At 47.7% G+C, this 58,518-nt stretch overlaps 1 protein-coding gene across 1 annotated transcript; it reads left to right on the top strand.

Annotated features, from left to right (window-relative positions):
* Positions 1 to 10,503: 10,503 nt before the first annotated feature.
* Positions 10,504 to 39,620, top strand: LZTS1 (leucine zipper tumor suppressor 1). Its single transcript, XM_029603868.1, has 4 exons — positions 10,504 to 10,684; positions 32,434 to 32,916; positions 34,519 to 35,349; positions 36,017 to 39,620. Exons 2-4 carry the CDS (start codon positions 32,560 to 32,562, stop codon positions 36,689 to 36,691), a joined length of 1,863 nt encoding a protein of 620 aa, XP_029459728.1. The 5' UTR covers positions 10,504 to 10,684; positions 32,434 to 32,559; the 3' UTR covers positions 36,692 to 39,620.
* Positions 39,621 to 58,518: the final 18,898 nt, after the last annotated feature.

The following is a 58,518-nucleotide window of genomic DNA, read 5'->3' on the forward strand; positions in this document are numbered from 1 at the left end:
GTGAGGAACTGAAAGTAAACCCCCTCCATGTTTGCGTAAGGAAAGATGCTACAGCTTCACCTCCCCACCACCCGGGGCTTCTCCTCCCTTCTCTTTCTCCTCTCCCGTCTTGGTTGAAAGCTCTTTCTCTCCTCTCCCCTTCCTTTCGCTCGCTCCCTCCCGTCTGCCTCCATCCTAGCCTCCCTTTTCCTTCTTCTATCCCCCCCTACACTCTCTGAGCCCCGGACGAGCAGGGGACCCCCCCCCCCCCCCCCACCCCGAGGTGCTCTTCAGCTGCGATTCTCCGAGGACAAGGCCGGAGTGTGTTCTGTCAGCACTGGAGAGCTGCACTTGCTTTGCTGATGGAGTTATTGTGTAAAACTTCCCCTTATAGCAAATCGCTCACAGCGAGTCCCAAATGGCGTGTGTGGGCAGCAGCAATTATCCTACTATTGCAGCACCGCATGAAGAATTGCAGAAAGCTCCCTCCCTCCCCCGAGCCTGGATTTTAAACTCTGTGCCTTCCTTTCACACAGCAGCTCTGTACCTGTGCTGTGAATTGGGGGGAGGGCTATGTGCCAACCAGTACTTAACTACCGACAGCAGCACCATTAGAAAAGCCAACCGAGACAGCACAAAGAGCAGCAGCACCCCTCCCAAAAGTGCAGACAGATCAGCCCCTGAGATCCGTGTTTCACAGGAGTCTCTGGTATTTTCACATGTGTGCTCTGCATTTTACTGGAGCTTCTGCTATTTTCAGAGTGTGCTCTGTATTTTACTGGAACTTCTGATATTTTCAGAGTGTGTTCTGTATTTTACTAGAGTCTCTGATATTTTTAGACGTATTCTGCATTTTACTGGAGTCTGATATTTTCAGACCATGTGTTCTATATTTTACTGGAGCTTCTAGTATTTTCAGATCATGTGTTTTGCATTTCACTGGAGTTTCTGGTGTTTTCAGACTCTGCATTTTACTGGAGTGTCCAGAATTTTCAGTCCTTGCACTCTGTGTTACATTGTTACAGAGTTGGCTAGATTGATATACCATCAGAGTCCACATAGTCCAACTTCAGGTCTTCCAGACCAAGTTGAAAATAACTTTGGGCATTCGTCTCCAGTTTTGCAGCAGTGAAACAATTCTTTCCAAACCCCAAATTGTTAAGCGTGCCGTCCACGGCAGACCCGCGGAACGGCCCCCTCACCTTTCCTCAAAGACTCCAGCTCCTGGTTCCTCCTCGCTGGCGGCAGTGGGCCGTCGGCTCCGACCTCGGGCCTCCCCCTCTGCCTCCAGCCCTGCCGTGGTCCCTGCCGTTCCTGGTCCTGTTGCCTCTCCGCGTGGCCTGCGGAGAGACGCTGTTACTAGCACTGCGCACCACTGAAGTTTAAGTAGGGACCAGCGGTGGGAACCTAGCCGCGGCCCCAGATGATGACATCTACAGTGCTATAGTATTTAAGCTCAGCCTCCGCTCCCTAGCGTTGCCTTTGCAGCAGGTCTCCTCGCTGGTCGAGTACTCGTTGCTTCCTGAGATTCGTCTCACTCCTGCGTTCCTGTTCCTCATTTGTTCCTGGTTCCTGTTTCCTCGTTCCTACCTCATTCCATTCTTCGGATTGACTACACGGACCTGACCTCGCCATTGACTCTCTCCAAGCCTAGACCTCTGCTTCACTTGACCACACTATTGCTTATCTCCAGACCCAGACCTCTGCTTCGCTTGGCCACACTATTGCTTATCTCCAGACCCAGACCTCTGCTTCGCTTGACCACACTATTGCTTATCTCCAGATCTGGACCTCTGCTTCGCTTGACCACACTATTGCTTATCTCCAGACCCAGACCTCTGCTTCGCTTGACCACACTATTGCTTATCTCCAGACTCAGACCTCTGCTTCGCCTGACTATGCTTGACTATCTTCATGATCAGACCTCTGCTTCACTTCACCACACTATTGCTTATCTCCAGACCCAGCTTCGCTTGACCACACTATTGCTTATCTCCAGACCCAGACCTCTGCTTCACTTGTCCACACTATTGCTTATCTCCAGACCCAGACCTCTGCTTCGCTTGACCACACTATTGCTTATCTCCAGACCCAGACCTCTGCTTCACCTGACTATGCTTGACTATCTTCATGATCAGACCTCAGCCTTCGGATTGCCACCAGCTCAGACTCAAGCCTGTTCTTCAACGCCTCTTCAGCTTACTCCCTGGATGTGGTTTATTCAGGCTTCGGCCTGCTTTTGCTCGGGCGCCCCTTGTCTGTTCTTGTTCCATTGGTGCTCGGGTTTCCAGGACATTGCCTTGTTCAGAGTAAGACTATACCATCTTCTACCTGCTGCCTCTGGGCTGCATCAGGCTTTACTGTGACTCTACACCGAGGCCCACCTAAGTCCTGCCGGCCCCGGCACCCAAAGGCTCAACCCGCGGGGAACGAGGGCTGGAATAGGTGAAGCTCCAGTGACCTCTATCAGTCCACTCCGCCTGCCGATGCTGGGGACCTGTAGGTCCCTACCTAAGGGTTGCATCAACCCCCACCTCGGCCCAAGGGTCCACCTCCAACACAACACAAATGCTGATATCATCCTAAATTCCTTCAATCTAAGTGCACCGGCACACCCACAGTCCCAATTTCCCCCACAAAACCTGATTTTAGCCCTGTCATTGTAACTTCCCACCCACCATCCTGAGACACCTGGTCCTGCCTTACCAGCTAAGACTGTAAAGATCAGCTTCACTCTTACGGCCTGGAGCATCCTAACCAGCTGCATTCCTCCCTGGACCCATTCTCTTCACATTCGCCTCCCAGTGAAGGGGACAGGAATAGGGAAAGCAGCACATCAGAGATTTTATATGGAGATTCTGCCAGTAGACTCTCAGAGTTATAGAGGTGCTCTAGAGTATGATGTGACAAACAGTCCCTGGGAAGCCTCGCCTGAGCTGCTTCTGAAGGTAACCAACATATGCCTTTAGTCTGGCTCCTAGACCAAATGAATGCATATACAGCTCAAGGGTATTCATTATGGGTACCCTGCACATTAGAATTTTGGAAACCCTAGGATATGGGGAGTGTTTTTCTGCCTGAGCAGAGGTGTCATGTGGGCCTAGGGAGTGTATTTTATTTATTTAACTCCTGCCTTTTCATTGGTAGCTCAAGGCAGGCTACATTCAGGTGGTGTTTCTGAGAGTTATTTCTCTGGCCCCAGAGACACAACATGGGAAAAAATCCTTTAGTAAGCTCTGGAATTCATTGCCAGAGGATGTGGTTAAGGCAGTTGGTGTAGCTGGATTTAAAAAAGGTTTGGATAAGCAGTGGCGTACATAAAGTATTTGGCACCCGGGGCGGATACTTTCTTTGGCGGCACCCACCCCCCCCCCCCCCCCCCCCCCCCCCCCAGATTCACTTCTCCACCCCTCCTCCCCCACCCCCCCAGTGATCTCCAGTTCCCCTCTCTTTCCCAGACTCCCTCTCTCACACACAAACATGCACCCTCCCTCACTCCCAGACACACACACACTGTCCCAGACACACATAGACACAAACACACTCTCTCTCTCACTTCCTACGCCGCTCCCCATCAGAAGTACAGCAGCAGCTTCCTCCTTCGGCCCCTGCGACAGACGGGGTGGTCTCTCCATTTTTCTTGAGGCCGCGCGGGGTCTGGTGCTGCTCTGCTTCCTGCACTAGTGGTGGGGGCGGGCAGCGGTGTTGCCGCAACCCAGGACATGCTCTGATCTTCTGCTTTGGGCCGACTGCATGACCTTTCCTTTTTCCCCGCCCGCACGGACCCACCACTTCCTCTTCCAGGCTGTGTGGGTGGGAAGAAGAAAAGCCTTTTGCAGTTGCCGGCTCCAGACCGCCCAGTGCTTACACCTCTCACGGCCCGGAGGCCTCCCTCTTCTTCTGCCATGAGCGGGTTGGGCTCCGCTCATGGCTGCTGACTTCCTGGCTGTCACCCCCCCCCCCCCCCCCCCCCTCCTGGCTGTCACACGGGACGAATCGCACCCCCCCCCCCCCCTTAGTACGCTACTGTGCATGAGTTCTTGGAGGAGAAGACCATAAACTGCTTTTAATCAATAGGGAATAGCCATTGCTTGTTGCTGGTATTAGTAGCATGGGATGTATTTAATGTTTTGGTACTTGTGACTAGGAATGGCCACAGTTGGAGATAGGATACTGGGCTTAATGGACCCTTGGTCTGACCCGGTAGGCATGTCTTATGCTCTTTAATCTTTTAACTTTGTAGAAATAGAGGACAAAGTGACTTGCCCAGTCAGTATCAGTGGGATTTGAACACTGTCTTTCTTGGGTCTCAGCTCCTTGCTCTAACCACTAAGTTCCTCCTCCAGGTCAGGGGTTAAAGCAGCAGGTTTGTGTGACAGTTTAACAGGCCCCCATTCTTGATGTGCATTAGAAATGGATGCAATTTTTTTCGGGATACCTGACGCTGTTGAGATCCCTTTTTCCTGGTGGGCGTTGGTAGAGGCAGCCGAGGGGTCCCCCATGCCAAGTAGTTTACTCGGCGTGTGGTTTCCTGCTGCTCAGCTCACGTCAGAGCGAGATCCCTGCATTAAAAGCCAAGAGCCACCGAGGAACCACAGGGGCTCCCCACAAGGGCTCGCAAAGAGGCAGGAGAAGCCCCCAAAGCTACCACCCCCCCCCCCCCCCCACCCAATGAGGCAGTAGCAGAGATGGGGGGCAGCTTCAAGAGCTACCGAGGAGGCAGGGGCAGCCCCCAAGAGCGGCTCCCTCCCTCTTTCCTGCTCCCACACAGAAGGAAAAGTCTCTTAGGCATTCTGCTGACACACACACAGGGCAGGGAAAAGCTCGGAATGGCTGTGCTCGGCAATCTAAAAATTATTATGGAGGAATGGTATTTTTGAAGGAGGGGAGAGCTAAGATGGCGAGGTAGGGAAGGCCTCGAATCTGCCAGATTCCGGAGCCATGTGAATGGAGGAAGACCCGGAGACAAACCTAACGGGAAGGTATTCTCTGTGCCAGGGAGATTTACAAACTTTGGCATTCGCAAACTAGGAGTGCTAACGTTAGGCAAAAGATGTCTGCCCATTATCATTGGAATCTGAAGTAAAAAAAAGAATGACGCTGTTTCTCTCATGCACTTTTTCAGCAGATAGAGATCTGATCCTAAAGAGATTTATGAGAAATAGGGAGGAAGTTTATTATGGGGAAAAAATCTGGATTTATCCAGATATATCTCGTATCACCCAAGAGAGACGTAAGAAATTTCTATCTTTAAGGCCTGAAGCAGTGGCTAGGGGTTTCAGTTTTAGCCTGAGATATCCCAGTAAGTGTGTTGTTAAACATTTGAATGCGAAGTATATTTTCTTTGAGCCTGTTCAATTGCAGAAGTTTCTTGAGCCTAGTAACCCCCAGAACCTGGAGTAATCGTAGCATTGCATAGTAAATTCTGCTGCGGTCATGTGACTGACTAAATGTTATTGAGAAAGTATGTTTGATTTCTTGTAAACCGCCATGTTAACTCCCCCAGGATTGCTTGGAATAGTAGATGAGAACTTAAGCGATATAACTGAGTAAGAAATGAAAAGTTTATGATATTGAACTTAAAATTGTGAATATAAATCTACGTATTGTATAATGTTTACTTTATGTGAATATGGAAAACTTAATAAAGATTACATTAAAAAAAAAAAAAAAGATGTCTGCCCATCCCTTTTGGCATCCTTTAGAGTAATCCCGGGGAGCACTGTTGATGCTGCCGGTAAACACACACACACAAACCCCATCCTCCGCTGATAACAGAAAGGGACAGAGGAGAGCCGGAAACAACGTAGCTCCCCCTGCCCGAATTACAGGAGACACGGTCCAGACTGCGTGCCCAGTGCTGCCTGCCTCAAGTGCTCTTTCTCTGGGGTTGAAAAAGGGTAACAACAGACTAAGCAAGCATTCGACATGAACCTAAGAGTCCCTGAAAGTCACATCCAATGTGAGAATAAATGGCTTCTGGAAGAACAGGGTACGTAAGGGATTCTCAGTCCCTACTAATCCACCATTATCATGTTGCCTCAGCTACTCCCTTACTAACTAATTCTTAAAGAACCTAATGATCTATCTCTATATTTATCTGTTTTATCCCAGCCCCTGTTTTACCTCTGTCTGGAGAGCTGGAAATTGCTCCATGCACAGTGGGCCCCCCAGCTCCTGAGTCCTGCAGGACAGGGAGCCAGGAAGGGTGAGCACCATTGATGCAGGTCATCAGGCCTCCTATTGGCTGCCGGAGAGCAGGGTTCAGGGACGTCTGGGGCCTGCCTCTCTGGATGCCCTCTGGTCTGTTGCATTTACACAGACAGAGAGATTCCCTTCCAAGCTCGGGTTATACTGCCAGGGACCAGCAGCCCCGCCCTGGTATTTGTGGACTTGCACCTCCCAGTCAATGGGGAAAGATGGCTCAGCTGATCCTTGACGATGCCCCAGTAACAGGGGGGTCTATAACATTGAAACCCTCTGTCCCATAGGATTAATAATCCTGCAGGAAGAGCATTACAAAGAAAAGAGAGGGAACCTACCAGAACAAGTAGAGCATAACTCCCACCCTGCAGGGGCAAAATGTCTTTCCAGCTCTCTCTCTCTCTATGAAGAGGTATAGGATGTGGGGGAACAGCGCTCTTGCCCCACCTATATCTATTAGTTGGGAGGAGGATGGGGCAGCGCTAATGCCCCGGCACTATCTCTATAGGTTGGGGGGTGATTGGAGGTGGGAGCAACAGTTCTGCCCTCCTGCAATCCTGATGGTTCAGGGATGGAGCAGAAGGGGAGCTGCATTCCCACCCGGTCACTCTCTGTCATGGGGTGAGGGGCTATGGTGGAGGGGGAACTGCATTCCTGTTCCAGCTCTGTCTCTCTCTGTTGGTTTGGAAGTAGCGCTCTTGCCCCGGCTGTATCTCTATTGTTTGAGAGATGGGGGTGTTGGAGAGAAGTAGCGCTCTTGCCCCGGCTGTATCTCTATTGTTTGAGAGATGGGGGTGTTGGAGAGAAGTAGCGCTCTTGCCCCGGCTCTATCTCTATTGTTTGAGAGATGGGGGTGTTGGAGAGAAGTAGCGCTCTTGCCCCGGCTCTATCTCTATTGTTTGCGAGATGGGGGTGTTGGAGAGAAGTAGCGCTCTTGCCCCGGCTCTATCTCTATTGTTTGAGAGATGGGGGTGTTGGAGAGAAGTAGCGCTCTTGCCCCGGCTCTATCTCTATTGTTTGAGAGATGGGGGTGTTGGAGAGAAGTAGCGCTCTTGCCCCGGCTCTATCTCTATTGTTTGAGAGATGGGAGGTGGTGGAGAGAAGTGGCGCTCTTGCCCCGGCTCTATCTCTATTATTTGAGAGATGGGGGGTGTTGGAGAGAAGTGGCGCTCTTGCCCCCGCTCTCTCTCTATTGTTTGAGAGATGGGGGTGTTGGAGAGAAGTAGCGCTCTTGTCCCGGCTCTATATTGTTTGAGAGATGGGGGGTGTTGGAGAGAAGTGGCACTCTTGCCCCGGCTCTCTCTCTATTGTTTGCGAGATGGGGGTGTTAGAGAGAAGTAGCGCTCTTGCCCCGGCTGTATCTCTATTGTTTGAGAGATGGGGGTGTTGGAGAGAAGTAGCGCTCTTGCCCCGGCTGTATCTCTATTGTTTGAGAGATGGGGGTGTTGGAGAGAAGTAGCGCTCTTGCCCCGGCTCTATCTCTATTGTTTGAGAGATGGGGGTGTTGGAGAGAAGTAGCGCTCTTGCCCCGGCTGTATCTCTATTGTTTGAGAGATGGGGGTGTTGGAGAGAAGTAGCGCTCTTGCCCCGGCTCTGTCGCTATTGTTTGAGAGATGGGGGTGTTGGAGAGAAGTAGCGCACTTGCCCCGGCTCTATCTCTATTGTTTGAGAGATGGGGGGTTTTGGAGAGAAGTAGCGCTCTTGCCCCGGCTCTGTCGCTATTGTTTGAGAGATGGGGGTGTTGGAGAGAAGTGGCACTCTTGCCCCGGCTCTCTCTCTATTGTTTGCGAGATGGGGGTGTTGGAGAGAAGTAGCGCTCTTGCCCCGGCTCTGTCGCTATTGTTTGAGAGATGGGGGTGTTGGAGAGAAGTAGCGCACTTGCCCCGGCTCTATCTCTATTGTTTGAGAGATGGGGGGTTTTGGAGAGAAGTAGCGCTCTTGCCCCGGCTCTATCTCTATTGTTTGAGAGATGGGGGTGTTGGAGAGAAGTAGCGCTCTTGCCCCGGCTGTATCTCTATTGTTTGAGAGATGGGGGTGTTGGAGAGAAGTAGCGCTCTTGCCCCGGCTGTATCTCTATTGTTTGAGAGATGGGGGGTGTTGGAGAGAAGTAGCGCTCTTGTCCCGGCTCTGTCGCTATTGTTTGAGAGATGGGGGTCTTGGAGAGAAGTAGTGCTCTTGCCCCCGCTCTCTCTCTATTGTTTGAGAGATGGGGGGTTTTGGAGAGAAGTAGCGCTCTTGCCCCGGCTCTATCTCTATTGTTTGAGAGATGGGGGTGTTGGAGAGAAGTAGCGCTCTTGCCCCGGCTGTATCTCTATTGTTTGAGAGATGGGGGTGTTGGAGAGAAGTAGCGCTCTTGCCCCGGCTGTATCTCTATTGTTTGAGAGATGGGGGGTGTTGGAGAGAAGTAGCGCTCTTGTCCCGGCTCTGTCGCTATTGTTTGAGAGATGGGGGTGTTGGAGAGAAGTAGCGCACTTGCCCCGGCTCTATCTCTATTGTTTGAGAGATGGGGGGTTTTGGAGAGAAGTAGCGCTCTTGCCCCGGCTCTGTCGCTATTGTTTGAGAGATGGGGGTGTTGGAGAGAAGTGGCACTCTTGCCCCGGCTCTCTCTCTATTGTTTGCGAGATGGGGGTGTTGGAGAGAAGTAGCGCTCTTGCCCCGGCTCTGTCGCTATTGTTTGAGAGATGGGGGTGTTGGAGAGAAGTGGCACTCTTGCCCCGGCTCTCTCTCTATTGTTTGCGAGATGGGGGTGTTGGAGAGAAGTAGCGCTCTTGCCCCGGCTCTGTCGCTATTGTTTGAGAGATGGGGGTGTTGGAGAGAAGTAGCGCACTTGCCCCGGCTCTATCTCTATTGTTTGAGAGATGGGGGGTTTTGGAGAGAAGTAGCGCACTTGCCCCGGCTCTATCTCTAATGTTTGAGAGATGGGGGTGTATCTCTATTGTTTGATGGGGGGTGTTGTAGAGAAGTGGCGCTCTTGCCCCCGCTCTCTATTGTTTGAGAGATTGGGGGTGTTGGAGAGAAGTGGCCCTCTTGCCCCCGCTCTCTCTATTGTTTGAGGGTTGGGGGGGGGGTGTTGGAGAGAGTGGCCCTCTTACCCCCACTCTCTCTATTGTTTGAGGGTTGGGGGGGGTGTTGGAGAGAAGTGGCCCTCTTGCCCCTGCTCTCTCTATTGTTTGAGGGTTGGGGGGGTGTTGGAGAGAGTGGCCCTCTTGCCCCCACTCTCTCTATTGTTTGAGAGATGGGGGGTGTTTTAGAGAAGTGGCGCTCTTGCCCCCGCTCACTCTCTATTGTTTGAGAGATTGGGGGTGTTGGAGAGGAGTGACCCTCTTGCCCCCGCTCATTCTCTATTATTTGAGAGATAGGGGGGGGGTGTTGGAGAGAAGTGGCGCTCTTGCCCCCGCTCTCTCTATTGTTTGAGAGATGGGGGTGTTGGAGAGAATGGCGCTCTTGCCCCCGCTCACTCTCTATTGTTTGAGAGATGGGGGGGGGGGTGTTGGAGAGAAATGGCCCTCTTACCCCCACTCTCTCTATTGTTTGAGGGTTGGGGGGTGTTGGAGAGAGTGGCCCTCTTACCCCCACTCTCTCTATTGTTTGAGGGTTGGGGGGGGGGTGTTGGAGAGAATTGGCCCTCTTGCCCCCGCTCTCTCTATTGTTTGAGGGTTGGGGGGGTGTTGGAGAGAGTGGCCCTCTTGCCCCCGCTCTCTCTATTGTTTGAGAGATGGGGGGTGTTGTAGAGAAGTGGCGCTCTTGCCCCCGCTCACTCTCTATTGTTTGAGAGATTGGGGGTGTTGGAGAGAAGTGGCGCTCTTGCCCCCGCTCACTCTCTATTGTTTGAGAGATGGGGGGGGGGGGGGTTGGAGAGAAGTGGCCCTCTTGCCCCCGCTCTCTCTATTGTTTGAGAGATGGGGGTGTTGGAGAGAAGTGGCGCTCTTGCCCCCGCTCACTCTCTATTGTTTGAGAGATGGGGGGGGGGGGTGTTGGAGAGAAGTGGCCCTCTTGCCCCCGCTCTCTCTATTGTTTGAGAGATGGGGGGGGGGGGGGGTGTTGGAGAGAAGTGGCGCTCTTGCCCCCGCTCTCGCTATTGTTAGGTGGTTGTGGTTTGCGGGGCGGGCTTTGTATTGGGAGCAGCGCTCTTATCTCGGTTCTATGAATAGCGGGTCTGGGTCGGGGGCGCGCCTGCAGATTTCCGATTGGCCAGGGCTGCTCCCTCTTCCAGAGCAGGTGGGGAGCTCTGTGGAAAGGCTGCCGGAGACAGCAGCCAATGAACGGAGGGCGCTCAGAACCCCCAGTCCCACCCCTTTCCCTTGGATGGAGAAGATGTTATCTTAGGGATGGCTAGCAGGGTGCGGGCTAGGAGCCAAGTTAGCCGTGGGAGCTCAGAGTCGGCGAGATCTTCGTGAAACAAGGAATGCCGAACTGCTCCCCGATGGCTTCCCTCCTCACTGCCCTCTCGCTCCAGGGAGGATTAGGCTCTGTCCTTTCCTAGTGCTGCAGATGAGAGCCGGTAAGCTTTGCATGCAGTGGGAACGCGATCCCTAGCCTCAGTGCCCTCTTCTCTGCTTTTCGGAAGCTTAAAGTGATACCTGAGATAGAAAGCAGCTCCATAAATTCTCCCCTGGTGCAGACAGCGGGTCAGCTGTCGGCGGTCTTGGTTGATTTGGTCAAAGAAGAAAGAACTGAGAATACCATGCAGCTATGTATTAGCAGCTGGAGCAGATGTTTGACTTTGCATTGTGCTGTGTAACTTTCTGAGAGACAGGCTGCAGGGTTGTGATTATGGAAGCTTAGGATATGGAACGAACACATTGGTGAGCAGCGCGAAAGAGACAGGTGAGGTGGGAAAGGTGGGGGAGGAGAGCTAGGAGCGAAGAAAATTGGCGATAGAGAGACAGAAGCAGATACCGGGGACGGACGGACGATAAAGCCAGAGAGAAGTAGAGTTCTAGGAACATGTTGGTATAAATGAATAAAGGCAAAATAGAGGCTGATGTGTTACAGAACAGCACATACATACAAGGACATTTAGCTATATTGTACACCACACAATGAACATATGCAAAGAGCTACAGCCGCATACATATAGAGACATTTGCATCACGTACTTCTATCCACATGCATATACACGCACACAGAGTACACCTGTGCATACCTTCACAATAACAAAGAAGAAGTGTAAAGTGGGCAGGGTGCTTGGCTCCACCTTCTCCAGGTGCTCTGTAATTTTAATTCATTTCAGAGACGAAAGCATTTGAAAGTTCCTCCTCCTTAGCATCTGCCACCAAAAGCCACTGCTGTACCGTTTGTCATCAGAGGCCAGTTGATACCTGCCTGTGTGGCATGCACAAACACATATGCTACAGATTTTTGTGTAAGGAGATTATTTTGCTAACAAGGAGGCAGGAAACAGATATTAAAAAAAAAATGTAAAATACAAGAAACAAAAGAAATATAAAATGTATGGCAGAAGGAGAGATGAGAAGGGAGGAAAGGTAGTACTGTTTTTCAGTATTCTGAATGTTACTGGGTTAACTCCTTGGTGGCCAGCACCGGAAAGAGAACAGTGCTTGCAGTGCTCACAGGCCCTTCTTGACGATGTACTCTGACTTATTTCTGGGGTGGTGCACCTCCTCTACCATTGTAAATTCTACTTTTGCACCATAGTACCATCTGCTATTCCAGTACTGAGACTCCCTCCACCCTCTCAGGTCTGCTAATGCACCTCAGTTCTGCCCTGCAGCACCAGTACTGACTCCCTTCCCCCTGTACATGCATGTACAACTTTATTAATGTACCTCACTCCTGCCCTGCAGCACACCTGCTGTTCCAGTACTGAGACTCCCTCCCCCATGCACACAATCACAGCTCTGCTAATGCATCTCAGTCCTGCTCTGCAGCACATCCTGCTGTTCCAGTACTGAACCCCTCCCCCCAACACAGCTCTGTCAATGCACATCCTGCCCTACAGCATGTCCTGCCATTTCAGTACTGAGGTTCACCCATGCAACACTGCCATTGGAAAAAAAAATGGCAATTTCATGTGGCTATAGAATCACAAGGGTCCTTTTGGAAAAATTAAGTAGTGTCAATGAGGCAGAGCTTTGGGGCGCCTGGCATTTGTTGGGCCTACTCCTTAGTTTCTGCCTGAGGTCACCCTGTGTCCAATACCAGTCCCGATTCTGCATCACTCCCTGCTATTCCAGTTCTCTTTATGTAGTTATTTCAGAATACAAAATGATTTTTGTTTTACAATTTGTATTTATGTTTTATTTTTGTACATTGCTGAGAGCAGGTTCTGGATTAGCAGGTTATACATTATTTTAAATAAATTCTGAAGCTCTCTCACATGCACACACATACCCCCTCTCTCTCTCTCTCTCTCTCTCTCTCTCTCTGCTTTGGCTTGTGTTGGTGTTTTTCAAGCTGAAATGTCAAGCTGCCCTTTATTTTTTAAAATTGGGACTTGTCATAGAAACAGTGGCAGAAAAAATACCAGTGCAGGCTGTCAAGGCGTGTCTGCCCTGCAGAGATAATGGATTTGTTTCTTTGGAAACGACCTGCAGGTTCTGTATGGGCAATGCTAAAGGTTTTCAGGGACGCCGCATCAATGCCAAAACCGGGTAGAATTTTGATTCAGACCTTGTAATGGAGGTAGCCAGGACGTGACAATGACATGTGAGGGCCAGGAGACAGGGCTGGAAGTGAGGGGGGAGTACCAGGTCCAATGATCAGAAGAGTCCTCAGGGACGAGTGCTAGCCTCTTCAGATAGGACAATTTGGGACCAGCAAAATCGACTCATATGATTTGCAGGTGCTTTAAACAGAATAATCATTTTCTGCTCAGTTTCTGTGCAGCCTGGAGCAGAGGTGACACCTTGTGGCTGCTCTACAACATACACCTTTATATTTCCTGTTGCTTTTGATACTATTGCATTTCTTTTTAAAGTGGAAATAAATGACTTTGTGGAATCTCGCGGCTGGTAAATAAAGACAAAGGGTATCATTTGGAGGTGACTATGCTTGGAGCACAGAGTAAACAAACGTCCCATATCACACATTCCATTTTGCCTCAACACAGCTAGGCATAGTAATAGAGTGCGATAACTAATGATGGCAGATAAAAACCAATTGGCCTATTCAGTCTGCCCAAACGTATCAGATCTTGCCTGACTGTGTCTTTCACTTTCAAGATCCATGCCCCATTCTAACAGCTGGAAGCTAGGTTCCATGTGATCTACCCTTTTGGTTACACATCCTCCTTCCCTCTTTCAGCACCTCTGCTTTATATCATCCCAAGCTGCTTACCCAACTGCTATTGAGCTATAATCAGCTACAACACTGCCCCAGCAAGAAACGATGCAATAGAATGCACTCAGCCGAGCGCACTTCTAAACCCACGATTGGAAGTGGATTTTGGACGCGTGTCCACAACCTCTTACGCTATAAGGGGATTAGCCCATCCAAAACGCGCATCCAACCCCCCATGAAACTAATAGCGCTCATCACATGCAAAATGCTATTCTCCCCAGATCCAAAAAAAAAAAAATGTGCACCCGACCTGTGACCAACCGTTTTCTTAATCTGCTGACAGTCACCTCTTCTGGGCACCCGATGCCAAGGAGGCGCTAGAGGTGCACATTTGTCCCTAGAGCCTCCTTGGCAGTGCGACCCCTCATTTAAGTGTTCAGTCTCGGGCCCAGGAGAGGTGCGTGTTAGGAAAGCGGGCACTCAACGCTGAGCTCCCTTTTTCCACGCTGATTTTTTTTTTTTGCATTGGCCCCAGTATTTCTAAAGGCCCTGTTTTGTTTTTTTCTGGGACCTCCCACCTCAGAGTTTACAACATGACAGCTCTCGGCAATGTCTTGAAGGGTCCTGCTGCTCCATGAGGCAGCTCCTGCAACTGGATGCGTGAATGCTGGCAGCAAATAAAGAACTCCTCCCCAGAATAACTCCAACAGTCTTAGAAAAGAGAACGCCTAAAAACCTTGCCAAAGAAGTCACTATACAGATGGTCCCTTATGAAGAAAGGCTAAGCAGATTAGGGCTCTTAAGATGGAGAAGAAAAGATTGAGGGGAGTGAATATCATTGAGGTCTACAAAATCAAGAATAGAGTAGAAAAGGTAAAGAGAGAATGGTTATTTAACTTTTCAAACAACACTAGGACTAGGGGACACTCTTTAATCTAACAGGTATCAGATTTAAAACAAACTGAAGAATGAATTTTTTCATTCAATGCACAATCAAGCTGTGGAATTCAAGCTAACACAGATGGATTTAAAAAGGGCTTGGACAAGTTTATGGAATAAAAGTCCATAGTTGTTAACCAGGAGATCCATATTCAGCCACTGTGTGGCTCAGCTAGTTAGCCAAATAAACCTATCCAGCTAACTTAGCCTGATTATTCAGTGGCACACTCATGCTACTGAATTTACCCGACTATCCTAAAGTTAGCCAGATAAGTCCACCCGGCTAACTTTAGGACAGATCTACAAGATGAGCAGACTTACGGGCTGATACAGTAAAAGTTGTGGGAGAGCGGGCGAGCGCCTGCTCTCCCGGCGTGCGCACAGGCCACTCTCCTGTGCACGTGATTTAGTATCGGCCCGCATGCAAATGAGGGCCCGCGGTAAAAAGAGACGCAAGGGACACTAGCGCGTCCCTAGCGCCTCTTTTTTGACAGGAGCGTCGGCTGTCAGCGAGCTCGACAGCCGACGCTCAATTTTGCCGGCGTTGGTTCTGAAACCTGCTGACAGCCACGGGTTCGGAAACCGGATGCCGGCAAAATTGAGCGTCTGGTTTTCGAGCCGCGGGCTGATTTTAAATTTTTTTTTTTATTTAAAATTATTTTTAACTTTTGGGACCTCCGACTTAATATCGCCATGATATTAAGTCACAGGGTGTACAGAAAAGCAGTTTTTACTGCGTTACTGAATAAGGGGTAAAGCTAGCGCGTCGAAAGCGCGCGTCCAAACGCGGGTTAACAGTGCGCTCTGCCGGAGCGCTCTGTACTGTATCGGCCCGTTAGCCAGATAAGTTATCCAGCTAACTCAGCTCCTCCCAGTTACGCCCTCACCACGCCTGCTATTTAAGCCAACTATTTAGCTGGATAAATACTGGTCGCTGTCAGAGACAGGATGCTGGGCTTGATGGGCCTTTGGTCTGACCCAGCATGGCACTTCTTATGTTACTGTGGTCTCTTCTCACCCATCCTATCTCAAATGCACCCTCCTCAGTGTATTTTATGTGCACTGTATTCTAACACACACACACACACACTCTACCTTCAAAGTCTAGCTCATTTAAAATTGTTACTGAAGAGCAAGGTGGGCAGCCGGATTTGCAGATCCATAATCAAGCTCACATGGCCATGCAGAGGGCACTGATAGCAGGAGGAAGACAGCAAACCAAAGGAAAAGATCAGAGCACAGGTGGTCACACAGGAGTAACAAGATGCCTTACCTTGCAAAAGAATTGTATTGCCAGTGTTGCAGCTTTGGCCACGAAGGCTGGCAAGGCGTGACAAAGGTTATGGAATGAAGAACTACAGGTAGCCAGATGTAGTTTTGGAATACCAGGAGGACCTTCACAGAGGAGCCAATGCAGACTGGTCAGCCTGGTGCTGCCTGAACCGCCGGCACACGCAGACTAATACATCAAAGGCTGGCATGGTCAAATGGGACTAGCAGTGCTGACATGCAAACCATGGATCACCCAGGTGTTTCTGGGGCCGTTGTAAGAAGGGGGATTTCTCTGCGGCAACATAAAATGCCACGGCTTGTATGTGACTCTGGAAAGCTGCCCATGTTGTGAGGAGAAGAAGGAATATAGTATACATTCATGTACGCTGTAACCTTTGGCATAACTCCTAGCAGGAAAGGGGGGCAGGAGAGGAGGTGCTGGAGGTTCAGGGGGGAGCATCAGGAACAGGCTGGGGCTTTTCTCAGACAACACTCATATTTATGGAAGGGGAAGGAGATAATTCCACGCATGTAGGCACAGACAGGATTATAATTATTCCTCCACAATGTATACCGGGCTTTGAGGTGACTGCACCATGGGGTCCGTTGTAGGCAAAGGCAGCAGAAGCACCTCCTCATGGTCAGGGCTGCTGGAAGCTCACTCCTTCTGAAAGCAGTGAAGATGCCACAGAGGAGTCACATGCTTAGTCGCTTCCCCCTCTTAATTATCTTTTCTCATTAGACTTCTCATGATGAAGCCGACCAGCTGGATAATTAATTAAGCCCATTCTGACTGGGACCAGAACGGCAGCTGTGCCAATAGGGATGTCAAGGACTCCGTGTAGAAGGGAGTGTGAGTCACGGAGAAGGAAGGAAGAGCCAGTAACAGGATGGGGGCCAGCGATGGGTGGGGGAATGATGGGTTGGGCACTCACAGGTCTGGGTCGGGGCAATAGCAGGATTGGGACAGTCATGGATTGGCAGTAACAGGATTGGGACAGACAGTGATGGGCCAGGGCAGTAACAGGCCACTTGGGCTGACATGGCATCGGCTACATAAAGTTGTTTTTGGTTTGTTTGTGTTTTTTTTTTTTGCCATTCAGGATAATGCAGGGTTACACATGAACTTGTGATAGCTCCTCACAGATCTGTCTCCCGACATCCTAAATGCAAAACATGCCTGCCCTGCTCTGCTCGCCTCTGCTCAGATTGAAAGTGCACTGGGGCCTTGTCTGAACAAAAAAAGATCTGTATAACTACAGGTGGTGTAATGTATGCAGGAGTCTCACCAGGAAAGGCTGTGTTCAGTGTCTAATAGCAGCAAGCAGGAATCATTTCCATGGCCCCATGCACTGCCTGATTTCCATCACAAAAGCACGGCTCCCCTTCTAGCTGCTTTTCCCCAGGCCGAGGGCTGTCGTGCCATTCAAGGGGCTTATTAGATGCTGAGGCAAATCTACCCTGCTCCTCCTCAACCACCAGAGCCCAGCAGGGTGACAGAGCCTTGATCGTGCCTCCCTCCCATCATGAAACAGCAAGCACATGAACCGTGACCCACGGGCCTGCTGCTGACCTCTCTGCTCACCAGGTGGACAGCAGGATTGACGAGGGCAATTCTGACAGCCGCACAAAGTTAATACCTTGGGTGGAGAAATCATTTTTACCTGGCGGCTCACATTTCTGATGGCATTTGTCTGTGGATACCCAAGTATGTTCTGATGAAAAAAAACTGTTATTAATCAGCTTTTTCCGTGTTATCAGTGCAGTGTGCTCTACTTTGGTAAATAAGCACCTTGTCAGTATTATTGGTGCAGTGTAGGCTCCTATGGTAAATCAGTGCCTGTCAGTGTCATTGGTGCAGCGCCTTTGAAGTGATGTCAGCGCAGCATGCACCCCTTTATTAAATCAGTGTCTTTCAGTGTTATTGGTACAGTGTGCATTCCTTTGCTAAATTAGCACATTTTCAATATTATCAGTGCCCTGTGCCCTACTTTAGTAAAGCAGTGCCTTCTCAGTGTTATTAGTGCAGTGTTTAGAAAGGCTTACCATTTCACGTAAACATCTATAATGCTGATAATTGCATTAACAATACAAGAGACAGTGCTAGTTGAACAATCATTATACAGTATAATAAATGACATAAAGGTATTACCAGTATGATTAGAATCTATTTTCAATGCTATGTAGAACTAGAATGAATTAATATAATCTAAATTAGATAGGAACTACTGTGATAGCCATGATGATGTATAATTATGAACTAGAATATGTATTCTCTAATGTGTTGAATTCGAAGAGTGAACATTAAAACAAAGCTTATGATTGTTGACCTTGAATATGAACCCTAATAATGTAAACTGTTGTGATCTTCTTTTGGAAGGACAGTATATAAAAGGCCTAAATAAATAAATAAATAAAAATATACTCCTTTAGTAAATAAGTAGCTTGTCAGTATCAGTGCGATGTTGCTCCTTTGATAAAACAGCACCTTGTCAGTGTTATCAGTACAGTGTGTGCTCCTTTGGTAAATAAGCACCTTGTCAGTGTTATCAGTATGGTCTGCGCTCCTTTGGCAAATAAGCAGCTTGTTAGCATTGTCGGTGAAGTGTACACTCCTTTGATAAACCAGCACCTTGTCAGTGTTATCAGTGCATTGTGCACTCCTTTGGTAAATAAGCACTTTGAAGTGTTATTAGCGTGGTGTATTCCATTGATGAATAAGGAGCTTGTCAGCGTTATCAGTGAGGTCTGTGCTCCTTTACTAAATAAGCAGCTTGCCAGTGTTATTAGTGTGGTGTACAGTCCTTTGCTAAATAAGCAGCTTGCTAGCGTTGTTAGTTCGGTGTATTCTCCTTTGCTAAATAAGCAGCTTGTTAGTATTGTTAGTTCGGTGTACACTCCTTTGATAAACCAGCACCTTGACAGTGTTATCAGTGCATTGTGCACTCCTTTGGTAAATAAGCACCATATCACTGTATTCAGTGCAGTGTGTGCGCCTTTGGCAAATAAGCACCTTGTCAGCATTGTCAGTGCAGTGTGTGCTCCTTTGGTAAATAAGCACCTTGTCAGCATTGTCAGTGCAGTGTGTGCTCCTTTGGTAAATAAGCACCTTGTCAGCATTGTCAGTCCAGTGTGCACTCCTTTAGTAAATAAGCACCATATTAATGTATTCAGTGCAGTGTGTGCGCCTTTGGCAAATAAGCACCTTGTCAGCATTGTCAGTGCAGTGTGTGCTCCTTTGGTAAATAAGCACCTTGTCAGCATTGTCAGTGCAGTGTGTGCTCCTTTAGTAAATAAGCACCTTGTCAGTGTTATCAGTATGGTCCGCGCTCCTTTGGCAAAAGCTTGTCAGCATTGTCGGTGAAGTGTGCACTCCTTTGGTAAATAAGCACTTTGAAGTGTTATTAGCGTGGTGTATTCCATTGATAAATAAGGAGCTTGTCAGCGTTATCAGTGAGGTCTGTGCTCCTTTACTAAATAAGCAGCTTGCCAGTGTTATTAGTGTGGTGTACAGTCCTTTGGTACATAAGCAGCTTGCCAGTGTTATTAGTGCGGTGTACACTCCTTTGGTACATAAGCAGCTTGTCAGTGTTATTAGTGCGGTGTACACTCCTTTGCTAAATAAGCAGCTTGTCAGTGTTATTAGTGCGGTGTACACTCCTTTGGTACATAAGCAGCTTGTCAGCGTTATTAGTGCGGTGTACACTCCTTTGGTACATAAGCAGCTTGTCAGCGTTATTAGTGCGGTGTACACTCCTTTGCTAAATAAGCAGCTTGTCAGCGTTATTAGTGCGGTGTACACTCCTTTGCTAAATAAGCAGCTTGTCAGCGTTATTAGTGCGGTGTACACTCCTTTGCTACATAAGCAGCTTGTCAGCGTTATTAATGCGGTGTACACTCCTTTGCTACATAAGCAGCTTGTCAGCGTTATTAGTGCGGTGTACACTCCTTTGGTACATAAGCAGCTTGTCAGCGTTATTAGTGCGGTGTACACTCCTTTGCTACATAAGCAGCTTGTCAGCGTTATCAGTGCGGTGTACACTCCTTTGCTACATAAGCAGCTTGTCAGCGTTATCAGTGCGGTGTACACTCCTTTGCTACATAAGCAGCTTGTCTGCGTTATCAGTGCGGTGTACACTCCTTTGGTACATAAGCAGCTTGTCAGCGTTATCAGTGCGGTGTACACTCCTTTGGTACATAAGCAGCTTGTCAGCGTTATCAGTGCGGTGTACACTCCTTTGGTACATAAGCAGCTTGTCAGTGTTATTAGTGCGGTGTACACTCCTTTGGTACATAAGCAGCTTGTCAGCGTTTTTAGTGCATGTGTACTCCTTTTGTATGGAACTTGTCCTCTTTTGTTTCTCTCCCTCTTGCTCCTTTGCTTTTTCTTTCAGCACCTGTCATTTTTCTCCCTCTCTTTTCCCTGAATTGCTTCTCTCCTTTTCGAGGTTCTCTCTCCCTCCCTCTTTCTTCTTTTGTTGGTTGTCCTCCCTTTCCCCCCTCTCTCCGTAGCTGAACAATACCTGGAAGCACAGCCAGCAGAGCTGCAGAAACAATGCAGACTGTTATTTTTGCAAGAAGTGGGAAGTGCAGTTGCTTTTGCTTCTTCTCCTGCAGCACTGACTCATGCCCAGAAATGTTTCACCATTGTCCCCCCGCTTCCCAAGTTCGAGTGGATAAAAAAACACAGCAACTTAGTCAGCATTTATCAAAACCAAGCACATGCCATATCATCCCAGGAGTGGGGAGCACCGGTTCTCCCTCACTATTCTTCTCTTCTCTCACCTTGAGCTTCTGCATGCATAAATATAATACAATTCTTCCTGTGTGTCAGATGCATTCAGCACATTATTGACAGTAACGGGAGAGAGAAAAAAAAAACCCTCAGAACAAAGAAAGGCTCTTGCATATTCTGTAGGATTTCAATATGCCTTGTCCCTGTCTTTCTCTGGCACCACTATCAGAAGTGTGAAACCTTTAGGGGAATAAAGGGGGTCCGGCAGAAGGTGCCAGCTCGCCCATGCTTTCCTTATGTTCAGTGAATAGAAGGCAAACTCCAGCTGTTCTTGCTGGCTGCCTCTGAATCTTTACCTCCAGAAACATTTAGAGGAGGGGGCGCGGGGGTGAGAGAAGGGGGTTATCCTTCTCTGTTGTGACCCAGCCTCAGGGGTTGGTGTCTCCACACGTTTGTTTTGCACATCCCTTGAACAAGAATGATCCTCACTCGGTTATTCTGGCTACAGTCTCTCACTCCTGGGAGCTCTTTTTAATACCTGCACCATGCAAAGCCTTCCCTCTGGCGTTCCTAGGGTATAAAATATACAGGCAACCTTTCAAGGTGGGCTTGCCAATGACAATTGGGACTATCTCTGTATCTTTATACTGCATTTACTTGGTCTTGGATCACATTTCATGGTTCTTGAAAATCTTCTCTCTCTCTCTCTCTCTCTCTCTCTCCATATGTGGGGCAGAATAGTCATTTGGGATTGACATATCTATTAGCAATGCTGTTCTGGTATTTTTCTTCCTTACTCCAGTGTCTGGTTTTCTAGCATTGAGCTTTGAATCTGCACTCTCTCCTCTGAGAGGGGCTCAGCCTGCCAGCCCCCAGCAGCACTGTCACTCACAACCCCTGTAATCATGTGGGATGCCACCATGGCTGTCAGCCCTGATTAATGATGGTCTTTAATTAAAGCTGCTGGAAAAATTAAAAAAAAAAAAAAAAAAAGAAAGAAACAGGCATCTCTGTTAAAGTGCTCGGTGATGTGTGCATCATGTCGCCAAGCAGCAACAGTCATGTTTTCCGAGATGGACAATAAAGAACTTTTATAAAAAGGAACAGGGTGTGAAGACTAGAGCTATGACTTGCCTGATCAGATCTGCTCCCTGATTGTACCTGCCTGGAGAGAAGCAGAGACACTAGGAACGCTGGCAGGGCTGGGAGGCAGGGTCTGTGGCTTATGTATGTACGTATGTTGTTTGTTTTTTTTTTCAAGGATACAGCATCCAATCCGACATGGGACAGAGGCAAGTCACAACTCTGAGGGAGGAAGGTTTGGAGTGGCACAGATTACCATTCATTTCTTGGTGTGGAAGTCTTTGCTCTGGTCTCTTCCCCAAACGACCCAAGCTCCTGAGTCACACAGCCTATTCAATGTGTGTGTGTGTGTGTGTGTGTGTGTGTGTCCCATTGCTCCTGTGGATGACAGGGGTGTGGATGAGAGTGTTCCATTACATCCTCTTGTGATCTCATATAGTGGAACTATTAGGGTCCTATATGCACCAGACCTCAGGGAGCACCAATAGAGGGGCATCTATTGATGGAGGTCTCTCTCTTTGCGGATGGGAGGGCGGGATTATTATTACAATTGCAATTTCTTTCTATTTTTAGACTGCCTTTACCAAAGTGACCTACTGCATCATTAGATTATGTAAACCATATATTTGGTAATTTCTGGTTATATGTAAACCGAAGCGATATGTACTAGTACATGAACTCCGGTATAGAAAAAGTCCTAAATAAATAAATAAATTAGAATGGAGGTCTAATAAGTCCCTTCCCCAAAGAGTTTATAATCTCAGGGGGCAGCTAAGGCATTGGTGATGATGGTGGTGGGGGGGGGGGGGGAATAGGTTAAGTGGAATTTGAACCCTGGCTCTCAGTCCACGGCTCCAACCACTAAGCTACGCCTTCTCCCAGAGCTTGTCTGCGACTGCCTGTCCTTCCAGACATAATGATAGGCTCTGAGAATCCTGACAGCGGCAGTAACTAATTAAATAATAATTTGAATTTAGATGGTCACAACATGCATTTGCATAAGCTACTTACTATCAGGCCGATACAGTAAAGTCCACGGGAGAGCGGTGCGCACGATTCAGTATTTAAATAAGGCCCGGTGGTAAAAGCGGGCAAAAGGAGGCGCTAGGGACACTAGCGCGTCCCTAGCGCCTCCTTTTAGGCCGGAGCGGCGGCTGTCAGCGGGTTTGACAGCCGATGCTCAATTTTGCTGGCGTCTGTTCTCGAGTCCGCTGACAGCCACGGGCTCGGAAACCGGACACCGGCAAAATTGAGCGTCCGGTTTTTGGCCCAACAGCCGTGGGCCGAATTCAATTTTATTTTTTTTTTAACTTTTTTTACTCTTCGGGACCTCCGACTTAATTTCGCCATGATATTAAGTCGGAGGGTGCACAGAAAAGCAGTTTTTACTGCTTTTCTGTGCACTTTCCCGGTGCTGGAAGAAATTAGCGCCGACCTTTGGGTCGGCGCTAATTTCTTAGAGTAAAATGTGCGGCTTGGCTGCACATTTTACTTTCTGTATCCCGCGCGCATACCTAATAGGGCATCAACATGCATTTGATGGCCCTATTTGATGGTACAAAAACTTAGATTGATTGTAAGCCCTCCAGGGATAGAGAAATACCTACAGTACCTGAATGTAAACCGGTGTGATATCTCAGTTGAGATCAAATGTCGGTATATAAAAATAATAAATAAATAAATAAATAAATTTGCATGTTGAGGGCGCTATTAAGTTCGGCGGGTTGGACGCGCGTTTTCCGCCCCTTACTGAATAAGGGGTAAGGGAAAACGCGCATCCAACAACAGGCTAACAGTGCGCTTTGTCGGAGCGCACTGTACTGTATCGGCCTGTATGTGAGAGACAAGTGCAGCCATCTCTGGGGTGAATGTTTTAACTGCAATTTCTGGCACTTGGATCCCTTATAGGATTGAGGGAACATTTAAACTTAGGTAAAGTGAAACCCTGTAATAATTCATAATTCTTCATTTTAGAGTTGCATCTTCCTTTTTGCAAGTCCCCTTGATCTGGAAGTGTCAGGCACAAACCAGTAATATAAACATACTTTACTAGCTGACACCCACTGAAAATTCAGTGGAGGGTCTATCATCATGGGAGCACTCAGCACTCTCTCCCCTTAGGCAGACCCCGCCTTCCACATATAGACCTCAGCCCTCTCTCCCTACCCCAGTACAACCCCAATCCCTCTACAGCCTGACCCCAGTACTGTCTCCCGGCCCTCGGTCCAATGCCAGAACATCCCAACCCTAGCAGGCCCTCCCAGGCCAGTCTTGCATGCTTCTCCTCCCACCCAGCCCAATTCCTTTCCTGCCCTCTTGCCTAGCCCAGCACTCAGCGATGTACCCTCCAGGCTCCATGCTCAGCAATCTGTCACCCCTCACCACCCTAACCCTGGGATTATCTCTCTCTCTCTCTCTGCCCTCTCCCTAGTCCAGTCCTAACAGTATCTGACCTCTGCACACTGTGTCTCTAGAATCCAGCACTCTCTGACCCCTTACCCAGTTCAGCTGCAACTCTCCCTCCCTCTCTCACCCAACCCCAGCACAGGGTTGCCTGTCACACTCCTCACCTCTGCAGGGTCTGAGTGTCTGTGACTGGGAGGTATGGAAGGGGGCAAGGATGCCTGTGTTTGTGCATGGCTCTTGTTGGGAGGGGGAGGCAGGGTTTGGAGCAGGAGAGAGAGAACGAGTGAATGAGTTAGTGTTTGGGAGAGGGAGAGGTTAAGGCATATGTATGAGTGGGTTAGGAATTATATGTTAGTGTGAGTGTATGTGAGCGGGTATGTATGTGTGAGTGGACATGTCAGTGTTGGGGGTATGAGTGAGCAAGTGAAGATGCGATTGTGAGAGGGTAGATGTGAGTGGGCATGTGTGAGTATATGTGAGTCTGAGTGTAAGGCATGTGAGTTTGAGAATGAACGTGTGTGTGTGTGTATGAGGGAGGAGAAAGACTGTCCGCCTGATTAATGTATCTTCCCCTCCCCCCCCCCCCCCCCCCCCCCCCACTAATAGAATGGAATATGCAGGTGACCAAACATTTGGCCTTTGCATAATGCTCCCAGGACCCGTGACCTTCGTTCACACCAGTCTTTAATTGGTCATGATTCCGCAGGGTGTTCCTAGGGTAGGAGCAAGCATCTGTCACTCTTGCCTCACTGCTCCGATTTGCAAAAATGGTCCACCAGTCAACCTGAGGCTGGCACCATTATGTTATAGGGCGGCTGACAGACAGACACTCAGCCCATCATACTAAGCTGATTATACATACAGATGAGAACCAGGGTGACGATGATTCCAGGTCAGCAGCCCTTGGAGCATAGTCCTGAGCCTCAGCCGATCCTGCCTTTAGTATCTGTGATTTCCTGGTTGGTATCAGCAGCAATGCCATGCTCCTGGATATTTTATTATAATCGTTCCTTAGCATACTGAACAGTTCAAGAAATGCAGCTACCCACTACGCTTCCTCCTACTTGCCCTCACTGCTGACACACAGGTGCAGAATGTGTGCGTGTGCTTGTATGTGTGTGTATTTACATGTCTGTCTGTCTGTCTGTCTGTCTGTGTCTATGTTTACAGTGCAACACTGTAGATGACGGCAGATAACGACCAGAGGGCCCATCCAATCAGCCCAGTTGTCCTTCTCTAACACCTTTGGTAGATGAGCATGTAAATTCCCAAATTTAAACCACCACCACCTTCCCTCCTCCACATGATTTTCACCCCGCGTCTCAACTTCGGTTTCCTGCTCGTGCCCCCTCTGGCTGTCCTGAGGATGTTACAGTGCTGACCTCCACCTCCCCTGTTGGAAGGCGATTACTTGCTTTTGTCATCTTTCTCTTTGGTTCTTACAAGTCCCGTACTTAATCCAGCACCCAGGCCCACTGCCATGTTTTACCACCAAGCCATGTAGTAATTCAAGCAAGCACTAAAACTAGTGAGCCTGTCGCCTGAAACGTCCGGCCACGCTGGGCTCACTGTGGAGTGGTGGGGCCTGGCAGTTAAAGCACAGACCTAAGAACCAGGGAAGCTAGGGCTCAAACTCCACTTCTCACAGTGATGCCTCTTGTGACCTTGGGCAAGTCACTTCACCCTCCATTGCCTTAGGTACAAACTTAGGGCCTGATTTACTAAACGTTCCCCCATAGACATGGAATGAGGGGAAAACTTTAGTAAATGGGGTCCTTGGATTGTTAAGCTCTCTGGGGCCAGAGAAAATACTTACTCTACCTGAATGTAACTCGTCTTGAGCTACTGATTGGAAAGGTGTGAGCTAAATACATAATACATTAATGCATGAATTGACCTTCGGGTTGTAACCTCGCGTGCTCCGCGCAGGTTACCTGATGCAGCCGTACCAGCACGCTCTGTCCCTTTGGCTCGTGTTCTCCCCTCTTTGGCCCTCTAAGGGTCACTCAAGCCCCCTCCCTCCTGTCTTATACCTGCTACCCCCACCTGCTCTCACCGCTGAGCTCTCTGTCTGTTCCAGGCATGTTTGTATTCTGCGAGTGCTGTAGTTTTGGTCGGCGCTGCTTCTGCCCGAGGCCTGTTCTGGGCATCTACCACCCTCTCAGTAAAGAAGTATTTTCTCAGGTTTCCTCTGAAGCTGCCCCCCTAACTCCATTTCATGAATTTCCTTTCCTATGGAAAATTTCACCTCCCCAAGCTTTCTTGAAGCCCGGCAAATATTTGTCTCTCTCTCATGTACCTTCCCCTGTGAGGTTTGAGTCCCAGCTCTTTTCTGAGCCATTTCCATCCTCTCGATGTCCCTGTGAAGGGGCGGCCTGCAGAACTGAAAGTGGATCTCACTAGTGACCTATGACAGGGCAGGGTTACCTCCTATTCCTGCTGCTAATACTTCTGCTTATTAGAGATGTGCAATTACATTTTTTTTTTCATTTTGTGTGTAGTTTATTCCATTTTTTGTCATTTTTTCAAAGAAAATAAGCCACAAAACAAAAAACCCCAAAGGAAACAAGTTCAGGCCCTTCCTGGAAAAATCCAAACACCACTAAATTGAAAAATTATTTAAGGCTCTCATCCACCCTATCCCCAATGGGCCTACCCATAACCCATCCCTCTCCTGGATGAATGACATTTTGTTTGGTTTTCTTTCATTTCCCAGTGAAAGCACATCCCTACTTACTGATGAACATAAGTACATAAGATATAGGGATGTGAACTGGGCTTCGGACAATTGAAAATATCGGACGATATTTTCAAAATCGTCAGAAATCGGGGGCTCCCCCAAAAAGATATGCCATACTGGGTCAGACCAAGGGTCCATCAACCCCAGCATCCTGTTTCCAGCAGTGGCCAATCCAGGTCATAAGTACCTGGCAATTACCCAAACATTAGATAAATCTCAAGCTACTATTGCTTATTAATTAGTCATAGCAGTTTATGGATTTATCCTCTAGGAACTTATCCAAACCTTTTTTAAACCCAGTTACACTAACTGTAACCACATCCTCTGGCATTGAATTCCAGAGTTTAACTATGCATTGAGAGAAAAATAATTTTCTTTGATTTGTTTTAAATTAGCTACTTGCTGACTTCATGGAGTGCCCCCGGTCTTTCTATTATCTGAGAGAGTAAATAACCGATTTACATTAACTTGTTCAAGTCCTTTCATGGTTTTGTAGACTTCTGTCATATCCCCCCTCAGTCGTTCCTTCTCCAAAACTGAACAGCCCTAACTTCTTTAGCCTTTCCACAAAAGGACATCACTTCCTATCCCATGAGTTTTTTGTTTTCTTAGAAGCCTCTCATGCAGGACTTTGTCAAACGCCTTCTGAAAATCCAAATACACCACATCTACCGATTCACCTTTGTCCACATGTTTATTCACCCCTTCAAAAAAATGTAGGAGAGGCAAGACTTCCCCTGGGTAAATCCACGTTGGCTGTGTCCCATCTAACCATGTCTACCTAAATGTTTTGTGATTTTATTCTTTGTAACAGTTTCCACAACAGTAGAATGACACATCAAACCAGAATTTGTGGTGTACAGGGTTAAATATATTGAAAAACCACACCAAAACAAAGTCATGTAATTTGAGGAAAGGAATGCAGTCACGTGGTTAAATGTCATTAAGGAAAAGTAGAGATTAAGATGTACATAAATGGCGGGACTAGAAAAATGCAGACCAGTCAATATTTAAATTTAATCCATTTGTGGAGACAGTATTCAAAGTGTGAATCCATCTCCGCGCATCTTAGATTAAGGAATGGGAGTTATCATCACCACAGGAAGAGGGGAATAAACCTCAATGACAAAATGGTGGCGGTGGTTTAGGGGCTGTTGTGTGCCTCTGCACACTTTCCTTGTTGCTTTATTACCTTGCCAGCTACACTGAGGTCACCCGAGATCTCTTTCTCGTTTGACAGTTCCCAGTTCGTGTCCTTCTAATTGCTCGGTAGCCAATGGCTTGGTGCTTCCCACACGCAGGTCTTTGCACGTTTTATCACCACAACAGCTCATTCTCCAATCTCTGGACCATTCCCCGAGTATTTACAAGTCCCCCTTTTCATTTTTTTTCCCCATCCATCTGCAATAAGCCTGGAGGACCCTCCCACTGCTCATGTTGCCTGGCCCATTTGCCCTCACACACGCTGCGGCCTGCTGCTCGGCCAGCTCCTCACCCAATTTCCAGCTCTCCGAGCTGCTCACGTGCTGTCCAGCCTGTTTGAGACCTCACTGAGGCCTAACTTTGCTGATCCACCTCGCCTATGTGTGTGCATGGGTCTGTGCATGCGTTTGTGTGGCTGTCTGACAAACAGGCGGACAACAGTAACCTACCAAAAAAAAAAAAAAGTCCATTCCCTTCCGCAGGCTGTTGAAATGCTCCCGGATCCATTTGCATGTCAGTTATGTAAAATAACCTCTCATATGAAATGCAGGTGGAGGGATGGGCAGCAGGAGCAGCTGCCGAAGGTTGGGGGGAAGCGAAAGCCCCGAGGCAAAGAGGCAGGCAAGAAAGATTTGCAAGGAGCAGAAAGGAAAGAGGTCCTCACTCCCTCTCCTGCACACTCAAGACTTCAGCTCCAGTGAAGTTTAATGCAAAAAGTCTTGCCTTCATATTTACAAAGTATTCTTTTTTTTTTTAAGTGAAAACAAGACCTACATTTAAATATTAAAAAAACAACCTCTCTCTGTTTCTTTTTCTGCTTCTGGCCTCTCCGTTCTCTTCTCCATCTCCCCTTTCCTTGATGTCTCCTCTTTTTCTCTCAGGCCAGTGGGCTCAGCTGGGCTGGGCTGGATACATGTTAACCTGCAGTGGTGTGCACATTTTTTGTGCTTACAGCTTTCCTCCTGAATTTCACAAGGAGCTTAGGGGTAGATTTTACAAAATTACGCACATGTGTACTTTTGTTCGCACACCAGGCGCAAACAAGTGTACGCGGGATTTTAAAATCTGGGATCGGCGCGCGCAAGGCTGAGCAAAATCAGCAGCCTGCGCGCGCCGAGCCGCGCAGCCGGCCTCCGTTCCCTCTGAGGCCGCTCCAAAATTGGAGCGGCCTCGGAGGGAACTTTCCTTCCGCCTCCCCCCACCTTCCCCTCCCTTCCCCTACCTAACCTACCCCCCCCAGTCCTATCTAAACCCCCCCCCCCACACCTTTATTCCAGAAGTTACACCTGCTCGAGGCAGGCGTAACTCGCGCGGGCCGGCTGCCAGTGCGCCATGTTCCGGTCCGGAGGCCGCGGCCACGCCCCGGAATGCCCCCGGGCCAGAACCACGCAAGTGGCCCCGCCCCGGATGACTCGCTGCCGTGACACGCCCCTGACACGCCCCCCAGGAAAGCCCCGGGACTTATGTGGTCCCGGGGCTCGGCGCGCGAAGGGGGGGTTTGAGGTAGGTTTTCGGGGGGTAGGCGCGTAACCCTTTGAAAATCTACCCCATAGTGCACAAAAACAAAATGTGCAAACAAACCTGAGTACAACTTACACCAATCCCATGATAATCAAGGCATGCGATACTACTCCCCAGTACAAAGAGGTGCATAGACTTAACTCATGTAAAGCTGGACATGTAACTCCTGATCAGAAATACAGTTTGTGGGGCTGAATCTGCAGTTCATGTTGCTGAGGTCCTGAACTTGGGATTGATGCTCAGAAGACACGATTTGTGTGCACATAGCACATGTTCCTTGTGCAGAACATGGGTTTATGTGCATAAATCCTGTTTTATGCACACTGAGCTTGGTTTTGTGCACACATTTTTGGGTTAGCAGATTTTTAAATCCTGATGCATTTGCATGCCATTAGCTTAGTGCATTGGGGATTCTTTTTTTTTTTTTTGAGTAAAGTAAATGTGCACTGAAATTCAACACACATTTTTTACTCTCATCTATCGGTAGTTATATCGGGCTCCCCTGATACCGTAGCTCCCTTCCCTTCTGTTAAACTACACCCAAGCACTGACTGGGAGAAAATATAAGAGTCATAGCAGCACCTGAAAACCTTTGAAACAACATTCAGTATTCTCATTTGTGATTCAAAAACAACCTGAATATTTGAGGAGTAACAGAGAAACATGAAGCAGATAAAGATCATACAGCTAATCTAGTCTGCCCATCCACCCAGTCACCCAGCCCTGCAATCTCTACCCCTTCCTCAGAGATTCCCCCTGCTTGTCCCATGCTTTCTTGAATTCAGAAACCAGTACTGGAAGGCTGCTCCATGCATCCACCACCCTCTCTGCAAAGAGATTACTCCTCAGTCTGCTCTTTCACCCTCATCCCATTTCCACTGAAAGAGACTCACTTGCTGTGCATTGATATCTCTGAGTAGAAGTGCTTCCTATTGCAGTATGCTATTTCTCTATTAGATAGAGGGAGGGGACATGGGGAGGGAACAGAATGGGAGCAGAATGACTGCAATGAATTGCACCCATCACATTTGGCATGGCAGTAATATCGAAAACACTACAGCATGCTTCATCTCCTGCCATTGTGCCAATAGGTGCCAGCTCTGTGGGTGTCAAGGGTGTTTCGTGTTTGAGTACCCCAATATTGAGCAAACTCCTTCACTGTGGTCCAGGGAGGGGTAGTTTGCATTGAGTTTAGCACCCCCAGTCATTTTGAAAAGTTGGCTCTTATGACTGTGCCTGCTGTTCAAAATACTGGAAGTAGTCCCGGACACATTTTGTTATGGTCCATGGTACTTGGCTGCCTGTCTGGGAAAGGATGACTGATCCATTCTGTTGACTGTTCCCCTGTATTCTGGAATGATCCACTGACCAAAAAATATAAAGTTTAACTTCACCAACCCAGATATGGCATTGCCCACGAGCAGTGTGAGAATCAAAATCTCCCCAAATGTCTTCAAACGAAGACAAAATTGCCCTGCAGGGAGCTCAACCTGTACCTAAAATGACAAGAGGCGGGTGACACCTTATAAACTAACCAATTTATTGAGCCATGAGCTTTTGAGGAAAGGGTCCACGCCGACGCATCTGACAAAGCGGACTCTGTCCTCGAAAGCTCACGCCAGGATAAATTGGTTAGTTTATAAGGTGCCACCCGCCTCTTGTCATTTTTGCCGTACCAGACTAACACGGCTATCTCATTCATCTCTGGTAATCACATAACCCCAGCAGTGTTGTCCTTGTCGGTGGGCAGGGACAGATCTAGGATTTTGCTGCCCCTAGGCACTTTGATGCTTTTACCCCTCCCACCCCACCTCTGTTACAGGGTAGCAGAGGGCAGTAAATCTTAGCCAGCCCGCTGCCCCTAAATGTTTGCTGCCTTAGGCACCGGCATAATGGGATGCTATTGACAAATCTAGGGCTGCCTAATCCCCTCTCTTCTCTTCTCCTCCAGTATTGCCCCTGGCTCTCTCTTTCTTCTCTAGCTCTCATTCTAGCCCTAACCCGGAAGAGGAAGGCGAGCAACATCCAGAATCTCACACAACAGGGAAGGTGGCACAGTTACCGACACTAACACTCGCCACCTGAAATGTGCGCTAACTTTTCTCCACCAAAAGTTTAATTTCCAGCATTCAAAAAAAAACTTTGGTTATGCCTTCAGGGCTTTAACACACTGAGGAGTAATAGCTAATGAGTTCATTAATATGAGATTTGCATGCAAGCACTCTAATTTGTCAGTACGCTTTTGCATACACTTCTCTTTCATGCGCAGAACTCCTAGTTATAGTGGCGCAAGGCTGTGCACACACCAGAATGTGCATACAAGCAGGCACTAACCTGCGCGCAGCATCGTGCTGCTTATTATATCAGACCTTCTCCTTCCCTTTCTGGTACAGCTGATAGCAAGGGAAGTCCCTCATCAACCCCATTCCCTGACATGCAAGTTTTTGTTTTAGGATTCGGAGACTGACACAGCAGGGATGAGTTGGGAGGAATTTGCTAAGACTGTGTACCTGCTGCTGGGAACTAGTTTGCCTCATAAAGTTAAGTCTAGGGATCAAATCAAGCCATTTTGTCCTCATTCTTTCTGCTTTAACTCTTTGCTTGCTGGTGTCCTCACCAGGCCTCCCTGCCACCTGCTTCTCCAAAAGATCCAGGGCCAACAGAATCATGCAAAACACGCACACACAAAAAAAAGCACAGAATACTTCTGCCCGGGATTTGTCTGTTAAAGCCCCAGAAAGGAGGTCTATCACCAAACTCACAGCGTTCTCTACGAGATGAAGGTTTAAGATGCTGAGCTATGGAATAGCTCCTGTCGGTGTCACTAACAGGGAAAGGGAGGACGGGGCGGACAACACACAGACCAACCCCCCTTCTCACTGCTGTGATACGGATACTCCAAAATAAGAAAACCAGGCAGACTGTAAAAATAAGTCAGGCATTCCCAATTAACAGTAAAAAGAAATCATTTTGTTAACATTTAGTAATCAAAGTGGAAGGAAAAGAGGGAGTACATAATGATACTGGGGGCATTCCGGAAGGTTTTGCAGTCTCCCATGATGAAAAGCTGAGCTCTCACCACTTCTTGTTCTCCTCTCTTTTTGGTTAGGCTGGCTGCTATTCAGGATGGCCGGAGACTTGCAATGACTGCGGCAATACTGGGGCTCTCGCACTAGCAGCGCCACGTATGCTAGTCAAAAACACCGCCTGCCCCTCCCCCCAGGGCTGAGCCACCATGGGAAGCGTCAGCAGCCTCATCTCTGGGCACAATTTCAACAGCAAGCACGGCCGGAGCTCTCAGGACAAGCTGAGGAAATCGTCCCACCTGAAAAAGCTGAACCGCTACTCGGATGGGCTGCTGAGATTCGGCTTCTCGCAGGAGTCCAGCCATGGGAAATCCAGCTGCAAAATGGGCAAGAACGAGGACTTCTTCTACATCAAGGTCAGCCAGAAGTCACGAGGAGGACCCCAGAGACCTGACTACTCCTCGCTGTCCAGCGCAGACCTAGGGAGCCAGGGCGTCGTGAGCACCGAGTACGCCAGCTGCACCAATCCTCCCAAGCTCATGCATTTCTCCAACCAGTTGGAGCCGGTGAGTGGAAATGATACGGCAGTGCATGGTTGTGTGGACGGGGAACGTCGGGAAGGTTGTGTGTCTCGCCATCTGCACCCCCTTACCTGGGATTGCCACCCGCTTACACCTAGATTGACCTTACCAGATCGGAAGAGGTGGGAGGGGAGGAGGAGGGGAACAGACAGGACCCAGAGCCCAGCATGGTAGGGACCCAGAGGAGCCAGAGAAATGGGCCTTTTTTAATGTTTTGGGGGACATCTAAGTATTTAGTTTGCCCCTTTATATACTTGGGGATCAAAACAACTTTTGGTAACCTAAAGCTGGGTTTTCCAAAACTGTCCTGGTAACCTATAGCCAGTCAGGTTTATAGGATATCTACAGTGAGCATGCATGAGACTAATTCTTATATACTAGATCTCTAGCATAAAAAAAAATGTAACTCATGCATATTCATTGCAGATATCCTGAGTACCTAACTGGCCATGCAATCACCAGGATAGGTTTGGGAAACCTGTCACTGGGGCTCTGCAAAACGCAGAAGTCCCAAAGCGTAAGCTGTGTGTTTTGTGCTCTGAAACTTCCAGCTATGATGCCCTGCTCCAGACTATGCAAAGTATACCCCCCTCCCCCACCTCCAAATCACAAGTCCTGAATGATAGTGCCAGGACAGGGATACCACAGGCCAAGAGAGGCTTTTGGAACTCAGGAATAATACATGATGGGGCTTCATTGCTCACAACACAAGTGGGATTAAAAATGTTTTGCACTGCCTACAGCAAACTCAGCCCAGAATGAGGCCAATGGGTCTCTTCCAGTTTGTTATGGGATAATAACACTCGTCAGGCTTAGTCTGCTTCAGAAGCATGGGAGAAATATCAGGGCTTTTCTCTGCACTAAGGTACCCATGCAGCCCTGACAGGCAGTTCATGATGCAGCTGAGCAATGCAGCTTCATTCTGACATTCTGCAATTAGGAGGCAGAGCAGATGGTCCACGAGCCCATTGCATCACCATGAGGACTCACTGCTGCTCCATCTGTATCATTCAAACGCAGTACCCTAGAAGGATGCCTCAGGAAACATTCCCTGTATCGGGATTGTCACCGTTCCAGGGTTCTGCTGCATCTCTAATGCCTCTGCCACCAGCACCCACACAGCGTGATTTCTCCAAGCTCTCGGGGTGGGGGGTATAATGTTGATTTCTAGAATTGCAGCATGAATGGCTGGATGAACACAGGCATTGCTCCCTTTCAGTGCCTCCAGCAAAACAGGGCTCCTCAGGGTCCCATGCTGGGCGAGGGGGGGGGGGGAGGCACAGAGCAGAGTGAGGACGCAAAGGGAAGAAAGTTAAGGTCCCTGCTTCCTCTATTCAGTGTGTAGGATTGTTACAAAATGTAAGCAAGAGGCAAAAGTGGGGAAGGGACTGAATTTCTTTGTTAAAGATGTCTGTTTTATTACTTTATTGAGATTCAAAATCTGAAGCATAGATCCAGATTTGGAGAGAGAGAGAGATCTTTCACTTTAAAGTCTTGCAGCTGATAAGATGCCCTTTGCCTACATATGCAGGTAATGAAAAGCTTAAGCCTTTCTGCCCACTGACCAGCATCCATTTCCTCCACTAGGATGCTGAGAAAAATGTTCTACGGCCAACAGTGTTCAAGCCCGTGCAACCTCGGAGCTCTGGTACCAACCTTCATTCTTCTCCAGGCAATGGCAGCCGCTCCTCTCAGCAAGCACACTCCTTGGAGAAGCCAAAAGTGCTGGAGAGCAAATCGTCAGGTTACTCTGGGGGAGCTCTCTCCGACTCTGGTAGGAACTCCATGTCCAGTCTTCCAACACACAGCACAACCAGCAGCTACCAACTGGACCCTCTGGTTACACCTATGGGGCATATCAACAGATTTGGGGGCTCTGCTCATAACATCACCCAGTGCACGGTGACACACGGCAGTAACATGTTAAGCCTGAAAGCCATGTCCATTTCTGATGGGGGGAACTCCAACAAGATCATCAATGTGCCCGGCAAAGCCCACCACCTGTCAGAGAAGATCTCTTGCATTCGCACCCCCATCGCCACCGACGAGACTGCCGTCCAGGAGCTGGAGAAGAAGCTGCTGGAGAGGGAGGAGGAGCTGCAGGAGCTACAGAGCAGCTTTGAGGCAAAGGAGATGGCCACCTGCCAGGTCTTTGAGGAGAAGCAGAGACGCTGCAAGGAGGAGCTGGATCTGCTGAAGCAGAAGTGCAGCACCAGACTGAGGCAGAACTCACAGAAGGCCCAGCGGAGCCAGCAGGTTCTGCACTTGCAGATCTTTCAGCTGCAGCAGGACAAAAAACAGCTGCAGGAAGACCTGCAGACCCTGCTGAAAGAGCGAGACCTGCTGGAGTCCAAGCTAAAGTCTTATGAGAAGGAGAAGACCAACTTTGCGCCTGCACTGGAGGAGACACAGTGGGAGGTAAGTCAACAGCACCACACACCAGCTCTGCCTGGTAGAACCTCATTAATACATCCCATAATAAATCCAGAGATCCAAGGAATAAATAATGCAAGAAGCTACAAGTCTTTTTTGCACCATCTGACAGCAGAACACCAAGGTCATACTCTAAAACTCCATATTGTGTGTGTGTCTGTCTGTCTGTCTCTCTTTCACACACATATCCATCAAAGAAAAAGTACAAATCGCTTCTAAGGATAAGAGGAGAATTGGATTCTGTCACAATTCTCCTGATTCACACATTCCCAGAAGTGACAGGCTCTGTATCCCTGCATCCATCCTGTGATTTCTCCAGTACTAGAAGTGACAGACTCTGTATTCCTGTGCCCCCTCCTATGAGCTTTCCTGTCCTAGAGGTGGCAGGCTCTGCTTCCCTATACCCATACCCTGAACCCTACAGTCCTAGAGGTGACAGGCTCTGTATCCTTGTTTCCATCCCCTAAGCCATCCAGTGCTACCATTGGCAGGCTTTTCTTCCCCCTGCCCACGCCCTGAGATGGCAGGATCTGTACCTTTGTGCCCATTCCCTGAGCTAACCAGTCCCAGAGGCGTAAGGGTCTCAATCCCAGATTTCAGTTCCCAAATCCTAGGAAATGGAGTACTGCTATGTGATCTCCTCTTTTTTCAGGTATGCCAGAAGTCTGGGGAGATCTCTCTCCTGAAGCAGCAGCTGAAGGATTCTCAGTCAGAACTGTCTCTTAAGACAAGTGAGATACTGAGTCTGAAGGCCCAGCTGAAGGACGTCAAGGGGAAGATAGAAGTGCATGAGCAACACTCTCGAGAGAGGGAGAACTTGCTTCACACCAAGGACGTGGATCTGGAAGTGTGTGAGAATGAGCTGCAACGCAAGAAGAAAGAGTCGGAGCTGCTGAGAGAAAAGGTGAAGCACCTGGAGCAGGAAGTCCTGGAGCTCAGGGCAGAGGTGGTGCAGCACAAGGACCAAAGCAGTCAGGAGAAAAAAGGCTCCTACAGTGTAGAAAGCAGGAACGAAGCCCTGCAGAAGGAGGTGGAGGAGCTGAAATGTGAGTTAGAAGAAGAGAGACAGAACAATGAGCAAATGACCACAGTGTTCCAGAATGAGCGGCAGACCTGGAAGGAGGAAAAGGAGAAGGTGATCCACTATCAGAAGCAGCTGCAGCAGAATTACCTTCACATGTACAAGAAAAACCAGGCCCTGGAGAAGTCTCTTCATCAACTGTCCCCAGGTGACGAAGAGGAAGGAGGTTCCCAAGAGTTTAACATGGACCTTGATCTGGCAGACCTGGAGATTCCCTTTGAAGACATTATAGCCACAGAAATTTGAGTTCATTTCAGTGTCCATTTCCAACAGTGGCTCAGCCTTAATGTCATACTGTGTTGGTGTAACATTAGAGCTTGTGATATGTGGTGGCCAACCTGCCTCTATGGGAAGCATGGGTGCGGCCCTGTTTCAGTGGTTGTTGTATCAACTGCCTGCTCTGTGTGGTCTGAGGTTGCATTTAAATGTCTTGCCCTCCCCTCTTCCTGCCCTGAGGATACACCAGCTACCACCTCACCTGTGCTGCTCTGCACCTACTGGAAAGAAAAGAAACCACAGATGTCAACTCTTACACTCCTGGTCATTAATCCTTTGGAGCCTTCAACTATTGGTTCCAATGCAGTTTTGCGGAACCAAAAAAATCCTGCGTGCAGCCCCGAGAACAAAAGAGGATGCAAGAGACAGAGCTTCTTAGCTACTTCCAGGGCACCTGAAAAAGAAAACAGAATATGAGCCTACGTAACTTGTTCCAAGTGCTGTCAATTCTTGGCCACTGAGGAAGGGGTGACCGAAGAATAGGTTGCCCGCCAAGCCCACAGCTATGAAGCAGTTGAGCTGACTGCCACAGCTGAGACCAGAGATTTTATTTTAGTATTACTTGCTGTAACGTCCTTCTGACAGGAGAGAACTCATGGAAGCTGTAGGCCAGGGGTGTTACACTGCAGTCCTGGAAGGCTGCAAACAAGTCTGAATGAATCCGTATACGATGGAGGTAATGAATGCAAATGCATTCATGAATATTCCTCAGTGGGATCCTGAAAACCTGATCGCTTTTCAGTCCTTCACGTCTGCAGTTTGATACCCCTGCCACAGGCAACACTGTGCGCACAGCTGCGACCCACCAGGAAAACAAAAGGTATGAGCCCTGGCAATGAGTTACTAATCTACAGAGCATTCCCGCTTACTTGACTAGAGGGACTTTTGTAAGGGCTATTGTTCGTCAAGTTCCTAGAATCCCATGTAACAAAATATACTGTACTAGGGTTGTATGGACTATGTGTCTTGGAAGTAGGCATTCTCACAGAGTATTGGTCAGTATTGTCTACGTGCATAAGGAAGAGGCTAGAATCAAGCCAGGCATTAGCCTTCTGCAACATGAGTGACTGCCTTTTCAAGTTACACCTCGGCCCTAGGGTGAGCACGCCCAGGATACAGTGTGGGATACGCTGTGGGAGCGGTGTTACGTGAGCACTGATGCCCTCTACATCTGGGAGTAGGGAAGCTTTAGTCAAACGGAAGGTTATGCTACCATCTTAAATATTCCTGTGACAAAATCCCAGCAGCAGACAAGATAGCTGGGTCACGAAAGAGGAATGTTTGAATGCCGAAAAGAAAGAGGTTTGGGGGTTTTTTTTCACCTAACAAGATAATTAGAGCAGGGTGGCAGAGGAGAAACACCTCATTTGTGCACAGAGAAAGAGCAACAAAAGAATTTGGTGTCCCCTCTTGCCAGCTTCTCACAAGGGCACAAAATCAACATTATTATCTCAGGGACAAGGATTCCCTCAAGCATACCTTATGGAGTCATTGCTCACAGGTTCAGGTACTTTCTTTTCTCTATCACAAGAAACGGACTTGAGTTAGTAGCACAAAATGACTCCGTACCAAAGGACTGGCTGACACCCTATACCATTCCTACAAGAATGGCCTTCTGGTGAACCACTGCTGCCATATTCTGGGCCAGAGGCTTGTTGGCCAGACTAATGCTGGCAATAAGAAAGTTGCACTCAGCCCTCCACCCACCTCTTCAAAGCAATATAACTCAAAACCATGCCCAGTGTGGGGATCAAGAGAATGCATGGCACATGTTAGGATTTGATGAGCTCTTTGGTAACATTCCCCATGTCATTCCTTCCGTAGAACTGTCCAGGAAACATAGGTCCTCTTCCAGACAAGGGCTGGAGAAGTCTCTTCCAAGACTGAGCTTCAGCACCAGCCCTCAATAATCAAGGGTAACCACGGTATAGGACCCAGGTCAGCCATGACAGTTTGGGTTTTGCCCCATTCCATCAATGGATTTGTAGCTCCTGCCTTTCCCAGAGAAACTGGAACCACAGGTTCACATATAAGGTGGGGCCAAACCAGGATTAGATCAGCCTCTAAGGCTTAACCTGGGTCATGTGGCAACCCTACCTTTACAGTGGCATTTCCTTTCATCCCAGGGCACACCACACCCACACCCTACTGACCCCAGCTCACAGGAGGGCCCGACTAATGGCTCTCTTTCTTAGTCTAGAATTTATTTTCTGCCTCATATCTGAATAAAGATCATTTGTAAGAGCTGGCACCTTGGCACCTAGGAGTGTGCGAAGCCTGGGAGAGGTCAATATACCTCATGTGCTCTCCAGTCCCTGACAGGCCAGTGCCTGTCAAAGAATGCAGAACAACAGCCTGGGAATTTTTCAGAGCAGTGTCTCCTAGACTAGAGGATTTGCAAGAGGCACTGCAGTCAGGAAGCAGCCAGTGAGTTTATTTCCATACCCGATGGGCCCTTCAAATCCAGGAACCAAACCCAGGATTAGCTGCTTTGGAAGATGAAGCAGCAGCAGATGTGGAATGCAGTGAGCATCCAGTGCCGACACTGGAGGGAGATAGGAGCTAAGAGCTGCAACCATTTGGAACCCTTTTTCTGATCTTTTTCATAACGCAGGGTTACCAGCTGACTCTGGCTTATCCATATACAAGAAACATGATCTGATTGCAGATAAGTTATAAACCCTAGTTGCATCTTCTGTAGTAATGAGACCAATGGAAAATTTCTGGTAGAGTGAAATGTTTTGTGTTTCCTTAAAAGTCTGTGCATAATAATGAAAAGCATTGAAGTGTTTTAAGTTTGTAGGTCTGGCCTTCCAAAGGGAAGTAAGGACTATAAATTCCAGAAGGTAATGGGGCAAAGGTTAAATTAAAAAAAAAAAAAAAAAGGGACACCTATCTAGATGACTCAGAGGCATCTGGCGCACATGATCTACATGCATGGATCTTTTCCAGCAAAGACTTGAGTTCCTCCTTCCCCAGTCTGGGCAGAGGTGATTGGAGGTCGTGTGAAATGAGAGGTCAAACTGCCGTCATGGCAGGTAGTGTTCTCGGATGGCCTTGGTCACAGTCACAAGCTGAGTCAGTCATGTAGGGAGTGGTAGTCCCCATTCCTCTAAGAAAGGAAGGATAGGTCCCTAGCCACCATAGGGTGAGACCAAGACAGGCTCATCCTGCCCTGGAAGACCTGGAGCTCGGTGGTGGTTACTACCAGGTCCAGAAGCAAGCAAGGGTACCTGTAATGCAGGGCAGAATTCCCCCGGGGGTGTAAGCTCTACACCTCTGTGCTGACGTGATGGGTCAAGCTGAAGTGCCTCTTTCAAAGGGAAGAATGCATGTTTTATTTTCGCAGCACAAAATGTGCCATGTACAATTGCTCATGATTTCAAATTTCATTGCACAGCAGCCCTTAGTGAACTGGCCTGCTGGTAATGAGTGAAGAGTCATCGCCGCTTTTTATGCCGTCTTTTCTACTGCCTGCCCTTTAGCATTCAGTCAAGGCAAGAGCAGCACTTATGCCCCATGAGTGGCAATCCATCTCCAGCCAGCTCCTGCACGCCTTCGCAAGGCTCTTTGTGTGTCTGCTGAAGCTGGAGGGGGCTTTGAAAGTGTACCCCACTGCTACACTTGTTTGCCAAGCTCCCCGCCACCCCAGTAATTGGAAAGAACTCCCTGCATGCGCCAGAAAAGCCTGCAATGGATTTATGAGAAAAGGAGCGTGTGCTGTCAGATTCCAGGAGGATCGACTGCCAGTCTGTGCCTGTGGGTCACTCCCTTCCTCCCTTCACCAGATACACATGGCTTAACCCAATAGCCTGCCTGGGTGGAGATGGGACAGACATGACCTGGCACATGAGTTTATCCTCATGAATCTCAATCATCAAGGGCTCAGTTTTCAAATTCCCTGCCCAGGTGCAACTGTCCATAGGCACCTTGTAGCACCAGGCATGTATCTAGTTTTTAAAGGGAAAGTACACGCACTATGCCTTGAGAGCCGTCCATGGAAACAGAGCAGCTGTGGACTTTTCACCTGCTTTTTTGTACAGGTGAAAGAGAAATGGAAAAGAACATGCTCGGATTTGAAAATACAATCCTCTTCCTTTATTCCCCCTCCCCGCCTCTGGGAATGCCTCCTCGCAGTCCAGCTCAATACTATGGAAGAGCCAGGCTGAGTGAGCACAAGTTTCAGACAGGGAACTTACCTAGGGAAATGGATTATGAAAATTGCCTTAAAAGCACTGATTGGTGGAACTGGACAAGTGTAACATTGATTATGGATTGGGGGGGTGAGGTGCCCTTTCAAATGTAGTAAATTATTCATTTGTTTAGAGCATAAGAAAAATAGCATTTTTTTTTTCTTTTTGCACTTTTTATGGCCTCTCTGTAAAGCTCTGAAGGTAAAGAACCTTCCTTCCCCGGAATTGATTGATAGATGTCGGAAAACCTTCTCCATCAGGTGCTGTCAAAGAACTGGAGGGGATGTACAGGCTGAAGGTACCACAGTGATGATGATGATGATGATCGATGCAGTCTGCCCAGTCAGGTCCCGCCTACACGGCTTAAGGTAGTCACAGATTGTTGACTGCTTATAGGATATCGGGCATCCCTGAGGAGTTATGTGATGGTACAGTGAGCCATATAATAAGGGAGGGCAATTGCACTCTCCTACAGATGTTCCTTACTGCGGTGCCTGGTCCTTTGTGCGTACTGCGCCCTGTAGCGTGTCTGAGCAGCAGTCTCTTACACAGACAGGCCAAAAGGGGGTGGGCTGAGGTCGCGGTTTTATTTTGTACAGAACTTTTGCAGAATTTGATGTTATTTCTAGTGATTAATGTAAGCTACTGGAAAAAAAAAAAGCATTTTTATGTGATCACTTTATGTTTTAATTTATAAATAAATTGCCGTTGTTACAATGCACGGTATCACTGAGTCTTCAGGTCCATGAGCAGAGCATCAGGCTGCTGAGCACTGGTCGTGAGCACACAAGACTGAGAACCAGAACCTTTCTGAGAAAGGAGCAGGAATTCAATCACCATTCACTGCATGGGATGAGCGGTCTATATGTCTGACTCTGGCAAAAAAAAAAAAAAAGTCTGTGGCCTTCACATCAGCAGTACTGGAAGTAAGGAGGAGGCTGGAAACTACAGGCCAGTTAGTTTGACCTCTGTGGTGAGCAAACTAATGGAATCACTGCTAAAACAAAGGATAGTGCAATTTTTGGAATCCAAAGGATGGCATGATCCGAAGCAGCGTGGTTTTAACAGAGGTTAATCTTGTCAGATGAATCTCATTCATTTCTTTGATTAGGGGACCAGAGAGTTGGATCAAGGGAGAGTGCTAGCCATAGGGTACTTGGACTTCAGCAAGGCTTGTGACACGGTTCCACACAGAAGATTTATAAATAAATTGTGCACCCTTAGTATGGATCCTAGAGTGACTGACTGGTTTAGAAACTGGCTGAGTGGGAGGAGACAAAGGGTAGTGGTAAATGGAATTATTTTTTTTTTTTAGGAGGGGGTTGTTATTTGTAGTGTGCTCTGGGACATACCGGAAAGCCTGTCGGGAAAGGTTTGTCATTTTGCTGATGATACCAAAATTTGTAACAAGGTGGACTGCCAGGAAGGAGTGGCAAACATGAGGAGGGATCTAGCAAAGCTCAAGGATTGGTCTAAGGTCTGGCAGCTGATATTTAATGCTAAAATTGCAGAGTTAGGGTTCAAAAACTCAAGGGAAAGGTACAGTATTAGAGGTGGAATTCTTCTAAGCACAAAGAGCAGAATCTGGGGGTAATTACTGTTTATGTGATGAGCTTAAAGTGGCCAAACAGGTGGATAAAGTGACAGTAAAAGGAGAAATTTCTTCTTACCTGATAATTTCCTTTCCCTTAAGGAAGGCAGGCCAATCCATACCAGTGGGTTACGCATGCCTACCAGCAGATGGAGACAACTGATTCGCTGACTTCGACATATAGCCCTGCCCCAACATCAGCCTGCCAGTATCTCTAGAAAAGCAAACTGTGGACAACTGATTATACATTACACATGACTCTTAACAGTCAGCGACTCATTATCTCTACATAACTGGGAAGCACTGATTAAATAGGCTGGTTCTCACTTACCAGTTCTTCAACCAACCCATAACAAGGAACAATCTGCATTGTCCCTGAAGGGAAGTAAGAACTGAAAACAAAACCACACGTAGACAGCCCAGGGCGGGTTGTGGATTGGCCTGCCTTCCTTAAAAGAAAGGAAATTATCAGGTAAGAAGTAATTTCTCCTTCTTCTGTACTCAAGCAGGCCAATCCACACCAGTGAGATGTACCAAAGCTACTCCTGAAACAGGTAGGAGGCTGCTCATGCTCCCGCCAACACCTCTCTCATGAAGGCTGCAGGGGGGGGATATGATAGAGGTCTAAACTCACGAGAGGTCTAGAATGGGTAAATGTGAATCAGTTATTTAATCTTTCGGCTAATAGGACTAGAGGGCACTCCATGAAGTTAGCAAGCAGCACATTTAAAACTAATCGGAGAAAATTCTTTTTCACTCAATGTACAATTAAGCTCTGGAATTTGTTGCCAGAGGATGTGGTTAGTGCAGTTAGTGTAGCTGGGTTTAAAAAAGGTTTGGATAAGTTCTTGGAGGAGAAGTCCATTAATCACTATTAATCAAGTTGACTTAGGGAATAGCCTCTGCTATTACTGGCATCAGTAGCATGGGATCTTCTTAGTGTTTGGGTGCTTGCCAGGTACTTGTAGCCTGGACTGGCCACTGTTGGAAACAGGATGCTGGGCTTGATGGACCCTTGGTCTGACCCAGTATGGCAATTTCTTATGTTCTTGGCCTCAGACTATGTTTGTAAGCCTTCCATAAAGCTCAGTACGAGAAGGAGACAAATCACTTTGTGAAATGCGCCATAACTGTCGCCTGCAAGCTTGGCATAAATCACCCAGCTATACAGACATGAGTATGGATCAAAACACCTGCCTTGCACAGAGACGCTGCTACCTTATTGCAGATCTTAGAGAAGATTCTGAGGGCCATAGCCAGGTTGAACAGTCAGGCTGGACGCCGATAATGCCATCCTAGAATGGCAGAAAGCAGACACCGCCGATGTTCCAGTCCTACAGGGGTTTATAGATATGCATCCGTTAGATCAAAAGATGGAAGAAGGTCCTCTTTCTGTACTGTCATAATGATGGAGCACAATGTTCCATTCTGAAGTGCACCACACACAAATGCCGCTTGACCCCTTTCAGATTCAAAAGGCATTGAAAGGAGGCCTCTGTTCTCTTGGGCACATCAAAATAAATGGAATAGCCTCCAGGCATTCCTCTGCAGTTTGGAAAACTGAAATGACGGCTCTAAAGTTTGTTAGTCTTCTTTTTACTGTCACCTATCCATTACCTGTAAGAGGACCCCCGCACCTTCATTATGAGATCGGAGATGTTCCGGCCTTGAAGACTAGGAGTCCCTGGAGTGGTTCCTCACCCCAAAAGAGCATCCCGCCACTCTATAGCTCCAGCAAACTTAAAATCTTGGAATCAACCCATCGATTCGTCATCCTCTCCACTCATGACCGAACCAGAGAGAGATCCCTCACAGGGCAACTTTGTCAAATTCGACTTAGAAATGGTATCTGCCTCCCAGTTCCGCAGCCATCGAAGGCATCGTGCTGCTACAGCAGAAGCTACTCCTCTATCGGCCGTACTCACTGAGTCACAGCAGCCAGAAACGCGGCTCCCGCTTCCAACGCAGACCTGAGTGGGACACAAATCTGCTCAAACCAACCTAGAGCAGCAGAGGGTTATTGGCAAATGCATTGCTGCCACTTAAATGTTGCTTGAGGAAAGCCTCGATCTTTACATCCAGGGCTCTTTTAGAGCCGTCCTCACTTCAACCAGGACAGTGACTCACGGTGATCACACCAGCAGGTCATCAACTTCTGGGGATCCAACATCTTGGGTCTAGGTTACAGACCTGCCAAATATTGAAACCCCCCTTAAATTTTTAATTTTTTTTTTTTACTGCAGCGTATCCAAGGTTAAGCAATGCCTGCACTTGTTCCAGGAGTAGCAATAAAAAACTGATCGCCTTACGCAAACTAGAAACCTTCCTCAGCACTCCCTGTAGTGCCACTCCAGTAACCTTCAAGCATATTCAGGGCCTGAGCTAATAAACCTGACCCTGTGTATGAAAACAGAGCAGTGACTTGTGTGGCTCCAAGTCAGGCGGGATTTCCCCTTCCTCCAAAGGTGTAAAGCCCAGATCTTCCCTGGAACCATCTGCTAAACCGATCTGTACGGCGCTTGCCTGATTTGGTCACAGAGTGGGAAGGCCTAGGACACTTATTTTATTTATTTATTTATTTAGAACTTTTCTATACCGACTTTCCAGTAACAGAATTACTGATCAATTCGGTTTACAATTTGAACAATAACAACAGTGACAAGTAAATGTCTTACAAGGAACAGGAAGAAAATAACTTGGAAATAAATATGTGGGTTGATTACATAAAAAGTACTATATACAAATAGTACTATATACAAATATATACAAAGCCTAAAGGTGGGTAGAGGCACTAAACAATGGCGTTGGACTGTCAAGAGGGTGGGTATTGGGATTTGGACTGCCAAGGAGTTGGAGTTGGTTAGACAAATTCTTTTGGTATTCCTTGTGGTATTTTGGGGGTATTCTTTGGGGTTTCAAAGAAGGTCCAGAGCTGAACTTGGATAGTTCTTGTGTAATTCTCTTGTTGGTTGTTTAAAATAAATTGAAGTTCTTATATAGCTTTCTTGTAGGTTGAATGAAAATAACCTTGAGGGGTCCTTGACAGATATTATTCCGCAGGCTGATGTTATGGAAAAGCTTGATGGAAGAGCCACGTCTTAAGTTTTTTTTTGAAAATAATGGGGCATTGTACTGATTTGAGTTCTGGTGGGAGACTATTCCAGAGTTTGGGACCAGCTGTGGAGAATGCTCTTTTGCTTAACGTTGATTTCATTGGTGGAGTCTGGAGGTTGTTTCTGTAGGCTTTTCTCACTGGTCTTGTAGATGTGTGGCGTTGTAAAGGGATTTTGAGCTCAAGTGGTGTTAGGTTATGTAGTGATTTGTGTATTGTTGAGAGCACTTTGAAGCGTATTCTGAAATTGACGGGCAGCCAATGTAGGCTTTTTAATATTGGTGAGATGTGGTCTCTTTTGTTAGTCTTGGTTAGAATCCTTGCCGAAGCGTTTTGCAACATCTGTAATGGTTTTAAGGTGTTTGCGGGGAGGCCCACTAGAAGAGCATTGCAATAATCTATTTTCGTGAGAATGATTGCTTGTAGAACCAGTCGGAAGTCATGGAGATGGAGGAGTGGTCTAAGTCTTTTTAAGACTTGTAATTTGAAGAATCCATCCTTTACTATATTGTTGATGAGAGCTCTATAATTCATTTGGTTGTCAAGTATGACACCAAGATTTCTGACTTGTGGTGACAGAGTTAGTTGAGGAAAGAGGTTGGTGCTGGGAAGTGAGTATGTTCCATCTTGAGAAATGAATAGGTATTCTGTTTTGTTTTGATTAAGAATAAGATTTAGGCTTGCGAGTAAGTTGTTGATGGCTTGTAGGCATGTATTCCAGAAGTCCAGAGTTTTTTGTAGAGATTCAGTGATTGGGATTAGAATCTGTACATCGTCTGCGTATAGGTAGTGTATGAGATTTAGGTTGACAAGGAGTTGGCAAAGTGGGAGGAGGTAGATATTGAATAAGGTTGGTGAGAGTGACGATCCCTGTGGGACTCCCAAGTCGCAAGTGACTGGTTGCGATTCTTCCTTGTTGACCTTGACTTTGTATTGTCTGTTCTTAAGGAATGATTTAAACCAGTTGAGAGCTGTATCTCTAATTCCAATGTCTGAAAGGCGATCTATTAATGAGTTATGATTGACCGTATCAAATGCTGCTGATAGGTCTAGGAGGATGAGTAGACAGGGACATCTTTTTTCAAGATTCAGTAAGATGGAATCCGTTAATGAGATTAGGAGGGTTTCTGTGCTTCTGGATTGGCGGAAACCGAACTGGGCTGGAGAGAGAATGTTGTTGTTGTTAATGTATTCTGTGAGTTGTTTATTTGCTACTCGTTCTAATATTTTAGCGATGAATGGTAGATTTGCTATTGGGCGAAAGTTTGCTGGGATATCCGGTGAAAGATTAGGTTTTTTTAGGAGTGGCTTTATGATTGCCATTTTGAGAGAGTCGGGAACTAGTCCTTGAGATAGGGAGCAATTGATGATTTGTGCAATGTGTTTGGAAATGGTTTTGGTGCATGAAATGAGGAGGTTGATGGGAATGGTATCTTGAGGATGTGAGGAAGGTTTGATTTTTTTTAGGATGTTTTCTATCTCTAAGGAGGAGGTGGGTTTCCGTTTTCCACTTCCCTTCCATAAGGGAAAGGTTTGCAAACTGTGGGAAAAAAATTCATATCCACCCAGGAAAAAGATGCCAAATCCATCTCTGGGTGCATGGGGCTGATCACAGCGCTCTCCAGGACCCCTCCCCCGGGGATGCTAATCCCCTAGGGAATGGTGGAGAAAAAGGGCAGAAGGAAGTCACTGACCAGCGCATTGCCTCCTGCTGTCCACTTTACCAATCCGCCTTGGTTGAGAAGATGCCTGTATGGTAGCTAAATCTTTGTTGGTCAAACCCCCTTGAGCCATCAACCAATGTTGGACTGGGAGAAGAGAGTGAGATGCCCCTATTTGGCCAGCTGCAGCATGGGAGACCTCTCAGTCTCTCTCTGTCAGAGCCATTATCCTTCTCAAAGGGCTGGCTCCTGAACCACAGCCTCCTGCACGCTGCAAAAAACACTGCCAGTGATGCACTAAGATGCACACGCGTGAGCGAGCCCACGCACACACCAGTCCCCATGGTATTGTGTGCATATATGTGCGCGCAGATCCAGGCTACAGCCTTATGGCATGCACTTGGGCGTGCGGGAAAAAAACCCCAGTCATGGCCTTATCGTGTGTTGCAGCAGACTATCCTTTCCACAAGCGGCAGACATACCTAAGAGAGGCAGTGTGGGAGCCCAGAAGCGCATCTGGCAGCCAAGCTAAACGGCATTGTCAGTTCACCATCCAGCTCCACACCCCAGAGATCAATCGGAGGGGGAAACAGCCCACTAGGGAAGATAAAACACCCTTTTCATTTACCTGATCTCAGATCTCTGCTGAAAACATGACCGGTGAGAGCACAAGCCTTCATCACTGAGCTCCCTCATTCTTCTTATTATTTTGAGCCTAAATCTGGCTACAGCACAGAGGCTCAAACAGTAAATGGAGGGAGAGCCCCAGACTGGGTTCACCACAAGAGCTCAAATGTTTCTTCTTTCTTCTACTTTTTTCTCCTCTTTTTTTTTTTTCCAAATAGGCAATGTCCACTTGCAGGCTGATGTCGGGGCAGGGCTACACGTGAGTAACATCAGTGAATCAGTTGTCTCTGTCTCCATCTGCTGGTAGGAATGCATAACTCACTGGTGTGGATGGGTGGGCAGACTGAATGGGCCCTACGGTCTTTTTCTGCCATCATGTTTCTACGGAGTGCCTGAGGCAAAAATGAACGAGGCAGAGAAAATATTAGTAAGTGCAAAGGGGGGGGGGGGGGGGAAGAGCAGAGAAAGCAAACGAGATATAAAGGGGAAAAGATCTTTTTCAAGATAAAGGTAAATTTATGCAGGCAAAGTAGTGCCGTTGTGATGCCAGGCGACTGTTCCTGCTGCTCGGGTCTGTGCTGGGGGGGGGGAGAGAATCACTTCCACTGCTGGCAGAGGCCAGGGAAAGATAAGGTCATTCCCGCCTCTGCAGGCCTGAGCAGGGGAGAGAGGCTGCCGCTCAGGGGCGGACTGACAATTCGCACAACAGGGCAGTGCCTGAGGGGCCCACAGCACTTTACCCTAGCCTCAGATGGTGGGAGGTTAGGGGGTCCATGACCCCTAATGTCCAGGGGGGCCCTGGCAGTGCCGCTGCAGGCCTGACCCACTATTTCAGCTGCGACTGGCCAGGGCTAGGGAAGAGATGATGCTGCGCCTGCTGGCCAAGGAGGCTGCAAAAGAGGGGGAGGGAAGGCTGGAGTGCGCCGGTACCGCGGGCGCTCCCACCCCCTCTTCCACCAGGACAGCGCGGCAGTGTGAGGCGATCACTGAGAAATCCGGAATGATCTTCTGAGAAATCGTGGGTGGGTTTCCGTTTTCCTTCTCACGATGTTTCAGGGTTTCTATGCACAAAATATCACCAACTGCTGGACAAAAATAGGAGTATACGAGCATAACATCAAATGAAAGTTTTCCAAAAAATTCTACCTAAGGCTGATAGATTTGATGGAAAATCTTTTCTAAATGTGAAAAGCCTGGAATGTTAACAAAATATTCCATCCCCGTACTGTATTAGGCAGAGAGGATTTTATCTTCATGTTGTGCTGGAATTCACCGAGTTTGAGCCATCAGAGGTAAAATGGGCTCTTGCTCGCCAAGGTCTCACCCAGGATGGGCTCTTGCACGCTTGTGTTTGTGCTTTATCAGCTTTGGCTACATTTTCTTGCTGGTCAAAGCCTGCATCGGTAGGGCTGCTAGAACTCCCATTCCTTCCTTCTCTGCTTAAACCAGATCAGAAAGGCAAATGGATGGCACCGGCCTGACATCAGACCATATTTTGCCTGACTCCACTCTGGGTTTCTCTTCATTCTTTTTTTCATGTTTCCTTTTCCTGTAGCAAATGCTTTATGGCTCCTACTGTTTGTGAGGACATGTAAAGTTCTTTGGGACAGTTTTTATGAAGTGGGTGATATCTGCAATAATTCCCATCCCAATTTCAGTAAGATTTTAATAGCTCCTTTTTTTTTTTTGGAATACAGCCTGGCTTAATCCATCCTCAGAGTATTTTTTACTTGAATAGTTTGCATTGACAAACATCAGATAATGTGCTATGGTGTCTTTGAAGACTAGTTCGTAGTTGAGTCTGGCCAACACTGTCATAGGCAAAGTACCACAAGCCAGTCAGCTTTTCATGGCTTCTAAACAGGGAGATTTTACCTGTAGACATAAAAGGTGCAGGTTTTTTCAGAACCACTTGGTGTATAGTCCTTCTTCACATGATTAAATAATCTCTCTTCTCACACACACAGTATAGTCTATCACTGCTCTTGGCTCTAAAACCACTAAGGACCCAAAAGGATCTTGGCAGGCAGCTCAGGACTATATTTCACTAGGGATCCTTCTCTCCACTGCAGTGTCCAAGAGGTGTCTCTCTTAGTCTTCCTCTCAGAGATACACTAGAGTTGCACCAGAGCCAGGCCCATCATGCAGACTCCTCTCCACCATCCAGGAGCACCAGAACTGGTAGGATATAAGGATAATAAGGATGAGGTGTAGATAAATGAGGGTAAACACAGATACAGTAACATAGTAATGACAGCAGCAAAGGACCAAGCTTCCTATGCTGTGCAGGTCACCACCATGTTTCTCTGCACCAGCCTTATGATAAGGGCAGTAATATCTACAATCAAAACCAAGCACCTGCCAAACCCCAAAAAAGAAGAATTAGTGCTAACATGATGCTGAGTGAGAAGCCTGAAAAATGTGGACAGGGCTGCTTGACTAGCTTTGCTTTTGACTGTCACAGAAGCAGTTTTGCGCTTTTCCCCCCTCACGTCTGTGTATCGGTACCCCACACCATCAAAGTCAGGGGCCGTGGTGGTTGTCATCTGAAATCAGTTTCCCCTTATTGGGTTAAGTATTAAAATAATAAATATTAAACACATCTTACAGACTGCTTTATCAGCTCCGAGCCTTCCATCCTACACAGCCCTTCCTTAGGGGCAGACCTGAATGATTCCTTCTCTTACTTTGGCACAAAATATGAAATTGCCCTGCCACTAAACTTATCTGAACGAGACCTGAACAGCAAAAAACCAGCAAAACTTTCTTCCCGTTCCCCTTTTTGGCAGAGGCTGGCCCGGCAGAACCTGCGAGGTAGGAGGTAGGAGGGGAAGAGGACACTGGGCCTTAAAAATAGGTAGCCAAAGCCTCCATAGCATTACTTAGCCTCCTTCTCCCCTTCACTAATACAGAGCAGGGGTGAGGACCCTTCCAGGGCCTGCAGCTGTATCAGTGTCCTGGGGCGAGCAAGCTCAGGTGAAAGCACATCATTCCCCCTCCCCCACAGGGTTTAATTAGTTTACATAGCTAAATGAGAGGAGATGAATGCCATCTTTCTCTAGCACAAACACAATTGAGAGGAGGAGGAGAGTCCTTAATGATCCTCTCGGGTAATGAGTTAATGGACACATATTGTGAGGGCGAGCTGGGAGGAAGCCACACACAAACAGGTCGATACTGTAAGATCGCGGGAGAGCGGACGAACGCCCGCTCTCCCGGCGCGCGCACCAGCCCTTCGCCGGTGCGGGCGATTCAATATTTAAATTAGGTGACACGGGAAAAACGGGCAAAAGGAGGCGCTAGGGACACTAGCGCGTCCCTAGCGCCTCCTTTTTGTCAGGAGCGGCGGCTGTCAGCGGGTTTGACAGCAGACGCTCAATTTTGCCGGCGTCGGTTCTCGAGCCCGCTGACAGCCACGGGCTCGGAAACCGGACGCCGGCAAAATTGAGCGTCCGGTTTTCGGCCCGACAGCCGCGGGCCGAATTCAAATTTATTATTTTTTTTTTTTACTTTTGGGGACCTCCGACTTAATATCGCTATGATATTAAGTCGGAGGGTGCACAGAAAAGCAGTTTTTACTGCTTTTCTGTGCACTTTCCTGGCGCCGGAAGAAATTAGCACCGACCTTTGGGTCGGTGCTAATTTCTTAGAGTAAAATGTGCGGCTTGGCTGCATATTTTACTTACTGGATCCCACGCGCATACCTAATAGCGCCCTCAACATGCATTTGCATGTTGAGGGCGCTATTAGGTGCCGCGGGTGGGCCGCGTGTTTTCCTCCCCTTACTGAATAAGGGGGTAAGGGAAAACACGCGTCCAGAGCAGGCTAACAGTGCGCTCCGACGGAGCACACTTTACTGTATCGACCTGAAAGAAAGGCTGCAGGGAGGAGAGGTTGTAGTGGTTTACACCCAAGGCTGGGAAATCCAGTCCTTTGTCTGTAACCTTATCCCCTACTGACTCCCTGCAGCTGCTTTTAGTTGTAACCAGCAGGAAAATGACAGGAGGCTGGTGTCTCCCTTCAGACCAGGCTCTACCCCAAAACATTCTCCTCCCTGCACCCATCCATTCCCCCAACCTCCCTGCATGGCACTAGAAACAAGCCCGAGGCTGGAGGCACCTCATAGCAGTGTCTCCCAATGCTCTCCCGGAGGCCCATGGAGCCAGGCAGGTTTTTCAGGATTACCCCCACTGAAGATGCAGGAGTTAGATTTACCTACATGGGCTCGCCAGCATACACACATCTTTCATAAAGGTTCATTATAGACATCATGAAAACCTAAGTGGCTGGGCATGCCTCCAGAAGGCTAGTAAACACTGCCCTATATCGACCACGGGTGGCCAACTCCATTCCTCAAGAGCCACAACCTGGTCAGATTGCAATGAATGCATGAGACAGATTTGCATACAACGAAGGCAGTGCATGAAAAATTCACTCCTGTACACTCATTGTGGATATCCTGGAAAACTGGTCTGTTTGCAGCTCTCGAGGACCAAGGATGGACACCCCTTTTCCTCATTTGCACAGCATCTTACAAGTGGACTCCCAATACTCATGCCTCAATAAATGGGTCAGTTTATAAGGTGGCACCAGCTTCAGCATTGTTTGTTGCTACAGCTAAGGCAGCTACCCCTCTGGAAGTTTTCAGCAGTGAAGAGAAACTTCAAGCAAACTAAAACTCATCAAGGAAGGAGAATAAAGAACAGTGCATCACTGTGGCTAGCTCCTGCATTGCCGAGGGTGCCCCTACCTGAGATCCCTGAACTTTAAAACAGGCTGGTCCCCACCTTCAGCACTAGCCTTAGGCTTCAACAGAGCAGCACTTGGATGCACTCAAATCAAACTCTCTCCCCCTGCCTATTTAATGAAGCCTAGCAGCTCAGGCAAGATGGTGCCAGAATCAGTTCATTGGTCAGGGGTATACTGCCTGCACAGCAGTTTCAGACACCAGACCTTTTAAGTGCAAATTAGTACCCATTAAGCTAAAACCAATCCCATAGGCAAAAGGCCTACGTGGCTGCCTGCCATACATCTGTCACTAGCAGGCCTCTCCTTGTCACTCCAGGAACCCAGCAAACAGCTGTCATGCAGGCCACCAAGAGAAGGGCCTGCTTCTGGCCAGGTGCTAGGAAAGCAGGGCCCCCATGCTGCACATCTCCTTAAGCTTCCCTGATCACTTGTCAATCCGCTGCTAATGGATCAGTGTGACAGCTGAGGGAACGTGCAAAGCACCTTTATAATCACTGTACCTGCTGCCTCCCACCAGCATCAGCTGAGGCCATGTGCCATAGTCTGCATCACCAGCCCCTGCAAATGGCTGTCTCCAGGGTTATAACCCCCTGACCTATGCTCCTGCCCCAGGAAATGTAGGGCATTACCATAATCCTGTATGCTCCCTGCTGTGAGAAACCTCACTAACCCTATCACCACCCCTCCTAGAGCCTTCTCAGCCCATCCCCTCCATAGGAGAGGTGGGTGGGGGTAACAGCATTTCAGAGCCTGGTCTTACGTTCAGCACAAGGAAAAAAAAAGTGGACAAGTACAGAAAATACATGTGCTGATGAAGGGGTTGTAGCAGCTCAGTGAAGCAGACAGACAATCTACACTAAAACTACAGAAAGTCTTAGTTTTGGTCCAGCAGCTTCCTCCTACTCTTTGAGCACCCAGCTCAAAACAGAATCAGCCTGCATTGGGCTCCATAATCATAAGCCTTCATTGACAATGCCCCTGGCTTCCCCCCCACCCTCCATTCTATAATCCTAGCATAACATAGCTCAGCCCACTACAGTGAGCACTCTTGGCTGTGGGCCCCCAACCACAGCACCTTCCAAGACCCAGCTATCAGTCCCTGCATTTGGTTTCTATGCACCACCATTAGAACATAAGAAATTGCCATGCTGGGTCAGGCCAAGGGTCCATCAAGCCCAGCGTCCTGTTTCCAACAGAGGCCAAACCAGGCCACAAGAACCTGGCAAGTACCCAAAAGGGCCAGACTCCTTCCTCCCCCAGGCCTGCAAGCACTGCTTGTACAGCAGCCCCAGCAGGACCATGAAACAACCTGTTGCAGGAATTGAACCCAGCACCTCCATTTGGGCTAGTACAGTGGTTTGCAACCCAGTCCTAGAGACCCTCTAGCTAGTTGGGTTTTCAGGATATCCACAATGAATATGCATGAAAAAATTTTGCATGTTATGGAGTCATTGCATGCAAATTCTCTCATGCATAATTCAGTGTGGTTATCCTGAAAACCCAACTGGTTGGGGGGAGTCCCCAGGACAGGAACAACTGGGCTAGTATAAAGCATTTTACCTCCACCTGCTGCTTCATTAGATTTTTGTATTGGGAACTAGGTTAATTTGCATATTTGCTTGGCCAAAAAAAAATATCAAACTTTGCCCCTATGATCTCAAAGAGCCATAAGCAAAGTCCCACCAGCCATTAAGCTAGAGCAGGGGCCTGGGTCCAGGTTCAGAGACATGGAAGGAACAAGTTATACTAAGAACTATTTTCAACCCATGCACTGTATGATGGAAGCTATTATCCCCACTTCAAGCAGCAGCATACACTGCGTCCATGGTCTCTGGGCTGCCTTTCTTTCTCCAACAGGAAGCAGAAGGCCCATGAGCACACTGCTGCTCGACCACGGGAAGAGAGTCAAGTTTGACCACTTATAAGAACGTAGAAGAGACCACAGCAAAGTGGTGTGGGAGAAGCGATAAAGTGGTTTTAGTTAGTAACTGCTACATGTAGAACAGTTCTAGGATTCTTGTGGTCCAGTCTGGGTCACGTGGCAGTAACCAGCAATTCCTAAGAGAGCGATCTGTTCCCCCCATTACCCATGCCCTGCAGAGGTGGTAATAAAACCGCCCCTAGCTAAGAGTTACTGGAGCTGCCCTCCAGAAACTGGTCTATACTTTTGTTTAACCCAGCTCTACCTTCTTCTAGCATAAACTAAAGCCTCAAGGCCACGAATGCCTTCCATTACCTAATGAAATCTATCCCAAAAAAGAAGATGTTATAGACACCTTTCAGCAACCGCCTTTGTTCCTTTGATAGTTAGTGCTAGTATTGCTCCTGTAACACTGCCTAGAAATCAGTGTAGTGTCTCAAACTCATCTATAGCATTTTCTAAGTTTCTCTCTTCTATTAAGCCTATTGGGGGGGGGGGGGGGGAGGAGAATACAGCAGAAAGTACCCAGAAGGTAATTTTCAGTGCTAAGTGTATTCTATGCACACATTTATGCATTTCCATCCATTCAACATGATGCAGGGTTAAGTAGTTAGGGTGTCATTTATTGGGGACACAACCCCCTAAACCATGTCCCACCCTTTGTAGTAGTGCTGGTAAGAGATCAGTAACAAGCACGCCTGAATTTGTCACTAGGCAAACTAGGCCTGGATCTAGGGTAGCCAAAGCCTGTCAGGAGGGCAGCAGGCTAGCTCAAGACTTTGACTCTCACCCAGCAGAGAACAGCCCTCTGCTTCCTACTCCAGCTCCTCCCCACCCAGGCAATGTTCAGCAAGATAGGATAGTTTGGGGGAGATTAGGAGGGGCAGAGATAATTTGAGGGTGGGAAGAAAGGTTAGGGGATGAGAGGAGGATCAGCTGCTATACACACACACACACATCAATGTGAGAGAGGTAAAAGGGCAATGTTCATGTGTATGAGAGAAGGGATTGGTGCAGGACCAGAGCATAGGAAAGACACCTCCCTCCTCACTACAATTCAAGTCCTCCCACCCTAGAGCTTGGATTCTATCTCCTACCTCTCCCTTCTCCCCAGATCCTGAAACCTTCTCCACATACTATTCTTTCCCTCCTCAATTTAAGAATCTGCCTCTCCCCCATCTCTAATCTTTCCTTCTTTACATTCTCCTCACCCTATTCCTATTCTCCCTTGCTCTCCCCCCCCCCCCCCCCCAGGTGGAATCCCTCCTGCTGCTACTGCAGAATGGTATTGAAGAAATGTAAGTTATTCATAGTTTTACACTGTATAATATAAAACATTTCAAAATTATAAAAAAAGTTTTCTCCACAGCATCAACCCAGAAAAATAAGGCCATGCTGTAGTTACACAATGTTAGGCTCCATATTAGCAGTTATCACCCAGGAAAGATCTAGGTATCCTAGTGAATTCATGGAAATTGTCAGCTCTGAGTGCTGCAGCAGTCAAAACAAAAAAAACCACGAACAGAAGGCTAGGAATTAATAGGAAGAGAATGGTGAATAAAAATGTCATCTCTCTGGTATTGCTTCTTCATAAGACCACAGCTTGAGTACTGTGTGCAATTCTGGTCACTGTATCTTAATAAAGATGTTATACTAGAGAAGGGTGACCGGAAAAAAGAAGGGGGGGTGTGGAACAGCTCTCCTGTGAGGAAAGGCTAAATAGGTTAGGGCTGTTCAGCTTGGAGAAGAGGCAGCTGTCATGGGATATTATAGAGATCTACAACATTATGAAAGGACTTGAACAGGTGAATGGGAATCTTATTTATTCTCAGATAATAGGACTAGGGTACAGTCCATGAAGTTAGCAAGTAGCACATTTAAAACAAATCTGAGAAAGTTTTTTTACACTCAGCACACAAACTCAGGAATTTATTGCCAGAGGATGTGGTTAGGGTAGTTAGTGTAGCTGGGTTTAAAAATGGTTTGGATAAGTTCCTGGAGGTAGAGGCCATAAAGTGCTCTCAGTTGATTTAGGGATTAAGTCACTATTATTGGCAGTAGTAGCATGGGATCTATTTAATGTTTGGGTGTTTACCAGGTAATTGTAACCTGGATTAGCTACCATTGGAAACAGGATGCTGAGCTTTATGGACCCTTTGTCTGACCCAAGATGGCAACTTTTATAATTTTTTTTTTTTTTTTTTAATAAATCACAAAAAGGAAAATTGGTTCTTACCTGCTAATTTTCGATCAGTCCAGACTCCTGGGTTCTGTCCACTCACCAGCAGATGGAGAGAGAGAGTTACAACTGACTCTGCTCCTTCTGTGAGGTGCACCTACAGTACGTCAGTATTTAAATGTATCAAAGCAGAAAAACTAAAAAAAAAAAAACCCAACTAAGCAGCTAACTGCAAAAAACTGGGAGAACATTCCATAAGAACCAAACAGCAGCAGAGCACCTAACCACATAAGTATTTTTGAAATAAAATGTTCTATCTGCAAAGTAAACAAGAATGAGTGGACTGTTATCCCGAAAACTGAAATGGGTGGGACTCTGGACTGATCTGCTAATTTTTGTTCCTATACTACCACAGATCAGTCCAGACTCTTGGGATACAGAGCTCCTTTACACAGGGTGGGACCCTGAGAGTCCTGCTCAGATCACAGCTTCACTGAAGCCCCCAGATCCAGATCCTAAGGCCTGAACATCCAGGTGATGTCTAGCAAGTGTGTAAAGACTTCCAAGTTAAGACCTGGCTCTTCCTCCAGGCCTTCCCCTAACTTTCTAAGCCATTAATTGTCAACCGGACAGGACTCTGCTTTACAGGCTAATGCCCTGCTATGTTTAGACATAATTAAGCCGCCGTTTCTTTTGTTCCATTGCCTTTTCTAGTTCTCTTCAGTTACACTGTCCTATATGTTTGACTAGCCTAGCCTCCAAGTTATCTACCCTTGTTATATGTAACTTCCGCTTCTAGTGAATTGTTCTTGTTTAAGTTATACCCTTTGTTACATGTAAACCGATCTGATATGAAATTTTTCATGAAGGTCGGTATAGAAAAGTGTTAAATAAGTTGCTGCCCTACAAATCTCTTGTGGAGAAACTTGACGACACTCCACCCAGGAAGTTGCTTGTGACTGAGTAGAATGAGCATGAAGGCCGGACCGAAGCAACTGACCATGAAGTATGCATGCCGAACCAATAGCTTCTTTTAGCCTTCGAGCTATAGAAGCCTTGGATGCTTTGTGCCCTCTCTCTTGGGGCCACTCCAGAGCACAAAAAGATGGTCAGACATGCAGAAACTATTTGTGACTGAGGTAACGCAATAGATTCCACCGCACATCTAGCTTTCTCAAATATCTAGACTGAGGATCTGAAGACTGTGAAACAGGAAAAGATTGCAGATCAATCGACTGATTCAAGTGAAAGGAAGAAACCACTTTTGGAAGAAAAGACGGAACAGTCCTCACAAAACTCCAGAATCTGTAAATCTTAAAAATAGTTCCCTACAGGACAAAGCCTGAAGCTCAAACCCTACGGGCTGAAGAAATAGCCACCAGAAAAATCACCTTTAACGCGAGATCTTTAAGAGTAGCCCTGCTCAGAGGCTCAAAGGGCACCACACAAAGAGCTTTAAAACCAAATTCAAACTCCATGAAGGGCAAGGATTTTTGAAAGGAGAAAGCAAGTGTTTTGCTCCCTGAAGAAAACAAGCTACATCAGGATGAGCAGCCAGGGTGACTCAGTTTATCTTCCCACGGAAGCAACCTAGAGCCGCTACTTGTATCCTGAGAGAACTGCAAGATAAGCCCTTAGCCAGACCAGCCTGCAAAAATGACAAAATGTCAGGAATCAAAGCCTGAGTAGGAAGCACCTGATTCTCCTCACACCCAGATTCGAAAACTCCCCAAACCCTGACATAAGCCAGGGAAGTAGAGATTT

The sequence above is a fragment of the Rhinatrema bivittatum genome, chromosome 5, assembly GCF_901001135.1.
Source record: "Rhinatrema bivittatum chromosome 5, aRhiBiv1.1, whole genome shotgun sequence".
In the NCBI taxonomy this organism is placed as follows: Eukaryota; Metazoa; Chordata; class Amphibia; order Gymnophiona; family Rhinatrematidae; genus Rhinatrema; species Rhinatrema bivittatum.

Coding starts and splice junctions, on each gene's coding strand:
- LZTS1 (XM_029603868.1), top strand. CDS start 32,560: ATGGGAAGCGTCAGCAGCCTCATCTCTGGGCACAATTTCAACAGCAAG. Junction 32,917..34,518: donor TCTCCAACCAGTTGGAGCCG/GTGAGTGGAAAT, acceptor TTCCTCCACTAG/GATGCTGAGAAAAATGTTCT. Junction 35,350..36,016: donor TGGAGGAGACACAGTGGGAG/GTAAGTCAACAG, acceptor CTCTTTTTTCAG/GTATGCCAGAAGTCTGGGGA.